Below are 60,948 nucleotides of genomic sequence, written 5' to 3'. Positions count from 1 at the left end.
TATTCCTCACTACTGAGGCAAGAGCCTTCTCCGTCCTCTACCTAATGTCCAATGAACCAAGAGGTCTTCCAGTCTGGCTGGTGGGAACCCGCACTACTTCCTGCCTTGTTACGGTGCGGGGTGTTACCTCGAATCCTTCTGGGCGGTTCTTCTCCCAGACTTGGGTTGTTTACTGACATGCATGTGCTGATTAGTTCTCTGCTGAAAATTTGGTGGTGGTGGGGGTCTCCTGCAGATCCCCAAGTTCCTTCTCAATGTCGCTTTCTCCTCACCAGCTGTGGCCTCTAGCTGCCTTGGCTTCCCTGAGTTCTCAGTTTTATCTCCTCGACTCAGGGAGTCCTTCTGGCTCTGCTTGGGTTCCCTTTCTCTGCACTGCAGCCTGGAGATTCTCACAGTGGTAAGATGGGGGCAATTGCAGGGCTCAGCCCATTGGTTCTTCATCTCTCAGGAGTCACTGAGCTTTGTTGCATAATGTTTAGTGTCCTGAGAACTGTTGCATCACGTATTTTGTCCATTTCTTTGTTGTTTCATGAATGGGGGCAAGTCCAACTCCTGTCACTGCATCTTGGTCAGAGCTTCAGAGTTTCTTAGTACAGAGTTTCAGTTTGGAATTGTGAAAAAATTCTGGAGATCGATAGTGGTGATGGTTGCACAACAATGAGAATGTACTTGATGCCACTGAACTGTTCACTTAAAAATGGTTAAAATGGTAAATTTTATGTTATCTATATATTACCACACACAAAAAAAACCTTAAAAAAAAAGGGCTACCTGAACGAAGGGAAGTCCTAGTACTGTTCTTTGAAGATGACAACACAACCCCGCATGTGGCTCCAGCCTCGGGTATGCTCCTGCCTCAGGCCTATGCATGACCACCCCTGTGCCTGGGGACCCCTCCTCCAGATACATCAACCATGAGTGGCACACAAATCACCCAACCCAAGCCTACATCTTTCAGTGAGCTTTCCCAATACCTGTTAGAGACACCCCACAGCTCCCCATGGTGTGCCCCCCACTCCCTGGGACAAGGAATAATCCCAGCTCACCCAACTACAGTGTGTCTGGTGGCCTTGGCAGGGCACGGACATCTCTTTTACAGACGGACGAATTCTGCATGGGCTGGATGCAGTCAGGAAGCAGGGGTATCTAAATGAGTGACACCTGTGAGGGCAGAGGCAGGCTCAGCTGTGCTGACGGAGGAGCAGGCCTCATTGCTGGGGGCTGGGAGAGGGCACGCTGGTGGCAGAGACCTGGTTTTGGCCTCTGCCTGGACACAATTATGACGTGGCCTTTGTCACAGTGCAGCTCTTCTGCCAGATGTCTGTGTCCAGCAGGACAACCACGGGACCACCTTGCTGCGAGCCCAGGCCAACTCCCATCGTCAGGGCTGCTCTTCTCCTTCTTGGAGAGCACGCTAATGTCTACTCCAAGGAAATAATCTCTGTAAAGTGCTTAGCATGATGCTCTACAAAGACCAATACTGATGGTATGTTGTCTATTATTTATATTAGGAAGACCACTCGGCAGAGCAGAGGGAGGGGTGGTGAGATGCGAGGCTACAGCCTGGCCCCACAGAGATGAGGGAAGCAAGGCCAAGGCAGGGTGGGGTGGATGGAGGGCGTATCCCCTCACAGCAGGGAGAGGGTCAAGGATGGCTCCAGGGCCTCTGTAATTTGAAACAGTCACAGACTATCACAGGCAATCACGTAGGAAGGGCTCTGAGAGCCAGTGTGACCGTCACTAGGTTGGCGGCATCCACAGGGCCACTGATTCGGGGCTGTGGACCACCAAGAGAAGCAAGCCTTCCCTGGAACATGGAAAGTGGTGAAATCTCTGCCCCCAAGTGGAGCTCAAGTCTGGGGAGGAATGTGGGGGCAGGAGGGACCCAGGCAGCAATGCTTGCAGCTGTTAAATATAAGGGGTTCCTTATAGGACTGTGTCTAAAGAAAGGGTTCTGCTGCTCAAGACTCAGTTGGAAAACCCATGTGAGGTTTGGGCAGATTTCACAAAGTTCACTGGGTAGGCCGGGCAGGTGGCCCACAAGGGATGTGTGGCATCAGGGGGCAGGAGGCCCCCCGCGTCGGTGGGTGGCTGGGGAAGTAACACCGAGGATCTGCCAGTGGGCCAGGACGCAGGGGCAGGCCACTTCTGAGACGCAGAATGATCCTGACTGATGCCCCGACAACTCTCACAGGAAGGGCTGACCAGGATGCGGCGTGGGAGGCGGCAGTGAAGCCAGGGAGGGTGGGCGTGCAAGTCGGGGCTGCGTGGACCCCTCGCAGGGGTGGGCATGCTCCTGCCCACTTCAGCTCTCCCTGGCCTGAAGCCACTGGACCCTCTCTTGGCACAGCTGGATCCTTCCTGTCCTGCAGATCTTCGCTTGCATGTCCCTTCCGTGTCACCCAAGCCACCGCAGCCACCGCTGCCGCCAGTTGCTGTCTATCCCCTGTGTTTTCATTTCTTCCTCACCGGTCGGTCCCCTCCTGGAACGTCACTTCCAAGGAGTGAGCCCTGCCTGTCGTGGTCACAGCTGAGTCCCGGCTCGCGGTGGGGCTCGGAAGAGACAACGCTCACCTGCGGATGCCCTTTGACTTCCGCCTCCCAGCGGAGCGCATGGCCGGCCGGGAAGTCTGGATGGGGCCCACCGCTGCGCCGTTGCCCCTTTAAGCGCTGGACCCGGGCGCACGCGCAGTAGGGCGTTCGGGCGCGCAGGCGCAGTGGGGCGGTGGATGTTTACGGCGGCGGAGGTCGGGGCTGCGTAGTGGGAGGCGGACTGGCGAGGGGCGCCAGAAGAACTGCAGGTGCGGCCCAGCGGCCGATCCCGCGGGCCCGCCGAGCCAGGAGGTACTGAGCCGCCGCCGCCGCCCTCGGCCCGGCCTGCAGCGGGGGATGGGGGGCGGTGCGGCCCCTCGGCGCCCTCCCCCTCTCTCCCTCCCCCTCTCTCCCTCCTCTCCACCCCTCCCCTTCCCCTGGTCCCGGGCTCCCGGACCCTCCCCCGGGGCCGCCCTCTCCGGTCCGCGTCTTCCTGTCCTCTTCCGCTGCCCCCTCGTTCCCCGCCCCCAAGCATAAACACCCCTCCGCGTCCCAGGCGTCTCCCGTCCCCCCTCCCCCCTCCCCGGGTGTCCGCCCGCCTGCGTTCTGGGGGTTCCCGAGGTCTCTCCCGGTGCGCATTGCTTACACCCCTTGGATTGACTTAACTCTCCAGACGCGTAGCTTGTCCCTGACTTACTAAGTAGGAAACATTTGCAATTAGCACGGCAAGTGGAGAGTTACCAAGGTTTGAAACAGGTTGTACCTTTTCAGAAGGTGACAGAGTCTGTTAAGGAAGTATTGGCCCTTCAAGCCTTGGGGACTTAGCTTCAGGCAAGACCTGAAAGAGGTCTTCGGTTGGGAAAGGAGAGCTCGCCGGGCTTTGGTGCGTGTGTTTTGTTTGTGTTTGCGAGGGCCTGTGTCTCCCAAGTTGATGTTTGCACATCAGAGAAGTCCTTTATCTCCCCCCTTTGCTCATGTGTCTGTCAGCGTTTTCTTCGTTCTTTTTGGCCAAGGAGGGGCTGAAGTAAACAACTGCATTCTCAGTGTTGGGTAGACCGGCAGGTTCCTATATAAACAAGTCCGAACTTGTGGCTCTGCTTGGGGGAAATAGAGCCATACGCTAGGGTGGGAGGGGCCCTTGGAGATGGTGGGTTTCGGCTCCTGAGACCAGCGCCTGGGCCCCCTCCCTGCTTGTACTTGGCACGGGACGTCCCTGGCGGGGAGAGGCTCCTCGTTCTGACAACGTGTCAGTATTTTCAGTTCCAGTTTTAGAAAGCTTTTTCTTGTGTGTTCAGTAGAAATTATCTCCATCCAACACGTGTTCCACTGGTCTGGCTTTTATCAGGCTCATGTATAGTGTGTATATGGCAGCCTTTCAAGTATTTGGGAAAAAAAAAATCCCTCTGCATTCCTTGTAAGAGTCTTGGTTTTCAAAATGAAAAAAGTCTCCATTTCTTCCATTATTCCTGCGGCAGGAGGTGTGGTTTTGGTTCCTTCTCCCCAGCTCATCTTCCAGCTGAATTACTTTGTCCATGTTGCCCTTAATAAGTAGCCTGATAAACCCAGCGTCGACTTGAATCTTGGCCCCGGATATCAGCGCTGCATGCTGTGTTCACCTGGCCGCTGTCACGGCCTCCTCGATTGTCAGTCTGAGACCTTCCGATGCCGGCTCCTGCTCAGCCGTCTCCTCCCTGTGCCCTTACGGCTGGTTTTGGAAGAAGCAGCGTTAGAGTAAGGCGTTCTTGTTGGGTGGTGCCCAGTTACTGCGGAGCGGTGAATTCAGGGTCGCAGAGGATAATCGAGTGCAGCATCCGAAAAATGACTTGCCATTACTTTGAAAAATTGAATTTGAGTGGCTTGTAGGTCCAGATTTGGTTTGGCAAGGACATCTCTTGACCTGTTGGTGGTGTTTTCGGTGGCGTTAGGACTGGTCACATTGATGGTCAGTAATAAGCAGTGATTGTTTCCAGTGTGAGTGAGTGTTAGATCGCCAGGGAAAGTTAATAATAAATATCAGATCCCACAGGTTATCACGTGCAGCCTACCAGTGGCAGCAGATAGGGTTACCACATAGTTATTTAGTCTGTCATTTTGGATAGAGATTACCAGTGTGTTCACTGGTAAAGAATTTTGCTCCCTTGAGAATTTTTTAAGGCTGTGCTTGGTGTGGGGTAAAGAACATAGGCCCGGGGCTGAACGGCACACACTGGTGTGTGACCATGAGCAAAATAACTTCTCAGTCCCAATACGCCTAATAATGTCGTAAAGCCAAAATGAGGTCGTGACTGGCAGGTGGTGCCTGTAAAAAGGTTGTAGTTAGTTGCTAGTTTTACTGAAAAGCTAGCCTTTGCACGTGGAATAAACTTTCAGAGTGAGGCAAAGTTGAAAATAAGGGGTAAATACCTAGTAGACAATGAAACATACCCAACATATACTTCGTGTTTGTTTTCTGAGGGTAGAACATTATACTCTGCGGGCTTCTGGGTGAAGAGGTGGCTTTCAGATCCGCCCTGGAGGATGTGTGGGTGCCAGACATTTCCCTAAAGCAAGCAAACATGACTCAACTTTTAACTAGTGACCCAAATTTTAAGATGACTGTCCAAGACTAGGGGTATAGGCTTTAGCCTCAGAACTAAGTGGCTCATCCAGGATTAAACTTGACCTCGTTAGCACTCTGTCCCATCTGGCTAAGTTAACTGGCCGTGGGCTGTAACCAGCAAGGGCTCTGAAACCATTTAAAATGGGGTGAGAATCTAATAATTGGAAGATCCCAGTGATTTGGAAGTCTATTATTCAGCTCTAAAATCTTTATTTTATTTTATATATTTTTAATTTTTGTAATTAAATAAATTTTTTTATTTTTGGCTGCACTGCGTCTTCGTTGCTGCACGCGGGCTTTCTCTAGTTGTGGCGAGTGGGGGCCACTCTTTGTTGTGGTGCACGGGCTTCTCATTGTGGTGGCTTCTCTTGTTGTGGGGCATGGACCCTAGGGCGCGTGGGCTTCAGTAGTTGCAGCACATGGGCTCAGTAGTTGTGGCGCATGGGCTCGGTAGTTGCTTAGTTGCTCTGTGTCATGTGGGATCTTCCCAGCTCAGGGCTCGAACCCACGTCCCCTGCGTTGGCAGGCAGATTCTTAATCACTGCACCACCAGGGAAGTCTTCAGCTCTAAAATCTTGACGATGAAGATGGACTGTTCCCGCCATAAAATAGAAGAGTGTTTGTATTAAAAGTCCCACCTTTCACACATTTTGTGTCCTTGTGAGAACCTGAAGATTAGTCTGTGTGGTCGGTGGCTTTCATTCCTGGGGAAATCTCTCCCACCGCAATTGCCAGTTTTGTGTGTGGGATGTGTGTGTTTGGAACTCTTAGTTGTGGCATGTGGACTCTTAGTTGCGGGATGTATGTGGGATCCAGTTCCCCGACCAGGGATCAAACCCGGGCCCCCTGCGTTGGGAGCGCAGAGTCTTACCCGCTGGACCACTGAGAAGTCAGTGCTGTTTTCTTTTTTTCCCAGCGATTTATATCAAATGTTTTGTAAACATTACCATTTTATTTGAAGTAGAAGTCCCTAGGGTAAGTGTAAAATTGGAGTTGTTTAGGAAGAGTAGAACCTCTACAGGTGGAGAAGCGTTTTCCCTGTGAACTAGAGGAGGGCCCGTTGTGCTTCGTTAGCTGGCTCAGAGGGGAGCGCGTGCTGTTACTTTGTCCTCTTGAAGGCAGTCGGGAGGGGAGCAGAGTGCACTTTCCATTGTTGACGAGCTGGGGAGGCTGTGTGGTAGGTATTGGTACCTCGGAGGGGCTGAGGGAATTCTAGTAGCAGCTCCTCTTGCTCCTGAGCTGTAGCCTCGAGGCGGATGCTGTGTTTGTTACCGTGAGGTGTTTGTCACGATATGTTTCGTGGGGAAGAGGGTTTTGTGGATGTTGTTTTTGCCTGAAATTTGTACATCAGAACGTCCAAATCAGAGAGTGAATGGATCGCTTGACTTGATGTTTATGGGTATGTGGGAAGTGGAGTTGCTAGATAAAATAGAAGACAGCAGTTAAATTTGAATTTCAAATGAACAATGAATAACTTTTTACTATTTGTTGACCTGAATTAAAAAAATTTTTTTTTTGCTTTTGAAGATTTACGTACAAAAAAAAGGATCTACAGCACTTGAAATATTCAAAGAGGTTGATATTAGAATGATTTTGTAGTAGACATATCTGCTCTCTTTTTATGTTTACATTCAATGATTTTTCCATATGTGGATATATACCTGTTAAGATAGATACATATTCGGGATTTCCCTGGTGGTCCAGTGGTAAAGAATCCGCCTTAACAATGCAAGGGACGCAGGTTTGATCCCTGGTCGGGGAACTAAGATCCCACATGCAGCGGGGCAACTAAGCCCGGCACCATAACCACTGAGCTCGTGTGCCTCAACTAGAGAGCCTGAGTGCTGCAAACTACAGAGCCCACGTGCCCCGGAGCCTGCGCGCCACAACTAGAGAGAGAAAACCCACATGCCACAACTAGAGAGAAGCCCGCGTGCCACAATGAAAGAGCCCGCATGCCGCAACTAAGACCCGACCCAAAAAAAAAAAAAAAATCTTAAAAAAAAAAGAGATAGATGTATATTCAAGATGATTTTAATTCTAAATGCTTGACTTTCTAGAATGATGACTTGTAGTAAAGTTTTGAATTCATACTTTAATGATGTTTTTAAGTCGTCAACTATGTTTTAGGTACTGCATGTTCATTTGTATTCAGTCGATATTATAAATTACAGACTTACTTTTGGATGGATATGATTAAATTTCAAATTTAACTTTTTTTTGTTTCGAATCTGGCATTCTTGGGAGTGGGGGAGGTAGGGTGGGGTGTTGACTAAATATAGTCCATCTGTATTACTTTCAGAATTCAGAATCTGAAATTGGTATGTGTTTAGAACTTTTATTGCTCTGCTCTAACCTTTAGTATGAACTGCTCTCTTAAACATTTTAAGACGGCAGCTTTCCGTAGGTGACCCCGAAGATGGGCGGCGCCGTGAGTGCCGGTGAAGACAACGACGAGCTGATAGACAACCTGAAGGAGGCGCAGTACATCCGCTCCGAGCTGGTGGAGCGGGCCTTCCGGGCCGTGGACCGTGCGGACTATTACCTCGAGGAGTTCAAAGAGAACGCGTACAAAGACTTGGCGTGGAAGCACGGTAACATCCACCTCTCCGCCCCGTGCATCTACTCGGAGGTGATGGAGGCCCTGGACCTGCAGCCTGGCCTCTCCTTCCTGAACCTGGGCAGCGGCACTGGCTACCTCAGCTCCATGGTGGGGCTCATCCTCGGTGAGTCTGGCTCCGTCCCGCGTGTGGGAGGGAGAGCCTGCCGGCAGCGTGTCCTTTTGTGGGGACCGAGTCGTAACTGCGCTCGGCCTTCCCGGCCGTCGTGTCCACACGGTGCCTGGGTGGGGGGTGATGGTATCAATGGAGAAATCCCCATAAGGAGCAGAAGGGCCCTCCTGCCGCTTTCCTGTCCCCCCAGCTGCACCCCCAACATCTGGTCGGCACACCCTCCTTCTGGACAACGGAGGACCTAGAGGTTGTGTAAATCTGGACCTTATGGTCATTTCTCGATTGATACAGTCACTCGGCCTGCTCTGTCATGGTCTCTGAGCTGGGAATAGTTAACTTTAAAGTCCCCTGGAAGTTAAAGTTCTTCCAAGCAGTTTTTGTTTTTGTTGTTTTAATACTAAAAAAGTTAATACTTGTAAGTTGTTTATTTTTAAATATATTCCAGGGATGGGAAGGATTTCACAAGTTATCTCATTGGAAGCCATTTAGCCTCTTTCCCCAGGTTTGCTAAATATCAAAGCTTTCGGCTTTAAGTATCTTAACATCGTTACCAGGTCCGTGTAAGATTCCGAATATTGGCGATTTCAAGTAATAACGGCTTTAAAGTCATGTTTAAATCATTAGCGGTCCATCACAACATTGTTTCTTTGTGGTTGTTACAGGCACTTAAGAAAATCTTAGCAGCAACAGTTGCTTTTTGTGGATATGGAATGAAACTTTTGGTTTCTTTATAAGTTCATATACTTTAGAATTTGCTGAAGTTTTGAGATTCTCATCATCTGACTTTAGGCTATAAATTGCTATCCTCAGATTATTAAATGTGAAGGTTTTTTTTTTTCTTTTTTTTTTTTAAGCTAAATGCTTTTTGAACTTACCTTGTCTTGGATTGAAACTGCTTTGCAAAGGGAGCCCGGGTTATTCATCATTCTGGAATTAGTGAATTGTAATTCCCTCTGCTGGAGCTGAAAAATTGGAGGGGCTAAGGATAAGGTGGTCAGGTTATCAAACTGATTAGATTAGAAATGCTACTGAAAAGAAATGAAATGCTCAGGAAAAGATGACTTAAGTAAACCTCAGCTGACCTGCTGCACTTGATGTTGTGTAGAAGTTATAAAGAAATGACTTACAATTGATGTTGTTGTTTGTCTTTTCTGAGTCCCCTCCTTCTTGGGAATTTCACTAGATACTAGGGGAGGAGAGTTCTGAAGGAAGGAAAGCTGTGTTTTCGGCTGCAGTGGACACTGCGTGCTGCTTTTATGTATTTGAAGGAGGTAACTTGAGAGGTTGCGTTCACGGGTAGACATCTTGGATCTGCAGGGAGAACGCTGCGTGAACTGGACCGTGTTCGCTGTCTGGAAGCTGTGTGTCCCGGGCCTCCCTGTCTGGTTCATTCAGCCGTGATGGTGCTTCGTGCAGATCACTGCAGAGGTGAAACCTTGCTGGCCTCCCAGTGCCTGCAGACGTGAGGCTTGAAGTGTTTCATCCGACTTAGGGGTTCTTATTCTCTGACCGCAGCCTTTGTGCCCGGCTCTGAACCGTGCCCCCTTTCTGCCACATGCCTGTGCTCATTCAGTGGCTCCACCCCTTCGCCGAGGGCGCTCCCTTCTGGAGGTTCCAGTTGGCGGTGGGGAGGATGCAGCACTTGTCAGCTTAACCTGAAAGTGTCGTGTGATGTCGTGTGATGCTCTGCTTGGGGGGCCTTTTGGGACTAGTTTCAGGCTTGTGTCTTTGGTGCCACCATCCTGATCGCCCCTGCCCCCTGTACTCCCTCCCCTTTTAGTTTTCTTCTTATTGGGGTGGGTCAGGGGATATGTGTTTTTACTCTGGGGTGGAGCTTCTTGGGAATAGGAAGTGTGTCCTCAATAAGTGTCTAACAAAGGTGAGGGGCTAATGAGAACATGATGAGTGGGGAAAAAAGGCAAGTTTTCTTGGTCTCTGGCAAGTGACCAAGAGAGCAGTGGGGATGGAAATGGAATGATGTGGATGTGATATAAATACTGGAAATGTGACTTCTCAAGTAGGCTGTGTTTTTTTTTTTATAAGTATGTTTATTCTTTTTTTATGATATATTTTTAATTTATTTTATTTATTTATTTTTGGCTGCGTTGGGTCTTGCCGTGCACGGGCTTTCTCTAGTTGCGGCGAGTGAGGGCTACTCTTTGTTGCGGTGTGCAGACTTCTCATTGCGGTGGCTTCTCTTGTTGCAGAGCACGGGCTCTAGGTGAGTGGACTTCAGTAGGTGTGGCACGTGGGCTAAGTAGTTGTGGCTCGCGAGCTCTAGAGCGCAGGCTCAGTAGTTGTGGTGCACGGGCTTAGTTGCTCTGCTGTATGTGGGATCTTCCCGGACCAGGGCTCGAACCCGTGTCACCTGCATTGGCAGGCGGATTCTTAACCACTGAGCCACCAAGGACGCCCGTAGGCTGTGTTTTGATGAGAGAATGTTTTAGCAGCAGCTCTGTACGTGACAGGTGTCGAGAAAGGAGAGCGCATGAGTCATCCAGCAGAGGCAGGGAGGCCTGGGCCTGGGGCCAGGCTGCTGCACCAGGAAGGGGCCAGATGAACCAAGTGGCAGAATGCAAAGCTGTGGGTGCACAGATGGTTGCATTTACCAGTATTTCTGTTGGACTGTAGGGTTGAATGCTGCACTATGACTTTATATGTGTGTCTTTTATTTTTTTTATAAGATTTTTTTGATGTGGACCATTTTTAAAGTCTTTATTGAACTTGTTACAGAATTGCTTCTATGTTTTGGTTTCTTGGCCACGAGGCGTGTGGGATCTTAGCTCCCCAACTAGGGATTGAACCCTCACCCCCTGCATTGGAAGGCGAAGTCTTAACCACTGGACCGCCAGGGAAGTCCCTGTATGTCTTTTAAATAAAGCCCTATGTGCCCTGTTCATTTTCCCATGCAGATTTTTTTAAATTGAGGTATAACTTACCCGTAGTAAAGTAACAAGTGTGAAGCGTGGAACTTGGTGAGTTTTTACATCCACCTCCATGTAAGCACCACCCAGAACAAGATGCAGAGTAGAGTCTGTGCCCCAGAGGTTCTCATGGCCACCGCCCCATAGCAGGACCCCACCCCTCCAGAAGGGGGAGGATGGCCACCTCCATCACACAGATGAGCGTTACCTGTTTTGACCTTCATACAAATGTTTTTATTTTAATTTAATTCAATTTAATTTATTTTATTTTTTAATTTCTTTTTTGCATTTTTTTTTAAAAATTTATTTTTGGCTGCATTGGGTCTTCGCCCCTGCGCGAGGGCCCTCTCCAGCTGAGGTGGCCTGTCCTGCTGCGGAGCACGGGCTCTAGGCACGCGGGCCCCAGCAGTTGCGACATGCGGGCTCAGCACCCGTGGCTCGCGGGCTCCAGAGCACAGGCTCAGCAGCTGTGGCACACGGGCCCAGCTGCTCTGCAGCATGTGGGATCCTCCCGGATCAGGGCTCGAACCCGTGTCCCCTGCACTGGCAGGCGGACTCCCAACCACTGCGCCACCAGGGAAGCCCTATTTTTATTTTTTATTTTTTTAAAGTTTTTGGCTGCAATGGGTCTTCGTTGCTGCACGTGGCTTTCTCTAGTTGTGGCGAGTGGGGGCTGCTCTTCATTGGGGTGCGTGGGTTTCTCATTTCGGTGGCTTCTCTTGTTGCGGAGCACGGGCTCTGTGCACGCGGGCTCAGTAGTTGTGGCTCGTGGGCTCTAGAGCGCAGGCTCAGTAGTTGTGGCGCACAGGCTTAGTTGCTCCGCGACACGTGGGGTCTTCCCAGACCAGGGCTCAAACCCGTGTTGCCTGCGTTGGCAGGTGGATTCTTAACCACTGCGCCACCAGGGAAGTCCGACCTTCATACCAATGGATTCTTACAACACAGAGATTTAATGAAGCTGTTTGTGTCAATAGTTCTCACCGAGATTTAACCCAGAGGCATCTGTATGTGGGGGAACCACTTTCATCAAGTGGGCTCCTCACTTTTCTCACAGCTTTATTTCCAGTTACTGATACATTTCTTTTGATTAAAAAAAGTTTCATTTTGATTTTGGAATTATAGTTTTATTTTGATGATGATTAAAACCTATTTTGTGAAATTAAACACCACATTTGAGTGTTTGGGGAGACCTTTGATGGAAAACAGGCCTGTGTCCACTTTCATTTGCAAATACATGTTTCTTCTTTAATTCATTAGTGGCACTTTGAACTCTTGGTTACAGGCCTTGGCTTTTTCACATTTTCAAATGATTCCTTAGAAGTTTGAGGACAGGGAGGGCCAGGCTTTAGGAAGCTGTGAGAAAGGGTATTGATGATGTGGTGAGCAGAGGCCAGCCTGCATATTTAAATATTGGGTTGGGTGATTTAGGCCCAATAACGTGTATTTCTGTAATTATACATGCCAAATCAAATGTGTTGTAGTCTATGAAACAGAAATAAAGAGTAGGGGTTCTCGCCCTAATTCTACATGTTTCCTTATCCTGAAACCTTTTAGGTCCTTTTGGTGTGAACCACGGGGTGGAACTCCATTCAGATGTGACAGAATATGCGAAGCAGAAGCTGGACTTTTTCATCAGGACAAGTGACAGCTTCGACAAGTAAGATCAAATCTGTCCGTGGTTCTGGGTGTCAGTTATAACTTAAACTTTGGATTAAAAGGAAAGAAATCAGTTTATTACTGTTCATGTTCCAGGAAACATGATTAAACTGTGGCAGGAGAGTCAGGGATATGTGTGTATCTGTTCTAATTATTCTTAAAATATTTTGTGTTTTTAAGGGCCTTAAGTTTTTTATTTATTCATTAATTTTTATTTTTTTACAAATTTATTTATTTATTTATGGCTGCATTGGGCCTTCGTTGCTGTGCGCGGGCTTTCTCTAGTTGCGGCGAGCAGGGGCTACTCTTCGTTGCGGTGCACGGGCTTCTCATTGTGGTGGCTTCCCTTGTGGAGCACGGGCTCTAGGCGCACGGCTTCAGAAGGTGTGGCATGTGGGCTCAGAAGTTGTGGCACGCGGGCTCATTAGTTGTGGCTCACGGGCTTTAGAGCGCAGGCTCAGTAGTTGTGGTGCACGGGCTTAGTTGCTCCGCGGCATGTGGGATCTTCCCAGACCAGGGCTCGAACCCATGTCCCCTGCATTGGCAGACGGATTCTTAACCACTGTGCCACCAGGGAAGTCCAAGTTTTTTAATTATGATACCTGAAGGTAATTTCTCACCAGTATAAGAGAACAAATAGAATGTTCATTTTTCCCAATTTTTGTGTTTCCAATAGAGACAACATTTTATCACCTACTTGTTTGTAAAATGGAATTGTTGCATTTGTCTTTATCTTTTTATTTTAAATTTATTTATTTTGGCTGTGCAGGCTTTCTAGTTGCAGCATGCGGGCTTCTCTAGTTGTGGTGCATGGGCTTAGTTGCGGTATGTGGGACCTTAGTTCCCTGACCAGGGATCAAACCCGGGTCCCCTGCATTGGGAGCATGGAATCTTAACCACTGGACCACCAGGGAAGTCCCACATTTGTCTTTAAATGGCACCATGTAGCTAGCTCTTGCATTTTAAAACAAAGCATTAAAGTTCTTATTTTAAGGATTAAAATTTTTAGAAAAACCAAATATAATTTTCCCTCTTTTTACTCGGTTAGTAGATCTTGAATGAGATAATAAAGATGCAAGATAATAAAATAAGATAATAAAAATAGCAAATAGTGATGCTTGGAGCTTGGGTGATTTAAGCTTGGATTGCGCTTATGATATTGACTTTCATAATATTTTGTTTCGAATTTCTAGGGTTCTGATTATTACTAGCATAATTCTTTCTGAAGCCTGACGTCCAGCTTCTGCCTCTAATTTTGCTGTGTTGCTGTGGGATTGTGTAATGAAAACATACCCGTGTTTAGCGTAGATGTACCATGTAGACTTGTTACAACGTGATATATTGAGTTGTGGAAAACATTTTTTGCTTCAGGTTTGACTTCTGTGAACCCTGCTTCGTTACCGGCAATTGCCTGGAGCTTTCTCCAGCTTGTTCTCAGTATGACCGGGTGTACTGCGGGGCAGGCGTGCAGAAAGAGCACGAGGAGTACATGAAGAGCCTCCTCAAAGTCGGGGGCGTCCTGGTCATGCCGCTGGAAGAGAAGGTCAGGTCCCCTCGTAACCGACGGTTTTGCACACTTAACTGTCTGCCAAGGTCGGTTCCGGGGAGTTGACATGCACTTTCCTTCGTAACTCTTGTAACAATGCCCTCCATTCCACGGATGAGGAGACAGGCCGTAGAGGCGGCCAAGGTGGGGCAGGTCCTGACTTGGGCGGGCACCCCAGAGCCTGCGCTGGAAGGCTGACCTGCCTCCCTCTCTCTCCTCCTCCTCTTTTCTGTCCTCTCCCCCTCCTCCCCCCGCCCACCCTTAGCTATTCTTTTATGCTTTTTCTAGTATTAGAGTTACTGTACACATAAAAAAAAATATTAGAGTAATTCTATTTTGGTAGCTAGTCTAATTGTTAAATTCCATGGTGGTGGGTACTTTACAGAATCCCTTGCTTAGTGGGAATCTTGTCCAAGTCTACTTGGCTATGCATGTTTCTGTATGTTTTAGATACTGTGTTTCATTGGGAAAACCAGATTGTAATAAATGAGCAACCTCTCCGTCACAAACAACTAGGAAAAACAGAAATGATAAATGTTAGGAGATGGTGCGTTGTGGTGAAATTTTCTTCAGTCTTAAAATATTAGCATTAAATTCATTTTGTGTGAAAAGTAATTATTTATTTTAGAAAATCCGGAAGATACAAACATTAAGAAAAACTGTTCCCAGTCCCTGATGACTGTTAGCCTGTGATTCTTGTAGCCCTCTCCTCTTAGTTTGTATCCTTTCAAAAAGGTTATTGTACACTAAGGTGTTTTACTTAACAGAGTTTGTGAATATGATTTTAAGTTACTTAGTATTCCACACCATCATTTTTTAGTGCTTATGTGGTAGCCGGTTGAACCATTGACCAGTTAATTACCTGGCTCCTATAATCAGACATTAGGTTGTATGTCGTTTTTATTGTTACTTACTGTTATGTAAAGACTGTAGTGAATGTCCTTAATAAAAAAAAAAAAAAGAAAATATTCTTCAGTATTTCAGTTTGTATCTGCAAAAGATAAGGGCTGTGTGTTTTTAAACTTCATAACGAAACCATTATCAACCTAAAAATATTAATAGTAATTCCTTAATATCTTGAAATGTCCAGCTAGTGTTCAGGTTTTCCTGATTGTCTCAAAATCAGATTGAACAGCTTATTTGAATGAGGCTCCATTTAGGGCTGTGCACTGCACTTGGTGGATTATCTCTTCAGTGTTGTTAATCTCTTAAGTTTTCCTTCTCTCTTGCAATTTATTTGTTGAAGAAATCAGGTCATTTGCCTTAGAGAGGTTCCTGCTGCTGTTCAGTGGGGGCAAGATGGTCTTTTTCCGGTTCCCACCCTCCAGAAACCACAGCCCAGGACTCAGTCCAGGCTGAAGCATCGCAGCTGGTTGTGTGGGTCTCTAACGACTTGTACTTGAGAATCGCCCCATCTCCTTACGTTTCCCCCGCCACACTGACTTTTTTTGTAGAGTCCAAGAAAGTTGTCTCATCAGAATCCCCACATTCCTTCTCTGATTGTTTCCTCTTGTTACCCGTTAACTTCTTTCCCTATCATATATATTTTCTGTACTAGAAGCTTGAGTATATTTGCAAGAATATCATTAAGTTATGTGTAATTCTTGTCACATCGCATTAGAGGCCCATATTGTCAGGTTCTTTTCATTATTACTGTCTGTGTTTTTTTAGGTTGTATATAGGAATGATTATATTTAAACAGATACTACCAGTAGTCACATCTTTTGAATGTTCTCGTTTTTGTCTTTGGGATAGTTGACTAAGATAACTCGCACTGGCCCTTCTGCTTGGGAAACCAAAAAGATTCTGGCTGTTTCTTTTGCGCCACTGATCCAGCCCTGCCACTCAGAGTCGGGAAAATCAAGACTTGTCCAGTTACGTAAGTATGAAGATTCTTACTTACTTTTTAGATCTTTTTACTCTCGTTAGAATTTGAAGAGAAATAAAATAAGAAACCTTTTAATGTTAAAGAACACTTTTCCACCCATTGAAGCCTTTAAAGTTTTACAAGTGATTTTTAAAAAAAATCACTCAAAAAATTATAGTCTACTTTTAGCCTCTTTTGGGTTATTTTAGGATGTTTGTGCTTGATATTCAAGGACGAAAAGGACCCTAGAAAGAAAGAAAAGGGAAGAGAAGCCGGAGCAGAGGCGCGTTGGCCGTGAGCTGGCGTCCCGGGTGCGCGGGGCACGTGCGCCGGGGACGTCCAGTGTTAGGCTTAGGGTCAGCAGCCTTTGGCTGCTCTGTGTTATTTGAAGCCATGGGATGGATGTCAAACCAAGGATTAATAGGCATAAGCGGAGAGGAGCTCGCCAGAGGGGGGGGGTCGTGGGAGCATGAGGTGGGCAGGTGGGTTAGACCCGAGTTTATCATGTAGGCGGTAGAGTCTGTCCCATGTTTTAAATAGAAGATGTGGGGACTTCCCTGGTGGCTCAGTGGTTAAGAATCCACCTGCCAACGCAGGGGACACGGGTTCGAGCCCTGGCCCGGGAAGATCCCACATGCCGCGGAGCAACTAAGCCCGTGCGCCGCAACTCCTTGAGCCTGCACTCTAGGACCCGCGAGCCACAACTACTGAAGCCCGCACGCCTAGAGCCCGTGCTCTGTAATAAGAGAAGACACTGCAATGAGAAGCCCGCTGCACCGCAACGAAGAGTAGCCTCCGCTCGCCGCAACTAGAGAAAACCCGCGCGCAGCAACGAAGACCCAACGCAGCCAAAAAATAAAAAACAAAAAACCCCCCAAAAAACTCTAAATAGAAGATGTGGCACCTCTGTATTCTGGATTCCCTGGTGGTCAGGGGAGGATGAATTTGTCAAATGTGTGCTCCCTGAAAATTCCACTGGAATGGGTAGGCAGGCACTGCCCGCGGGCGGGGAGGGCACTGCCTTCCAGAGCCCCTGCAGAGTTTCCGAAGGTGAGGTCACAGGTGGGATCTACGACAAGTGTCTTGATCATGCCTGGGTGAGAACCTTGAAGACGTGGAGGGTACCCTGAGATGTGGGTTTTGAGGCCAGGGCTTCAAAGCAGACGTGGCACAATAAACAATTTCGATGCTATTTAGGGCTCCTGAAGTGAACTTGTAATTTTGTCTCCCGGACCAGAGGTTCTTAGACGAGTAGAGTCATGTTGATGAGGGCAGTGCACGTCGAGGCCCTGAGCATGTGGCCGTGTGCTGCACAGGGGATGGGGTTGGCTCTCGGATGGACGGGCGAGCGACCAGACTGCAGGCAGGAGGTGGTCAGGAGGCCGCTGGGATCTTCCAGGCAAGAGACAAAGACTGAAGCTAAGACGCTGGGCTCTACAGTGGCAGGGGCTTCGGAGGCAAGTAGGGCCTTTCTGAGGAAGAATGTGGGCCTGAGGTGGCTGGCATGTTATAGAGGCGGGTCTGCAGGAGGCTCTGACCCCAGCAGCACTGGATTAGAACCCGGGGAGCCTTTGGCTGCTCTGTGTTATTTGAAGCCACGGATGGATGTCAAACCAAGGATTAATAGGCCTAAGCAGAGAGGAGCTCGCCAGGCTGGGTGGAAGAGGAAGAGGCAGCAGGGGAGACTTGGGCCAGGGGATGAGGTGGCCCCCACCGATGGCACCTCGGGGTGAGCCGGAGAGGCCAGAGCTGGCCGTGGGAGGTCTGAGAAGGCATCCTGGGGGCACCAGCAAGTGGACGCCGTGGTGGGGGCGTGAGGAGCGGGTGAGTGCAGGGCCCCGTGTCCTGACAGAGGCGGGGAGGGTGCTGCGAGCCTGGGGCGCCTTCAGGGCGCGGGGCGCTGAGCAGATTCTGCTCAGGCCTCTGTGACGCTGGTAAGAGACGCGGGCAGCAGAGGAGCCCTCCGTATAGTTCGGGTTGTTGTTTTTTGGAGAAGTTAGGTTCGGGGGGTGAAGAGTGATGCTGACTTGCAGGGTAACGTGTTTAAACACATGACGCCTGATGACTCTCTTCCCCTCGGAAAAGCCCTGATGTTGCCACGTGCGCATTGCCTGCACATTTGCCTAAATTGAGCTTTAATGACCAGATTTTATTTTTCCTTGATGTGCTGCGGGATTTTTGTTCTTAAAAATGTTTTGGAACTGCTTTTTCTCTACTTTAATAAAAAAGGAACAAATTCTTAAATTTCTGAAATACTGTGAAAATATTAAAACAGATAAAAGAATTGTAGAGCCATGTGGTCACTGTATTTCTAGTGGATGAGACAATGCATCACTGAACACGGCAAATAGGGAAATGAAGCCGGTTGTCAAAGAACCAAACGCTGTAACCCTGGTTCTTATTCTTCCATTGATTGATTAGCCAAGCAGTACTGCTTCCTTTTCTTATCTGATTTAAAGGTCAGCGCATTTGAAAATATCTTTTGAAAAATACCATATGAATGCAAATTAGAGTATAATTAACATTTGCCTCCAACACTGTCCTATTCCTGTAATGCGTTTGTAAATACGCCAGTGAATGAAAATGTGGTGGGAATTTTCTCAAGCGTCTAGACCTTGTGTCACGGGGGTGAGGCTGACGGTCTCGCTCTCTGCGCAGCACCCCTGGCAGTTCGCAGCCTCCAGGACCTGGCGCGCATTGCCATCCGGGGCGCCATTAAGAAGGTCATCCACCAGGAAGCTGTGACCAGAAACGGGAACGGACTGAAGAACACTCCCAGGTTTAAACGAAGGAGAGTTCGCCGCCGCCGAATGGAAACGATTGTCTTTTTGGACAAAGAGGTGTTTGCCAGTCGGATCTCCAACCCCTCTGATGACACCAGCTGCGGAGACCTGGAAGAGGAGCGGCGGGGAGAAGAGGCGACGACCCCGCCGGACACCAGGCCGGAGCCCCCGGTGAACTTCCTGCGTGAGAAGGTCCTGAGCCTCCCTCTGCCAGATCCCCTGAAGTACTACCTGCTTTATTACAGAGAAAAGTAAGCCTGTGGTCCAGGCGGGAGGCCAAGCCTTCCTGGAGGGCCGCCCGCAGCAGCTGCACTGCAGGAGGAAGGGGCTCCCGCTCTGCATCTCGTCTTCTCGTCTGTCCTTGACTGTCCTGTGGAGCTTTCATCCAGCGGTCTGATTTCTGTAAACACAGTCTGACAAACATAAGGTGCAAGGGAGAACGTTGTCTCAAAAGGGCGAGTGTCTCCTGGAGGAGGGGTTGACTTCACACTCTCGGGAAATGCTGAGGTCTGCACGTGGAGGTGGCCTGGAGACCGTTTCTTACACAAGGCACACATGTCTGCATCAGAAAGGAAAACTGAAGTTGAAATTAACCTGTGTTTCTTATAAAAGGTGAGACAAAAAGCACAAGTTGGTAAGTGTATAGAATCTTTTCTGAGTGGGACATGCCTATGTGCAAGTTTGAATTTTACGGTTTCCACCTCTTAATTACTGGCACTGAGTAATTAAAAGATTTATTAAAAGATTAATTAAAAAGATTTACCTAAATCTTTTAGTTATCTGGAACGTGGATACTTGATTGAAAAGCCCTCTCTTATTTTAAGTAAATTAATTACATCTTACAGGAGTTGTCAATTGTAATTTTAAAAAAGAAAAATTGTGATGGGGAGAGGAATGAACGTATCAAATTGCCAGATGTCTTTGTGGAATTGCAAAAGAATTCCAAGGAATTTTTTTCTGACACCTTTTGTTACCTTTAAAAGAACCAACATTGAGTAATCCCCTCAAAGAAAGTCCTGAAGAATGAAACAAGTGTTGTGTGTTAAGTAATGAGCTACATTACTTTTGCCCCAGAGACAGAGAGTACTGTTGACTCAACTTTAAATACAGTCACGGTGTCTAAGGCTCAGTCCTCCGAGCAGGTGGGAAGTACTGGCTGCAGGAAATGGATTGGGGACGATGTAGACGGCCTGTGGGTTGTTTTTTTTTTTTTTTTTTCAGTTGGCTATTTTTCTGTAATCACATTACAGTACTGATTGATAGATTTTATCTTTTATAATTCTGGAGAAAAATATTTGTTAGTTTTGTAATTTTTCCTAAGAACAAACGTATGTTTAGTACATTGCATTTGAACAGTTGCTCTCAGAGTGGCTTGTGGAATCCGTCTTCTCCAGCTGTGTGTGGAGAGCTTCCCCCTCTTATCAAGTCATGGGTCTAGAAGAAGAGGCCGTCCTTTCAGTTAGGTGGCAGGATGTTTACAAGCGACACTGCTTCTTCCAAAACATTGGCTCTTTTCAGACTTCTCAGTTTTAACCAAAGGCTAGTATAAAATGTTAACACTAAACCCCAAATCAGAGTGCAGATGGAGGATTAATCATCCAGATTTTATGATTAATTTTATCTCTTAGCCTCTCAGGTGTTGCTGGATTTCAATGTCTTTGTGGTTTTACCAGCTTCGCTGAGTTCTGGTTATTTTGTTTTGCCATTTATGCTTTTTTTAAGTAACTGAATCATTTTATCACAGAATACTGTGTGCACACATAGCTGGGAAAGCGTGTATATTGCCCTAAATTGGTACAGTTAAGCTATTGTAAAGAAGGGTTTCTTCATAGTTGTGTTTACCTGCCTTTAACTGAAAGTCAAGCCTCATTCTCTCAGAGAGAAAAGTATGAGTCACGTTTACTTGCTAAGACTTCAGTTTGCAGATCTTGTTGACGTTATTCTAATTGATTTGTAGAGACCTCTGCAACGTGTGGACATTTTTGGACATGATATCTGAAATATTTTTTATTAGGTGGCTTGACTAAATTTTTTTCTGTAATTGTATATGGATTTCCTTTTTTTTCAACCACATTTGCCTTTATGCTAGATTGTAAAAACTCTTTACAACGCATAAGACATGTTTTCCCCTATGTATGTTAAACCTTTCCTAACATTTTGTATTTACATGTTGGTTTGTGACTTTTAAACCAGAATTTGGTTACAAAGTATATATATAGATATTGAATATAATATATGTGAAATAATTTGGTATTGATCTATCTAATAAACATAAAGGAGAATCATCAGTGAGTTTCCCTGTGTGTCAGCATCTTTCTCCAGAGTCAGTCTGAGACACTACTTTCTGTTTTCAGACAGATGAATTGTATATATATAGTCTGTGTTGTCTGCAAGCTCTATATTGTAAACCACATTCTAGACAATGGCTGACTTTTATGTTTTGATTAGTCTGTATTTTTATATGTGACTTTCGACTTGAAAGTAGTACAGCCATAGACGTGCAAAACAAATAACACATTTATAAATATTAAGTATATAATGTAGAAATCAGCTGTGCATTTAAAAATATTTTTGCCCATCTGGAACTTTCAGGGGATTAATGCAAGAAATATGAAACAAAGGTTTTAATGAACTGATATACAAAAGATACCAATAAAGGTAGTTAAGACACTTTAGCCTTCTTGGCATTGCTTCTGTTTCCTGTGTGGAATTAAAATTCTTGGCTACATTTTTTTTCCAAAAATTAGAATCATGTGCTTTCTTTCACTCTTTGTATTATTGCTGAATTCTGTACCATTCTGGCACACCTAGGGGAGGCATGATATGTGATTAAACACAGGAAGTTGGAATAGACAAAGTCTGGTTACATGAGAGCATAAGCGTCTGGAGAGAGTCTGGTTAGTTTTTTGGCACGATTTCCCCATGTCGTGAAAATGTTAAATAAAAGATATTGGGTAATGGCATCATATCTTGTGGGGCAGCAGTGGGCGAGGATGAGGGTTCAGGGTTGGCGTTGGGGTCAGGCCAGGGCCAGGGTCAGGATTTAGTGTCAGGGTCAGAGGGTCGTGGTCCAGACTTAAAAGTACTGAGGTGCTGTTGTAAATGAGCTTTTCTTTTCTTTTTCATTTAAAATCCCAGTTTTTCCTAAACACCGTTGCTGATTGTTTTAATCCACCCGGGCTGCTGTAACAAAACACCAGTTGGGTATTTTAGGTGGCTTGTAAACAATAAACGTGTATTTCTCACAGTTCTGGAGGCTGGAAGTCTGAGATCAGGGTACCAGCACGGTTGGGTGAGGGTGCCCTTACTAGTGGCAGAGTATATTACAGACAGCCCATGCTGCTTTTACTTCAACAGGCCGTTTTTCTGTAAGCACATTAGAGCACAGTTTGGGGTGGTGAGGGCAAAGCCAGGAGGCCGCTGCAGTCAGTAGCCCTGAGGGAGTGGTGGGGGAGGCATGTGGCGGGCTCTGCGGGGATGGTTGTCTTCCCACGGCGAGCGCAGAGCCCTTGTTTGCTGGACTTTGTCACATGGTTAATCCTAACTGTCTCTGGGAGTTACTTCAGCAGGATGTGTTTTATAGAAGCTTCCCTGCCTTAAGGCTTAGGGACTCACGGTGTTTGGAACCAGGCTCGTTTGTCATGCAGCAAGCCAAATGCTTAGATGCCGACGTTGCAAGGCGGCCAAGTGATGACATCAAATCCACCTCCCCAGAGGCAAGGGGCTTGAGATACTTACAGGATAAGGAAGCAAGGCGGTCTTAGGTGTGGGGAAAGGAGATTGGAGGTAGGGAAGAGGTGAGGCATGAGTGTATCTGAGTTACATGCTTCTTCATGCGACTTCAAGGGATTGGAGTAGGGTTCAAATTTTTAGTCTGTTCTGATACGAGCCTATAGTTAAGAGTTAAAGGTGGTGTAGGATCATGGTCAAGTCAGAGGTTAGGGTTAGGGAGTAGTGTATGGTTCAGAGTTAGAGGGTCAGGATTAAGGATTGAAATTCAGGCTCAGGGACTTACCTGGTGGCACAGTGGTTGAGGATCCGCTTGCCAACGCAGGGGACACGGGTTCGAGCCCTGGTCTGGGAAGATCCCACATGCTGCGGAGCAACAAAACCCGTGCGCCTCAACTACTGAGCCTGTGCTCTAGAGCCCACGAGCCACAACTACTGAGCCCATGCGCTGCAACTACTGAAGCCTGCGTGCTCCAGGGCCCACGTGTCACAACTACTAAGCCTGCATGCTGCAACTACTGAAGTCCGCGCGCCTGGAGGCCATGCTCCGCAACGAGAGAAGCCACTGCGATGAAAGCCTGCACACCACAACGAAGAGCAGCCCCCGCGCGCTGCAACTAGAGAAAGCCCGCGTGCAGCAATGCAGACCCAACACAGTCAGAAATAATAAAAAAATAAAAGACTTGTACATTTCATTAAAAAAAGTTCAGGCTCAGTGCTCAGGGTGAGAAGATAGGGTCAGGGTCAGGGTTAGAGGCTTAGGGACAGTATTAGAAGGTCCATTAAGAGGTTGAGGTTTTGAGGGATCGGAGTTAAAGGATCTAGGTTAGAGGTTCAGGGTTAGAGGGTTAGCTTAGCTGTAGGTTGGCTCCTCTGCACCTGGAGATACGGGACCCAGGGAGTGGGGACCAGGCAGTACAACTGCAGTGGGGCTGCATTTGCTGGCTCATCCCCACCAGGTGTCTCTCAGCGCCAGGAGTGTCCAGCCTTAGGGCCCTAGCCAGCTCTGGGTCTACATCATGTGACTCCAGGTTGGGTCACTGCTGCTGAAAGAATTTACTAAGAATTTCTCTCTCTCTCTCTTTGTAATTTATCATTTTTATATAGTGGATTATAGCTGATTTACAATGCTGTGTCCCTTTCTGGTGTACATCCACTTGATTCACATAAAGAGAAACATCTACATATTTTTTTCCATACTCTTAGCAGTCTTATGTATTCTCTTCCAGAGATTTCAATGTGTTGAGTTCTATGTGCTATACACTAGGTCCTTGTCGATTACCTATATTGTCTATGAAGGGTATGTATGCTAATTTCAACCTCCTGGTCTATGCCTCCCTCCACCCCACCTTTCCCCTTTTGTAGCCACAGTTGTGTTTTCTAAATGTGTGTCGCTGTTTGTGTTTTGTAAGTTTGTTTATTTGTATCCATGTTTAGATGCCACCTATAAGTTAGGGTTAGGGTTAGGGATAGGGTTGTTAGGGTTAGGGTTTTAGGGTTGTTAGGGTTAGGGTGATTAGGGTTAGGGTTCTTAGGTTTAGGGTTTAGGGTTAGGGTCAGGGTCAGGGTCAGGGTCAGGGTCCCATGTGTAGGGTGTGCTGAGTCTAGTCCTTTGAGCTTTAGAGTAAGACTTGTTGACTGCCTCTTTGGTCTATGGAATGGTATCTGTGCTCATTTCAAACTCTTGGTTTATGTCTCACCTCAACCGACCTTTGCACTCTAGCAGTCATAAGTGTGTTTTCTAAATGTGTGATTCTGTGTTTCTTTTGACATTTAGTTCGTGTATAGCAATTTTGATATTCCACGTATAACTGATATCTGAGGATAAGTCTCTTTTTTCTGTCTGACTTATGTCACCTTGAATGATCGTACCTAAGTATACCCGAGTTGTTGCAACTGGCCTCATTTCATTGATTTAATGGCTGAGTAATATTCTGTTGCACATAAGTATCACATGTTCTTTATCAATGTTTTCCTTCCAAGGAGATTTCGGTTGTATCCAAGTCGAGGCTCTTGGAAACAGACCAGCACTAAACGCTGTGGTGCCTGTGTCCTGTCGAGTTTTGGTTTTCCCAAGATAGATGCCCACGAGTGGAAGTGCCGTATGCTCTGTAGCTTTGTTTCTTAGATGTTTTGGGAAACAAACTACACTTCTCCAGAGTGCCTTTGGCAATTTACCTTCCCACAATCAACGTAAAAAGGCTCCCTTTTCTCCATGCCGTATCCTTCACTTCTGGTTTTTACACTTTGTGAGGATGGCCCTTTGGACTGATGTGAAGTGATACCTCCTTGTAGCGTTGATTTGCATTGTGCGCCTGCTTGGTTTGCCAAAAAGGGCGTATGCGTTTTTCCTGAATATATTCAGAAAAAACGCATTCGCCCTTTTTGGCCAACAGCATCGTTGAAGAAGTTCTGCCCCTTTCCATGTGCTTTCGAGGCGAGACCAATCTCCCTCTTGAAATTCCGTTCCTGCAATTCTGCCTTGCTTTCAAGTCCTCTTTCGTGACTCACCTCAAGGCATTTTTCCACGTTAGGTATGATTTACAATCCTGCACGACTGTGAATTGCAGTGCCCCTGAGCTCCACTTTTCAACTTGTTTCTTTGGGCACTGGCCACCATACAGCAGGATTGCTTCAAGCCCTATTCTAGTTCCGAAGGCTGGCTGAGCCTTTGGTCAATTCCTCTTCCTCACTGGAAATTCGAGTGGCAGGTGCCTCTCCAAACACCTAGGCGTTTCTCTCATTCTTCCCCTCCTTCCAGTTCATCCTGCGGACAAATTGCAAAGTGTGTGAAACAGGATGTTGATGGTGTTGACTTCCCCTAGTGGGGAGATTGTTAGGAAAGAGGCTGGAGGGGGGAACCCGGGCACCAGGAGATGGGGAGATGAGGTGCCTTTTCCAAACTCTTCCCGATGCGATGGTGTACCATCGTCAGGGTGTCCCATGCATATTTTAGCTGTACGAAGGGTCCCCTGCACTTGGAGATTTGGGATCCATGGAATGGGGACCAGGAAGTATTACTCTAAAGGGGCTACATTTGCAGACTCATCCTCACCATGCCTCTCCGCCCCACAAGTGTCCAGCCTTAGGGCCCATGCAGCTGTGGGTCTAGATGTGGTCAATCCAGGTTGCATCACAGCCCCTGAACGAATTTTGTAACATTTTCTTTCTGTGTCTTTTTTTTTTTGTTTTTTTAAAATTTATTTTTATAATGGGGTAAAGGTGATTTTCCATGCTGTCTTTCTTGCTGGGCACATCCACTTGTTTCACTTACAGAGAGACATCCATAAATTCTTTTAAGATTAAGATTCTCACCGGTTGTATATATTCTTTTCTGGTGACTAGAGTGTGCTGAGTCCAGTTCTTGAGCTATAGAGTAGGTCTTGTTGATTACCTCTTTGGTCTTTGGAACAGTATCTGTGTTAATTTCAACCCTCTGGTTTATACCTCACCCCACCCCACCTTTCCCCTTTAGCAGCCATATGTGTGTTTTCTAAATGTGTGATTCTGTTTCTGTTTTGTAATTTAGTTCATGTGTAGCCATTTTTAGATTCCACCTATAAATGATATCTTATGCTAAATGTCTTTTTGTATCTGACTTTTGTCACTTAGAATGATCGTATCTAAGTCCACCCGAGTTGCTGCAACTGGCCTTATTTCATTGATTTCATGGCTGAGTACTATTCCATTATACATAAGTACCATATCTTCTTTATCCATTTTTTCCTTCCAAGGACATTTATATTGTTTCCAAGTCAAGGATCCTGCAAAAGTGCTGCACTAATAGTTGAAGTGCCTGTGTCCTATCGATTTATGGTTATCCCGAGATACACACCCAGGAGTGGTAGTGCCGTATGCTCTGTAACTCCATCGTTTTTTAATTAATTAAGTAATTAATTTTGCCTGTGTTGGGTCTTCGTTATTTCGTGTGGGGTTTCTCTATTTGCAGGAAGTTGGGGCTACTCTTCGTTGAAGTGCGTGGGCTTCTCATTGCCGTGGCTTCTCCTTGCGGAGCACTGGCTTTAGGCGTCAGGCTTCAGTAGTTGTGGCACACGGGCTCCGTAGTTGTGGCTCACGGGCTCTAGAGCACAGGCTCAGTAGTTGTGGCGCACGGGCTTAGTTGCTCCGTGGCATGTGTTATCTTTCCAGACTAGGGCTCGACCCCATGTCCTCTACCTTGGCAGTTGGATTCTTAACGTCTGCGCCACCAGGAAGTCCCTGTAGCTCTATTTTTTAGAATTTTTAGGAAACATCACACCCTTCTCCAGCGTGGCTGTTAGCAATTGACATTCCCACCATCAACGTAGCAGGGTTCCATTTTCTCCACATCCTCTCCTCCATTTCCTCCACATCCTCTCCTCCATTTCTTGTTTTTACACTTTGTGAGGTTGGCCATTCTGACTGGGGCAAAGTGCTACATCTTTGTCGTGTTGATTTGTATTTCCCGCATGTTTGGTTGGCCACAAAGGTCGTATGGGTTTCGACCTGTACGCCCTTTTTGGCCAACTGAATCATTGGCAATATTGAGCAGCTTTCATGTGCTTTAATGGCGAGTCCAATCTACCTCTTGCAATCCGGTTCCTGCAATTCTGCTTTGTTTTCAAGTGCTTTTCAGTTACTTACCCCAAGACATTTTTCCACCATAGTTGTCATTTACAACCTTGCAGGCGTTGTGGATTGCAGTGTCCCTGAGCAACTGTCTTCAACTTGTTTCCGGAACCTGCCACAAAGTGGCAGGATTGCTTCAAGCCCCATTCTGGTTACAGGGGCAGCCTGAGCCTTTGGGAAATTCCTCTTCCTGATTGGAAATTAGAGTGTCATGTGTTGTCCAAATACATAGAGCTTATTTCTCATTCCTTCCCCCCTTTTCCCTTTCATCCTCCCGACGAATTCCAAGCCTTGCACGACCGGCTGTTGAGTGTGCTGACTTCCCCAGGTGGGGAGACTCTAAGGAAAGCGGCTGGAGCGGGGACCCCTCCCCCAGGACATGTGGAGATAAGGTGACTTTTCCAAACTCTTCCCGCCCATCCGGGCCCCCATCCTCTGGGGTTCTGTCCGGACACCGCGGGGTTTCCAGCGGTGCGGGGCTCTGGCGTCGCCCTGCAGGGAGCAGCCCTGCTACCCGCGCCTGCAGCGCCGCCTGCTGGTCTCTCCGTCCTCCCATCAGGCACAGTCTTCACCTTCCCCGCTGCCTCGGATGGTCCCTCTCCACACTGTCCGGCGATCAGCCACTCCTCCCCACCGCCATCACCCCCCGCTCCACACCCCTCCTCCAGCCTCAGGGATGACCCAGGACTGGGCTCCCCGGCTGCCCACCCTTGGTCTGTGGCCTCAGTCCCCCTGTGCAGACAGGTGAGGGTTCCCTCCAGAGGCTCCCAAACGCTTCACCCCTACATCCTCCCCGGGGTCGGCCCATGTCCTGTCGGGATGTTCCACCCTCACCAAGCTCCCAAGTTCATGCCAAGGGCAGACATCAGACCTGCTGCGTGCACTCCTGTGCGTCCTGCTGTATACACAGGCATGACCCTGCCCCAGGGTGCAGGAAAGGCAGCCTTACCTCGGGACGTGGGGAGAGGGGCTGCCCACAGGGCGGACGTCAGCTCTCGGCTCACCAGGCAAGGGCAGTCGGGTTCTCGCTCCTCGGACCCTTTCTCACCTAGCCGGACCATGACCCGGCTTTGTTCCCACCCACGTTGTCCCTCCATTGGCCTCGCTCTTCTGAGCAGAGCAGGACAGTGTGGTCAGCGGTCACAGGCTGAGGCACACAGACACTGACTGACCCGCGTGCACCCATGCTGACCACATGGAAAGGACACTGTACCAGGGCCTGTGCGGTGTGGGTTCACCTGCCCACAGAGAGGCCGGGCCTCTGTCCTGGCTCTAGGAGGTCACCTTGAGTCTTTTGGGAGTGTCCATGCTCCGTGGACCTCGCTCCAGGCTGGTCTGTGCTGACGGCGTGATACACGGTGGGGCTTCCTGAGTCGCCCCCGGGGGCTGGAGGCCAAGGTCAGGCACATGGTGGTCCCCACATTGACGTGACAGACCCCAATAAACCCTGCACTTCAGGACTCAGGTGGGCTTCCCTGGGCTGCCACAGCCGAGGAAGCTGGACCCTGCTCGTCACCTGTGTCCTCGCTGATTTTAACTTGCATCCTTCAGCATAATAAACCCTGAGTATAACATCTTCAGGGAATTCTGGGAGCCTCCAAGAAAAAAGAAGCCGGGGAGGGGGTCTCTGGGTCCCCGACTCTGCAGGTGGGGTCAGAAGTCGGTGGGGAGGATCTTGGGGCCCTGGAATCTGAAGGGCCCCTCTACCAGGTGAGGGAAGGAGACCCCGGGTGGAAGTTAAGCTGAGTCCAAGGCCCTCCTGGGTAGGAGGCATCCTAGCCCCGGGGATCCCGAAGAGGCCGGCTCCCTCCTCCCCTCAGCCTCCAGGCCTGGTCCCTGCTCTTGAGAAATTCCCTAGGGTGGGGTCCTGGTGCTGTGGCCTCCTGAGCCTCCAGGGAGGATAACGGGAGTGGGGGAAGGCTTGTCCGCAGAAAGGGAGCTTCTGCCGGAACAGAGCCTGGGTCTGCTGCCCCGGACCCCAGGTGCACTGGGGCAGGAATGTGAGAGCGAGGCTCCGTCCCTTCCCAAGACACACAGGACACATGGGCGCTGGTCGCTGGACTCCCACACAATATTAAAATCTCCCTCGCAGGCCTGTTGGGTGAGAGACACCACTTAAAGACTATTAACGGGGCCAGGGGGGCCCAGGGGGTGAGGCTGATGTGGGGAGAGTTGGAAAATCACCCAAGGACACGCTCTCCCTGCAGCGACCCCCCAGGTGAGCTCAGGTGGAGGTGGACCCATCAAGTCAGAGCGCACATTCGGGGTCTTTGGGGGACAAATAGCCAAGCACCCCCAGTCCTTGCCTTCACCTGCTGCAGTTAGGGCCTGCCCTGTCTTCTTCATGGTCAAATTCTCACCCCTCCCAGAAGCCCTCTTGGGGGTTAATGCGATGGGGGTGTCCATGGCAGGACCGGAGGGTCTGTGGTGGGCTGGAGGCCACGTGGCAGGCAGGAGGGCTCCCACCCATCCTGCCGGTCCCCACCTCCTGGTCATAGGCCCGCACAGAGTCCACCAGGCTGTGGATGTGGTAGAATGTGCCGGGGACCGGTCCAGCCCATGCAGGTGTCTGACCACCGAGCGGTCACTGTGGAGTGTTCACAGGGAGCCCTGGCCGTGCTCGCACTCTCCCGGGAAGGACACATCAGCGTGGTCCCTGGAATGACCGGGAGGTCAGCCGCAGCGCCCCCCACCCAACCTCACTGTTACCACCAGAAACAAGAGGCAACTCCGTGCAGAAAGACAGAACATCACCAGCCTGATGCTGTCCTGAGGAAGGTCGGCTGGCGTCTGGGAACCGGGTGCTATAGTGGGTTGAAAGGGGGCCCCCCAGAAGTTATGTCCATGTCATGCCCCCCAGAATCTGAGAATGGAACCTTATTTGGAAGTAGGGTCTTTGCAGGTATAATTCGTTACGGATCTGAAGATGAGGTCATCCTGGATCAGAGTGGCCCTAAATCAGGGACAGTGTCCTTCTAAGAGACAAGCGGAGAGACACAGACACACAGGAGACACCATGTGAAGACGGAGGTAGAGACGGGAGGGATGCGGCCACAAGCCCAGGGACGCCTGGAGCCCCCAGAAGCTGGAAGAGGCAGGCAGGACCCTCCCCTGGAGCCTCTGGAGGGAGTGCGGCCCTGGGACACCTTGACCTCAGACGTCTGGCCTCCAGGACTGAGAGAGGACAGGTTTCCGTTGCTCTGAGCCTCCGTTTGTGGTCGTTTGTCACAGCTGCCCCGGGAAGCTAATGCAGCTGGTGAGCAGCTCCCTGCCCTGATCTAAACCCTCCCGCCTCCCTTTAGGGGCAGCCCCCTGCGCCTGTGCTGTTTGCACAAACCATGTGGCTCATGCTGAACCCCGGCTCCCCTTCTGGGCACTGGCATTTTGGAGGGTGAGGGCAGACAACACCACGTGACCAGACCCCAGCCGGGTGCCAAGCCTCTAATGAGCTTCCCTGGGGGGACGGGGGTGCGGGTAACTGTCATGGTTCTGCCCTTCGTCGCTGGGGGAAGAGACACCCTAGAGACCCTCGAGGGAAGGAGGGGGCATGAAGGGTCATGAGGTGACCGGAGCAGGGGCCCTCCCTCCTGTGTATCCCTACTGCGTGCTGTGACCCATCTCAGCTGTGAGCACACAAGCCACAAGCATGTGCTGGGTCCTGTGAGCCTCCCAGCCAGTCCCTGAAGGTGAGGACGGCCCTGCAAACCCCAGCCCTTTCCTCCACGTCTAGTAGGTGGAAGACCCACTTCTCCTTGCCATTCCAGAAGCGGTTCTGGGGCTGTCCTGGGAGGGCTTCTGGGGTTATGCGGGCTGAGCCCCTGTTGCTAAGTCCCCACTTCCCCACAAGAACGTCCAGAGCAAGCAGTTTGCCCTGTTGCCTGAATGACCGCCCACCAGTTTTCTCAGGAAAGAATCAGGGGTTTCTGTAGCAGCGTCCGCAGGCAGCTCTGCATCTGGGCCCACGTTCACATCTTCTGTGTAAACACCGAGAACATTCCCTGACACGTGCCGCAGCTGACCACCTCCGCATGCCGACCACAGGCCCCAGTGCGGGCGTCAGAATGACCGCCCGTCTCAGCCTCCTCCTCTTGTTGTCAGAGCTGCTCCAGGCCCTGCTCAGAACCCGTGGACCCACCTTTCACAGGGCTGTCCTCCACCCCCCAACTTCAGCAGGAGTTCACGTAAGTATTTAAGTTAAGGGGCCCAGAGATAAGAAAGGAAGCTACAAACAAACAAACAGATGGAACCAGCTGGGACCAAGATGGCAACGAATGTGACCTCCAACAGACCCTGAGTCTCCTCACAGGTTGAATTGACTATATCAGCATATTAAGTGACACACCTACCGGTGGCCATGACTGGACATGGAGGACCAAAGACGGGTGAAAGGAGGTGGTACCCCACTCGCTTGGGAAAAGCCCCGCCCCTTCCCCGGAAGGCCTCTTCATCCGCATCATTAGCCGCACTCCTCCTCCCTTTGTCTTTACTCTTTAAAATTAAACCATTCTCTCCAGGAGGCTGAGAGGTCGATCTGTGAACTTAGTTCCCGCTTCTCCATTCTTGGCCACTGAACAGAGCCTGTGCTGTGGTGGTCTCAGCTTTGGTTTTGTTATTTGCCTACTTGAACCCACATGGAAAAAGGAGACCTTCCCCGCCGAGGCAGAGTGCCTCACCAGGCTCGGGCCCGAGCAGGGTCCGTGTGACTTCACTTGGTAACAGTCCGTAAGGGGACGGTGGTCTCTGCCCGGGGGTGGGGGGAGGGGACACCTAGAGCCACAGCACCAGCTCTGTGGACGGCACGGCCCCTCGTGGGCCTGGACCGTGTGCTCTCGTCCCCCCACGCCTGACACCCCCTGACAGTCATGACGCGGTGACACTGGCTGCTGGGGGTCCAGTCAGGAAGGACCAGAGGCTGCACCTGGTGCCAGATCAGACGTGCCTTTTCACGGGCAGGGGACATAGGAGATATTAGGACTTTGTGTGTAGAAAACAAACCAGTCGGCTAGGAGGTGATCTGAGCTGTGGACGTGAAACCCACGTGTGAGGTGAGAGCTCCCACTGGACACTGGCTCGGAAGCTTCCGCACAGGGGATGACCACACCAGTGCTTCCCGCCCGACCCCTCCAGGCCTCCCTGGCGGGCACGGCTGGACCTGCGCTCATCAGGCTCCCCGACCCGGAACCTGAAGGTCTGATGCTGGCAGGGCCTGGGGACGCGAGTGGTCACCCCACTAACGCTGCTCGGCTCCTCCTCCCAGAGGAGGGAAGCCCCGTGGAGGCTGAGGCCCGGCACAGGCAAAGCTCGCACACCCCCTCCTCGGGACCCCCGGCCCCGCCCTGCTTCCTCAGCCCACCGTCTGCCCCTCCCGGTGCCCGCGTCCCACCGACCCACATTCCTGGTGTGGACGTCCATGTACACAAGCTGCTCCGTGTTCTCTTCCCACGTGGGACACCCCCATCCCTGCTTCTCCCTAATGACGGCCTGGACCTCGAATGTTCTGGGCCGGAAGAGGGCCGAGGAGGAGGCCGGCCTGTCCCATCTGCCTCCCGGGGGCCCAGACACAGGGCTCGGGGGCTGCTGGGCCTTGAGGTCTGGATGCTTCCAGGTGTGGGATGAACCTGCCACTGCCCAGTGGAGCTGCTCCTTCCGAGATTCAGGAAACCGGGGGACCCACCGAACGGAGCCCATCCCCAGGCTCTGCTGCAAGTCTACTCGGATTTGCTCTCCTGATCCTGAAGACAGACCTGCGGGAAACAGGGCCTGCGATTCCCATACTGACGGTGTTCTGTGGAATGTCCATTTTCCATTTCCCTTTCTACCCTGTTCTGAGAAAATTACTAGTCAATCCATGCTACCCTCACCCCACGAGCAGACCAGGAAGCTGAGGCTCCGAGAGGCCAAGTAATCCAGCCAGAAGCAAGCTGTGGGACCACGGAGTGGGGTCTGCACCCGCCGCCCACCCAGGGGGACTGCCCACTCCCCGCAGCTTCCACACCTGTTCCCTTCGCCCTCCTCCCGGGACCAGCTCACAGAGCCTCCTCTTGGGGGGATTCACTCACCTTCTTCTAACAGGATCCGTCTCACTATCCTATTCTGGGATCATCCGGAAAGCTCGTCACTCTGACGCAGGTTCAGCCTCACGTCACCACGGCAGCTTTCCTGGATGACACTCACCACCTGCACGTCCGCTCCCAGCTCAGACCCAGAAAGGCCCCCTCGGCCCCGAGCCCCATGGCTCTGCCTGGGCTGCCACCCCCTCCTGCCTGGTCCGTCCCTCTCATGTCCCCTGCAGTGTCACCAGGAGCTCCCACCTGCCCCAGGCAGGCTGTCTGCTCTGTCCTGGGGAGACCTCCATGGTGTCAGGCGGAAGACACAAGAGGTACCCGTGGGGCCTCCCTCACGCAGCACAGTGGCCAGCACCCACCTACTGACCTCATCACTCTGGATGGACAGGGGTTCATGGGGCCTGCAGCATCTCCTGGTTCTCATTTCATCCCAGCACCGCCCACAGGGAAGTTGCTAAGCAACTCTGTGCTGGCTGCACAGAGAGGACGCTCATACACACGCCCCCCTCCCAGCACGTGGGGCTCTCGTGGTCAGGCACCTCCCAGGATATGGAGCTCACCTGAGCAGGTACCCAGCAGCCCACGGGGCTTTCATGGTCAGACCCCTCCCAGGATACGGAGCTCACCTGAGCAGGTACCCAGCAGCCCCCGGGGCTCTCGTGGGCAGACCCCTCCCAGGATATGGAGCTCACCTGAGCAGGTACCCAGCAGCCCCCGGGGCTCTCGTGGTCAGGCCCCTCCCAGGATATGGAGCTCAACTGGGCAGGTACCTAGCAGCCCACGGGGCTCTCGTAGTCAGGCCCCTCCCAGGATATGGAGCTCACCTGGGCAGGCACCCAGCAGCCCACGGGGCTCTCGTGGTCAGGCCCCTCCCAGGGTATGGAGCTCACCTGAGCAGGTACCCAGCAGCCCCCGGGGCTCTCGTGGTCAGACCCCTCCCAGGATATGGAGCTCACCTGGGCAGGTACCCAGCAGCCCCCGGGGCTCTCGTGGTCAGGCCCCTCCCAGGATATGGAGCTCACCTGGGCAGGTACCCAGCAGCCCCCGGGGCTCTCGTGGTCAGGCCCCTCCCAGGATATGGAGCTCACCTGGGCAGGTACCCAGCAGCCCCCGGGGCTCTCGTGGTCAGGCCCCTCCCAGGATACGGAGCTCACCTGGGCAGGCACCCAGCAGCCCCCGGGGCTCTCGTGGTCAGGCCCCTCCCAGGATATGGAGCTCACCTGAGCAGGTGCCCAGCAGCCCACGGGGCTCTGGTGGTTAGGCCGCTCCCAGGATATGGAGCTCACCTGGGCAGGTACCCAGCAGCCCACGGGGCTCTGGTGGTTAGGCCGCTCCCAGGATATGGAGCTCACCTGAGCAGGTGCCCAGCAGCCCACGGGGCTCTGGTGGTTAGGCCGCTCCCAGGATATGGAGCTCACCTGAGCAGGTGCCCAGCAGCCCACGGGGCTCTGATGGTTAGGCCGCTCCCAGGATATGGAGCTCACCTGGGCAGGTACCCAGCAGCCCACGGGGCTCTGGTGGTTAGGCCGCTCCCAGGATATGGAGCTCACCTGGGCAGGTACCCAGCAGCCCACGGGGCTCTGGTGGTTAGGCCGCTCCCAGGATATGGAGCTCACCTGGGCAGGTACCCAGCAGCCCCCTGGGCTCTCGTAGTCAGGCCCCTCCCAGGATATGGAGCTCCCCTGGGCAGGTACCCCGGCAGGGCTGGGCACACAGGAACCGTGCACATAGCCCTCATTGCAGAGCACCCCCAGCACCCCTGTCACTCAGAGCTGACACAGAGCACCTCAGAGCAGAGCTTGAACTAACAAACAGCAGCTCCGACAGGTCTGTGACCCTGGGCTTCACTCTGTGCGGCCTCCCTCCGCCTGGTCTTCCGGGGGTTTCCACTGCAGCCCGGCACCAGGCCTCTGTCTCCACCCACCACCCCTCCTCTCCCTGACTCCTGGGTTCCTCTCATTAGCAGAGGGTCTTCTTGAAGTTGTCTCCCACTCATGGACCAGATAAAATGATTAGAAAACAAGCCAGGGCTGCCTCCCCTTATCTATCCTGACTCTCGGGACCCCACACCTGTTCCTTGGATCTGGCCGGTGCAGCAAGGCCCATTTTCTGCAACTCTGAGCCCCTGAGGGGCGAGGATTGGCTGACCTGGGCAGCCTGACCCGGCCGGCCAGCCCTCCCCAGGTGTGCCTGGGCTGAGGTCAATATAAACACCCCTCCAGGCAGCAAAAGCCCCTGCAACTGTGCCTGACGCCATATTCTGTGCCCCGTCAGCAGTCTCGGGGCTGGGCTGGTGGGAGGGAGTAGGGCCCACGGCTCTATGAGTGGCCCGGTGTGAGTGGGGCTCTGCTGGACTTTCCGCAGGAGTTGCCAGGCTGCCACCTGCTAAAGAAGAGGATGTGTCACCAGTACCTGCCGTTGGAATTTCTCCCTGGTAGAGGTGAGGAAGGAAAAAAGCAGTGGGGGCCGGGATAGGCGGGGTACCTCAGGCAGGGAAATGGAAAGCTTCCAGATGAGCGCCCGGGGCCAGGACCATCTTGCCTGACATGCAGGCACCAACTCGGCCTGCGTGCTGTTGCTGGTGTGGCTCCAAGCCCCTTCCTCTAGGCTTTCAAGTCCTTGCACACATTCCGGTGTTTTACCTGGGAAGGGTGGGAAAAGTTCAGCAGCAGCTGGCCTGGGGCTCAGCTCACGTTTACTCAGAGACGCCTGGGCACGGTCCCCCAGCTTTGCAATGAGGACGCCCCTTGCGGGGGGTCTGCTGGCTGCATGGGAGACGATTCCCCAGCTGTGACCAACTTCAGAATTGTTTACCACTGGAGCAAGTGTCCTGATAGGGTTTTCCTCTGTATGACCAGTGGGTTCTTAATTAGCAACGTGAAGGGTGACATCAGAGGTCCTGAATCAGGATGGAAATACTTATCCCCAGCATGTACAGGCGTAAAAACCTGGGGAGGCCGTGTGCAGCTGGCACCCTTAGGGACGGGCTTCCGACTGACCCCTCAATGTTCTGGTGTCCAGCCACTGCTTTAGGATTTCTGGGGCCCAGTGCTGACTCTAAGGGTTCTGCAATCCAGCCTCTGTCAGCCTTTAATGAGACCCGCACTTCCAGGATCCTACAGAGCAGGGTCTGCGTGACTGTTCTGTGGCTTCTGTAACAAATGACCACAAGCTGGGTGGTTTAAAACAACAGGAATTCATCCTCCCGCAGTCCTGGAGACCAGACATCTGAGATCAAGGTGTTGCAGGACGGAAGTCTCTCCAAAGCCTCCATGATAGGGTTCTTCCTGCCTTTTCCAGCTTCTGGGGGCTCAGGAGTCCCCAGGCTTGAGGCTGCATCCCTCCCGTCTCTGCCTCTGTCTTCACATGGCTTCTCCTCTGTGTCTGTCTCTCCTCTTTTGTCTCTCATAAGGACCCTCTCAATTGGATTGAGAGCCACCCTAACCCAAGATGACCTCACCTCGAGATTCTTAACTACATATACAAAGACCCTTTTCCCAGATATGGTCCTGTTCACGTGTTCTGGGGGGGCACATCGTTTGGGGCCAGCATTCAACCCATTACCTGTGTATAAAATAACCCTCATTTTAGGAGATTACCAAGGTCCCGTATAGACTGGCATAGACAGCAGCCATGTGGGTGGGGGTCTGGGGAGAATGAGGACCCTGGAATCACCTGGAAGGGATGAAGTCCTGGCTGCATTAGGTGAGCTCTTCCACCACGGGGCCCGTGGAAACAGCCACTCCAGTCTGTCCGTGGAAAGGGACCCAGTGCTGAGTCCAGAAGTGGTTACCTTGCAAAGCTGGCTCTTCTGGGGTTTCATCATCAATAGCATCATGTAACCAGTAACTACGGGCTTGGAGGAGTCACTCTCTGGCACATGATGACAGCACTAGTCACTTTAGGCTCATCAAGCCTAGAATAGGAAAGTTTGAAGGAGAAGAGTTTGGGAGATGGTGAAGCTTGGTTGTCAAGGAAACTGAGCAGGTTTGTCAAGGTTGTCAAGGAAACTTCCCCCTTAAACTGAGGGCAGGGCTGGGAGAGCTGAACTCCAGGGATCTTGTAAAGGGGCTGCTCTGAAGCACCATCACCTGAGAGGCGGTCTCAGCGTGAGCTGGGGTTTGAGAAAAGTGTGATGAGATTAACCCTGACTTTCTGTGACAGCTGGGGAGGGCTTTGTAAAGCACCTTGGCTTTTAGGGCAAAGGTTTGTTGCTGGAACAAAGTGTCCCCCCCAAAACTGGGCTGAAGCTCAAGATGTCTCTGTCCCTTTCATGTGAGAGTCCAGGGTAGGTGGGTGGCAGGGCCCAGGCTCTGTCCCCCCTTGTTTCTCCTCCCTGCTTCCAGGTGAGGGCTCCAACCAGCAGGGTGGGGTGACCAGGTGGGCATCATGCCCTCCGTCCTAGGATGCAGTCTGGCCAAGGCCCTCACCACCTCCACCCCTTCCCCTTGGTAACACGAGACACTGTGCCCCAGCTGTAAGGGGTGGGAAGGCTGGGAGGTGCAGGGTAGCTGTGAACAGGAAAAAGGGAAATGGGTCCTGATGGGTAGCTGTGCGGCCCTGCTGTGAGGGTCACCTGGACGGTAGCACACAGACTCTGGGTCCTGTGAAGCTTCGATGCGTTGTGGTTCTGGAAATCCTATAGGAGACGGTCCACAGCAGGTGAAGCTAATGCTCTCAGTGGAGGTGGTGAAGCCAAAGATCTGCAGTTCAGACTGAAGGTGCTGATGTACATACAGGACAAGACCATCTCGTGTGAATGGACTTCAGGCACGTTTAACGTGAATGCAGTCGTGTTAATGCCTAGCACCTTCTATCTTGTGCCTCTCATCAGGGACCCCCCTCCTCAGTTCCTGAGGATCCTGTAACTCCCGTACAGGGGGATGGAGAGTGGGCTTTGTCCAGTCTGAGCCCTGAGTTACCCTGCGTGTGAGTCGGCTCAGGGCCGCCGTAACAAATACCACAGACTGGGCCGCTTGAATAACAGACCTATCATCTCCCAGTCCTGGGTGCTGTCTGAGATCAAGGTGTGTGCAGGCTGGCTTCTCCTGAGGCCTCTCTCCTTGGTGCTTAGACAGCCCCATCTTCTCCCCAGGTCCTCACGTGGTCTCCCCCTGTGCCTATCTGTGTCCTAATCTCTTCTTGTAGGACCTCAATCCTATTGGATTAGGATCCACCCTAGTGACCTCATTTTTACCTTGATCGCCTCTTTAAAAATCCCATCTCCAAATACAGCCACATCCTGGGGTCCTGGGGGTTAGGGATTCAGCATGTGAATTTGGGGGGACATGACTGAGCCTATCCCATCCTCCTTAGGAACCAAGTGTGCCTCGGTCCTTCCTTCCCTCAGGTCACACGAGGTGATGTAATGGCTCAGGGAGAGGCCACTCGTGCAGAGTCTGTGTCCCAGCTGGGGAGCCCTTCTCTGCTCTCTCTGATCAGGCCGTGGCGGTGCCAGTCCCCTCCTGAGGTGAGCGGTTCTGGGGTTTCCTGCCGTGTCGCCTGGCCTGCGGAGGTGCTCATTGTCAGGGAACCCAGGAGCCAGCAGCCTCGTGGGGGTGCCGGGGACTCTCAGGGCCTTGGCAGAGGTCTCTCCCAGCAGATACCCTAGCGAAAGTGGGGAAACATTTGGGGATTACATGTGGGAGAGAGTCACAGTCTCGTTTATGCTTCAGAAAGACGACGTTGGGGTGGGATGTGAGGTGCACCGTGCGGGCAGGGAGCTTTGCCAGGGCCTGATGGAGGAACCAGGCACAGGATCGGGCTTGGGCCAGGGCTGTGGGTGTAGAGGGGAATTAGTGTGGGAACTGGCCACAGACTGTTGTCGAAATCTTGGCTTCCCCGTGCACCGAGGCTGAACAGAAATACGGAGCCAGGGATTTTGGAGGAAGAGAGAGATGGTTTTATTCTTCTGCCAGGCAAAAGGGAAGACACAGCCGGCTAGCGCCTCAAGAACTGGACCCGCCCTCCTTGAGAATCAGGGAAGGCTTTATATGTGGGGCTCTCGCAGTCCGGGGTATAGGATGAGGATCAAAGTAGTGAAGGTCTTGCATTCCTCCTTTTCTTTGCATTATTTCAAAACAGTCATAGTTGGCATCAGGCCGCGCGGTAATTGGGGTCCAGCAGTCTGGAAATTGCGTCCGTTTGCCTCTGGTTTATCGGCCGGTGACCTTGTTTCTGAAATGCAAAGACTATAGGGGGTGATTTGTTATGAGGGGCATATAGAATGTAAGTGCTGGACATAATAAGGTTAGGGAGTGAGAGGCAGAGGATGTAACTCACACAGAGTTAGGGGTGATGGGTGCCAGAGGTAAATTACGTAGTGTCAAGGAGTGAGGTTAGCTTTGTAAAGTACAAATCTAGTTACTACAAATTAGTGACAAAGTAAAACAAGGAGTGATTAACTCTTTCAGGCCAGGTTATGTTTCTTCTCTAGCCTGTTCGCTGTTCCCTTTGTTTTCCTTGTTCTCAGGGGAGGGAAAACTTCATTTCTATTTTTGCTGCAACAAGACTCTGGAGGAGCAGATGACAGTCAGTGGGGCACAAGGAGAGTGGGAGCCTGGGAGACCCCAGTGTTACCGAACAAAACTTGGGTCCGCTTGCCCGAGTGAAGTAAAAGCCAGTCCACTGACACCGGGTGTGGTGAAGGGAAGTGCAGCTTTAATTGTAAAAGTGCCAATACAAGGAGAACAGGCGGCTTGTGCTCTAAATCCCCGAACCCCCTGAAGGATTTCAGCACAGCAATGTTAAAGGCCAGGTGAAGGAGGGGGGTCGCAGGGTATGTGATCAGCTGGTGCACAATTCTCTGGTTGATGGTGAGGTAACAGGCAGTTAACATTCTAAATTCTTAGGCATAAGTTCCGGGGCTACCTGTTCAAGATCATCAGGTAGTTAATATCTTCCGTTTGGTGGTGGTTTTAGCATCTGTAAAGTAACTCCGGAAGTGTGCATCAGATACTGTTATCCAGGTACTTCAGAGAGGAGCTACAGCAGAGGATATGGGGGGGGGAATCTGTCCTGGGAAGGCCCTGTAGGGTCCTGCTCGGTTACACCCCGTGACTGGGCTCAGCAACCTGGGAAGGTGGGACTGCTCCTGGGTGTGGGGAGCTGCAGGATCCCGGTCCCCTGAGGGCCCTGTTAGCCCCCAAGGTGAGATGGGGGTGCAGTGACTGGACAGAGGCGTCTGGCCTGCGAGAGGGTTCCAGGCTGGAAATGTCACGGGAATCACCACAGGGAGGGAGAGGAAAGGCCAATAGGGGCAGGTAGGTCACAACAGACTACGTGCAGGTGACTGCGGTCCTGTTGGAAGCAACTCAGAGCCAGAAAGGAGTGGCCGTCAGGGGCTCAGCTCCATTCTCTTGTTCCTTTGTAAAACCGCTGTGTCAGAGTTTGAGACACTGCCAGGAGACGTCTGGGGCCAGTGCTGCCATGGCTTCATCAAAGGGGCCCAGGGGGAGCACAGAACCACTGCAGACCCCGCCCATGTCCGCACTGGGAATGAATCCCATCGGGGCTCCTGGGCTCACAGACTTGAGGGAACCTCTGTCCTCAGGACTGGTCCTCCTCCTTCCTCTCACCTGCTGGTCAGAGGCCCAGGAAGCCCCAACCTGGCTCCACCCCCAGGGCCTGGATTCTGGGACAGCTTAGGGGTAAGCAAGACCCTCATGCTCCTTTATCTGCCTGGGGGCGAGAATGTCTTAAACGCTGCAATTGACTGATGATGGAGGGCTGAGTGTTTCCAGCAGGTATGGGTGGAAAGATGGGGCGTGAAGTTCCTATGTCTGCAGGGTCTTCCCAGCGTGAAGATCTGTGTGTTTCCCCCGGCCAGTCAACATCCTCCCAGGAAGACCAGATCCAGGATTACGAGGGCAGAGGCTCTCCCCTTGCTTATCTGTAACTTCTCACTCCCACAGCAAGGAGCCTGGCTCCCACCATCTGCCGTTTATGTATGCATTGCTCCTTTCCAGGTTACATGTGCAGAGGTTTCAGAATTGTTAGCTACTACACCCTGGAAAGAACTTCGTAAAATAAAGCCCACTGTATATGTACGGTCCAGTTTGCCTTTAGTCTACAGATTCCATTCATTTCCAAAGGTAACTTAGGTCAGCACCTTTTATCCCATCCCCTACGGTGAGTTGTTTCCATATATTTCTAATACATTTAGATTCTGTCACATTATGTATTCCATCCTGCCACACTCCTACATCCCAAATAACTAAATTTGAATAGATTATGTTTGGCCCCTTGGGCTACACACATCTGTGGGCTTAGACAAATGCACAGTGACAGGTATCCATCCTAGAGTGTCACATGGAACGCTTCAAACCCCCACCGCATGATCTGCTTATCATCTGTGTAGCTTTGCCTTTCCCAGAGTGTCACCAATGGGGTCATACTGTGTGCAGCCTCCTCAGCCTGGATGCTTTCACGTAGCAGTACATACTGAGGATTTATCCATGTCTTTCCATGGGCTGATGGTGCATTCCTTTCTGCTGAGTAGTATTCCACTGCACGTGTATGGGCGGAAAGACAATTTCCCCTCTACTTTCCTAGGTTCTTGGTTGAGGCCCCCCTGCCCCTGAAATAAAAGACAGATTACCAGGAGAAAAGCAGAAGTTTAATTACATGTATACCTTCTGAATACAGGGGGGATAGCAAGGAAAACTGAGTCACTCCCTGAAATGACCAAAACCATCCCCTTAAATACCATCTTCAGCTAAAACAGAAGAAAGATGCTGGAGAAGAGGGGAAGGCCAGTTCTGGCAGGTTATCCTACAAAGCACAGTAAACAAGGGTATGAGTGTTTGCACATTTAAGTCAGGACTTCTCCAGTGAAAAGAGTTACTTAAGATTTAATTATCCTTCTATTTTTGGTGCAAAGAGGGACATACCCTTATAAATGGAGACTTCTCTATTGTAAATGTCCTTCATAAAACGGCAATCTCAGTTTTCTGAGATTTTTTTTTTTGAATAAATTTATTATTTTATTTTTGGCTGCATTGGGTCTTCGTTGCTGCATGCAGGCTTTTCTCTGGTTGTGGCGAGCAGGGGCTACTCTTCATTGTGGTGCGCAGGCTTCTCATTGTGGTGGCCTTTCTTGTCATGGAGCACAGGCTCTAGGTGTGCAGGCTTCAGTAGTTGTGGCACACGGGCTCAGTAGTTGTGGCTCGCGGGCTCTAGAGCACAGGCTCAGTAGTTGTGGCGCACGGGCTTAGTTGCTCCGCGGCATGTGGGATCTTCCCGGACCAGGGCTCGAACCCGTGTTCCCTGCATTGGCAGGCGGACTCTTAACCACTGAGCCGCCAGGGAGGCCCTTTTTTTTTTTTTTTTTTAAAGCAGAACAATAATCCTTATGCCAGAGAGACATATTTTTCCAGGCTTAGTTGCTCTGTGGCATGCGGGATCTTCCAGGACCTGCATTGGCAGGTGGATTCTTAACCACTGTGCCACGGGGGAAGCCCCATTTAAACCATTTTTAAGTATACAGTTCTATGGCATTAACTACATTCACATTGTTGTAAAAATATCCTCACCATCCATCTCCAGAACTTTATTTTCCCCGTGTGAAACCGTAGCCATTAAACACTAACTCACCTCAACCCCTGGCAACCTTATTCTACTTTGTCTTTGAATTTGACTTATCTGGATACTTCATACTAGTGGAATCATAGAACGTTTGTCCTTTTTGTGTCTGGCTTGTTTCACTTAGCATAATGACGTCAAGGTTCATCCACATTGTAGCATGTGTGAGAATTACCTTAGTTTTAAAGGTTGAATCATATCCCATTGTGTATATACTACACTGTACTTATCCATTCATCTGTTGAAGGATGTGTTGTGTTGCTTCCACCTTTTGGCTATTGTGAATAATGTTGCTATGAATACGGGGTACAAACATCTGTTCCAGTCCTTGCTTTCTAATATTTTGGGTGTACACCCTGGAACGGAATCAAGGGATCATACATTTTCCATGTTTTTGAGGAGCCACCATAGAGTTTTCCATACCGACTGTATAATTTTACTTTATTCCTTTATATGACAGAATAATGCAGCTTATGGATCTACCTTATTTTGCTTATCCATTTACCTGCTGATGGACATTTAAATCTTTTCTACCTTGAGCTATTGTGAACAGTGCTGCTATGAATAATTGGTGTTCAAGTTTTTGTTTGAACACCTGTTTTCCATTTTTTGGGTATATATCTAGGAGTGGAGTTGTTGAACCACATGGTAATTATATTTTATATTTTTGAGTAAATGCTAAAGTTTTGTACACATAGACTGCACCATTGTACATCTCCACAAGTAACTTTTAAGGGTTTCAATTTCTCTACATTGTTGCCAACATTTGTTATTTTTATTTATGTATTTTGAAATTTATTTTAAAATTTATTTTTATTCTAGTGTGTGTGAAGGGGCATCACACTGTGGCTTTAATTTGCATTTTCATCATGACTACTGATGTTTGACATCTTTTCATGTCCTTGTTGACCATTTGTATGTCTTGCCTGGAGAGCAGTCCATGCAAGCCATTTGTCTGTTTCAAAAATTTTATTGTTTGTCTTTTTGTTGATGAGTTGTAAAAACCCTGGGTATATTCTAGGTAAAGAGTCTTATCAGATATATAATGTGCCAATATTGTCTTCCATTCTGTGGGCTGTCTTTTTACTTTCTGGATAACCTCTTTTGATGCACAAAGGTTTGTAATTTTGAGGAAATCCAATTTATCTATTTTTTTCTTTCATTTCTTAATGCTTTACTGTCAAATCTAAGAAACCATTGCTAAATTCATGGTCAGGAAGATTTAATTCCTTGGTTTATTTGAGAGTTCATACAGTCATCATTTGGTACCCACTAGGCCAGGCTTTAGGCCTGGGGTTGAGTCAGTGTGAGGGTTCAGGGGTTACGGTTTAGGGTTATGGGTCACTGTTGGAGAGTCATGGTTGGAGAGTTATGGTAGAGGGTTGTGGTTTAAGGGTCAGGGGCGAGGGTCTGGGGCTAGGGTTGTTAGGGGGTTAAGGTTAGAGGTTAGGGTTCTTAGGGTAAAGGTTAGAGTTAGGTTTAAGCACAGTTGACCTTCATTGCCTTCCCCTCTCCTTCTCTCTGAAGCCTCCAGAATGGATAGGACTTGCCCAGGGTCAAACAGGAGTCAGGGAGCTGAGGTCAGTAGCTGTTTTTCTGGTCTCCCTTCCCCCAGTCCTGGGCTCTGAGAGAAGAATGAAATGTCTGTTCTTGTCTCGGACTGTTTCTCATCCAACTCAACCTCTGTCAAGGATTAGGGAGGGTGTCAGAAGTCATGCATGGTTTCCTTCTGCCCTCCCACCTGGGAAGGGTGATGCCGGCCCTACTCTGCCTGGGCAGCCCCAGGTTCCAGCACAGCCCAGACAGCAGGGCACTCAGTGGACACGTGTGGATTTATACAGGACTGGGTGCAGTGACCTGCCAGCCCCCAGATGCTGCCTTCTTAAGGGCTGGTGGGGCCCTCCTGACACTGGAGGCATCCTTTGTCCCATCTGAGTGGGCATGAATAGACGATCAAGTCTCGGGCAGGACAGCCCTTGACCTCTGACAATCCAGGCAGGCATCTGTGGTCCTCTAGCTCAGTCCAGCCTGGGCATCGTCAGGCCCTCATGTACAGTTACGGAGCTGACCAGGATGCTGGGCAATTCAAGAACTACCTGGTCAGTGTAGACATTCCTTTGAGAAGTTTCAACCACCAACATGCATGTGGTTGAGAAAAAGGCCTCCTGCTCACAGCCTCATAGGCTGCCAAGAGAAGTAATAATCCTCTAAACATCGGAGTGTGTCCCTGACACAACAACCATACAGCAGACCATGGCCCTGCAATCCTTTGTCCTTTCAGTCGTTAGAAACTTTTGACATTCATATTCATTAAGAATCAAAGATATGGAGGCAACTGGACCTCCCAATGGAAGGTTCACAGTGACACTGCATTGTCTTGGAGAGCCATATGCATCCATGTGGCCTCTGGAAAGCCTGCCAATTATGGGTTCCATGGCTTGGAATAATTCTTGAGCCTCCCATTACTTCATTGCACAAGAGGTTTCCTTACCACCCTAGTATTTGGTTTCTTCCTCTTAGTAAAGGAGAGAGAAGAAACTGGAAAAGGAGCAGTATTGTTTTTCAGGGATGGGCAATTAATATGGCCAGGGAGATGGCATAACTCAAGGGCTCCCACCTCTCAGGGGCAGGAATGAGGTCTGTGTGTCTTCTGAGGGCACATGGGCTGTTCTGGGCCAGCCTCTGAGATGTGAGGATGCCCAAGGAAAGAGACTTGACTTTACCACCACCAACGATCCTGACTTTTCAGTAAGTGAAAGAACTTCTTGCAGTCTTGGGAGGACAGTAAGAGCACTGGATGTGTAGCTGCAGCCCCTGACCCTGAGTGAACCCCTTTCTTCCTTTTGTGTCAGATTCTGTGCTGTGCAGTGAGCAGTCATTGACTTAGAATCTGTTGCTTTCTGCCAGCCAGCATCTGTTCTGAGACCCAAGTGCCTCAGTTTTCCTTTGGGAATTACATCTCACCTGCTTCCAGTCCAAACGGTTGCAGAAGGATGAGCCCATGTTGCACCCAGCTCGAAGATGGGTTTACAGCCCACATCTAGCCAGTCCCACTTTCCATCTTCTGGTGATGGGTCAAGGATGAGAATGCAACCCAAGCCAGATCAAAGGCATTTAAAACCATGACTTTCTTGGAATCCAAGAAAAGGAGAAACTCTTTCTCAGAAAATGGATGGTGAGTGGTTGTCAGCCTAGAATTGCTGTTGGCCCAAGGGCAGTGAGAGAGCCTGTGCCTGTGAATGGGGTCCCCCAAAGGCACTGAGCAGGACAAAGTTTTGGAGAGAAGCAAGGTCACACTGAGACAGTGTGAGCCACTGGACCTGCCAGGTCCAAACCCATTCTTCAACTTGCCACTTGCAAGTATTAATTTATTTCTACCCTTACAATAAATACTAATTTATTTTACTTCAGTAAGCCTGTCCAGTCGCTGGGAAAAGAAAAAGTCCTGGTTGATACATCTCAATCAATAATCCCTGATCCTTCCTCAGGTGTCCTCACTGGGTAGGCGTGGCTGGGGGAGATGAAGACACTGGGTGGGGTCAGATACTAGGGGAGCTGCCAAACAGCTCTGTCCCTGTTCCTTCCCTGTCCCGGGAGAGGGAAACCCTGGAACAGTGATAGGATAACCAGTATGGGGAAGAGGTTCCTCAGTGATTAATTGGTCTTTTTGTATTTTCCTTAATTTAGGGTTCATTTTGGTAATGTGTTTTTTACAAAGAAATCCGCCTTTTCCTCTAGATTTCCAGTTTGTTACAGTAGGTTTCTCTTATTTGACTTTTAATCTTTTCTGTCTAATTTTCTACAGAATCATGACAAATAATGAGCAAATATTGATACTTTATTATTAAGTGAAGTCCCTATTCACGTTCCCTTTGTTATACCTTTCCTTGTTCCAGGATCTCAAAGGACATGGGGTCATCATGTCTGTTTAGTCTCTTCTGGGCTTTGACAGTTGCTCAGACTCTCCTTGTTTCCATGACCTTGACAGTGTGGAGGAGGACTGGTCAGGTATTTTATAGACTGCCAGGCACTGGGATTTGCTTGGTGGTTTTGTCGTGGTTAGACTTGGCTTTGAAAAAGCAGACCACAGAGGTGAAGTGCTTCCTCTTCACTATATATCAAGAGGACAGGCTCTTAAGGAAACTTCTCACTTATATTCTTAACTTTGGTCACCTAGCTGAAGTAGTGTTTATCAAGTTTTCCCACAGTGAGGTTAATTTTTTCCCATGTCCATCCTGTGTATCTTATTTAGGAGGAAGTCATAATGCAGAACCCACACTTGAGGAGAGAGGGGTTAGCTTCACATCCTTGATGGACAGCTGAGTGGCTATATACATTGCTTAGAAGCTTTCTGCATAGGAGATTTCTATTTAACACCATTCATCAAAAACTATGTAATTTATTTTTACCAGTTTGGACACGTGAATAATTACTGTAAACTTTTGGTTATAATCCAGCACTACATTATTAGACTGCTTACTTAATTCTTGCTTTGGCTATTGAGCACTTTTTCTATTTGTTCCTGTTTTCATTTTACATAATTTTTCTTTTGTGTGTTTTAAAAATTTTTGGTACTTCTTTACTTTCTGATATTTTAAGATTATCCTGCTTCATATATTTACTGTCTCAGTCCTAGCATCAGCCCTTTCTTCAAAGAGCCCTTGTTCCTTTTATTAGAGAATGGTATTAAAAACTTACACGTGGGAGCTAAATATGCTCAGCTGACAGTGCATGGAAATATGTGCATGTATCCCAGCCTATGAATATACACATAACTATAAAGATTTCCATGTGGAACTATGTGTATCTCTATTAGGCTAAAGATAGTTTATACTGATGTCTCTAAGCGGATCTGTTATGACATGGATATTGTAACCTTCTCCCTTTGTTTGACTGTAACATCCCACTCCAGTGGTAAGAAACCTGGCTTCCACCATTTGTCATTTATTAAATTCAGTGCTTGTTCCATTCGATTACTGATATAGTAGTTTCGGTACTGTTAGCTACTACCCCTCATGGAAAGAACACAGAGTCCACTGTGTATGTATGGCACATTTTGTCTTTGGCCTACAGATTCTGTACATTTCCAAAGTTAACTTAGGTCAGCCCATTTGTCCCACTACCAACAGTGAGTTTTTTCATACATTTCTGAATCAGTTAGATTCTTTGTTACATTCTGTATTCCAGTCTTTGACACTCCCATATCCTAAGTAGCTAAGTTTGAATAGATTGTAAATTACTTGTTGGGTTGTAAAAATCTGTGGGTGTAGACAAATGCATAGTGACAGGTATTCACCACTAAAGTATCATATGGACTATTTCAACCACATATTCCATAAACTGTTTACCATTGTCAGTTTTGCCTTTTCTAGAATGTCATATAAATGAGGTCATACAGTGTGTAGCACTTCAGACTGGATTCTTTCACTTAGCAATGTAAGTGTTAGATGCATCTATTTTTAAATTTTTTTTGCACGGGTTGATGGTCCATTCCTTTATATCTCTGAATACTATTGCATTGCATGTATATGAGAGGAAAAATAGTTTTCCCTCTACATTTCTATGTTCTTTATTGAGATCTCCCTTGTAATGAAAAAGAGACGAACTGGAGAAAACAATCAGAAGTTTAATATATACCATGCGTACCTCCTGTATACTTGAAAGATATCCAGGAAAACTGAGTCACTCCCTGAAATGGCCCAAGCCATTACCTTAAATGCTATCTTCTGCTGAGAACAAAAGAAAGATGTTAGGGAATGGAGGAAGCCATTTAAGGGATGTTATTAGTCAAAGCCCAGTAAACAATGGTATGGTTGTTACACAGATTTACATCCAGGCCTGTTTCATTGACAAGCTTTTTTTTTTTTTAAACATTTATTTATTTGGCTGTGCCGGGTCTCAGTTGCGGCCTGTGAAATCTTTAGTTGCGGCATGCGGGCTCTTAATTGCAGCATGCGGGATCTAGTTCCCTGACCAGGGATTGAAGCCTGGTCCCCTGCATTGGGAGCATGGAGTCTTAACCACTGGACCAGCAGGGAAGTCCCAACAAGCTTTTCTTGATATTTAGTCATCATTCAATTCCTCGTCCAGAGAGGGACATACTCTTACAAATGGAGATATCCTTAATAAATGTAAATTTACCTCCTAAAAGGGCATTTTCTACTTGGTTTTGAAAGATTCTCCTGGGTCTGCTGTTTCTTAAATTAATCAGTCCAAAATAATCCTTTTGTCAAATGGGCATATTTTGGGGTGGTGTATTCTTCTCCCCTTGACATGTATGTGCCCTAATTTGCTTATGAATTCATCTACAGAAGGACATCCTGATATCTTTAAGTTTTTAGCCATTATGAATAGAGCTGCTGTGCATTACTTGATGCTAGTTTTGGTTTGAACACAGTTTTTCAAAGCAGTTGTCTAAATACAAGAGGTACACTTCTTGGATCCTAAGGTGAGACTTTTTAGATTTGGAAAAAACTGCCAAACTGTCTTCCAAAGTTGGTTGTACGTGCATTCCACCAGCATCTTGAGTATATTCTTGTGTGCTTATTTACTGCCTGTTTATCTTCTTGGGCCAGGTGTGTGTTTCAATCTTTACCAAATTTTAATGGCACTGTTGGCATAATTTGAGTACAAATCTTTTATCAGATATGTGTTTTGGAAATAGTTTCTTGCAGTTTGTGGTTTGTCTTCCGGTTTTCTGAATAAGGTCACCAGACCCAAAGTCATGTAGATTATCTCTTTTTTTTCTAGGACTTTTATAGTTTGGTAATTTAAATTTGTCTATGGGCAATTTTGAGTGAATTTTGGTTTAAGTTGTAAAGTTTGTGTCTACATTCATTTCATTATATATGGTTTGTAATTAATTGCTCCTTAACCATCTTTTGAGAAGATACAGTGAGATACTTGGCTCCATTTCAGTTTGGATTTCCAAACTTAGTATATACAGCAGAACTGCCTTCCGGATGAGGCCTCTGGGTTTGTGAGTACGGCGCTCCCGGCTCTTCGCTGACGTCCCACAGGGGGCGCCGAACCCACCTGTCTGACCCTGGGGGCACAGGTGCACCCTGCCCACAGACTTTGCTCTGTGACAAGCAGACAGGAGCTTTGTCTCCTGTCAGGGCTGAGGCTTCTGGACCATGAGGCATTGTCTACACTGACAGCAGCTGGGTTTTCTCATGAGCCAATGGTGAGGAGACTCCACAAGAGGAAAAAATGAGCAAGTGTGGAGAATCTTCCTGTGCAGCTGACTGCTGGGTGGGTGGGGCGCATCTTCAGGGGCCTCAGGAGAGAAAGGGTTTAATGTGGAATACTGTGCACTTTAGTTAGTTTTATGTGCAGTGTAGATGGTGACCAGTGTCGTTCTTCGGAGTCTGGTGTCTAGTTTTCCTGGCACTGTTTGTTGATGGCTTTGGGTAGAATAAACATTTTAATAATAGTAATTTTTCTGATGCATGAGCATGGAATATTGTTTTCTATTGTGTGTTCAGTTTCTTTATCAATGCTTTATAGTTTTCTGAGTATAGGTCTTTCATGTCCTTTGTTAAATTTATTGCTACATAGTTTGTTCTTTTCGATGGAATTGTAAATGGGATTGTTTTCTTAATTTTTCTTGCTGGTGGTTCATTATTAGTGTATAGAAACTAAACTGATTTGTGTATATTGATTCCATATTTTGCAACTTTACTGAATTTATTTTTTAACATATTTTTTGAAGTAATGTGAAAAATTGCAATACTAAAATCTCAGTGTCTACTGCACCCCAGGTAATCCACAGGACCCAAGACATGGTAGCTACTAATATACTCTTCCCACGGTGCCTCTTAATACCATGCGGACTCCTACAAGGGAAATAAGTGTCACAACTTTGGTTGAACTTGGTCTGGGTGAGTCTTGGCCTCTATAACAAAATTTGATGTCTGTCTTATCTGATTTTCTGGCATGATACTGATATGGTTGTCTAGAAAAGTAATTTACTTTCCAGTAATTTAAAATGTACAGAAAAGTTGCAATAATGGCAAAAAGTACTCACATTTGCCACTTCACACAAAATGCTCAGTGTGTTTCGCCCAAGGAACCAGCACATAACCCCTAAATGAGGAAATCCTGATGTCCACATTATAATTTAATACTCAGCCCCACTTCAACTTTCACCTGCTGTCCCAACTGTATGAAAATGTCTTTTTCCATCCTGATCCAGTTTTCTTTTTCTGGAACCATTACTGAGTTTCCCCCTCATTTGGACAACCTTGATGGATTTGAAGCAGACAAGATGAGTATGGGAGCTAGGTGGCCTTTTCTGTATGGCTTTTTTCACTAAGAATGTTTTTAATGTTCATTTTTGTAACAAATATCAGCGCTACACTTTTTTTTCTTTGTCATTAAAAATGCAAAACATGACTTTAGCATTTAATTCACTTTACGTATACAGGTTTGTGGTATTAACTACCTTCATATAGTTGCACAAACAAGTTAACTAACATGTGTACCTCCTGTGTGCATGGCAGATACCCAGGAAATTGAGTAACACCCTGAAACAGCCCAAGACATCACCTTAAATACCGTCTTTATCTAAAAGGAAAAAAAAGGAAGGCTATAGTTGTTTCTGTCTGCATTCATTTGATTGTATATGGTTTCCAATTGATGTTGTATAACTAGTTGTGGAGAAGTCACGGGATAGGTGGCTTCATTTCAGTTTGAATTTCCAAATTTAGTGGATTCTGCAGGCTGGATACAAGGTATACAAACTTCATATTGGATCAGGACATCCCATGGTGTAACTGATATTCATGGTTTGTTCAACAATTAAAGTTCTGTATGATATGAGTTCATCCCGGAGTAATCCAGGTTAGTTTCTGTTATACATTTGTCCCAGGATGAAAGGACAAGAGAAATAAGGCCTGATTTATAAAAGTGCCTTCAAACTAATTGATACTGAAGTATAGTTGACCTACAATGTGGTGTTAATTTCTACTGTACAGCAAAGTGATTCATATATACATACATACATATATACATATTTTTCATATTCTTTTCCATTATGGTCTATTACAGGGTATTGAATACAGTTCCCTGTGCTGTACAGTAAAACCTTGTTTATCCATCCTATATATAATAATTTGCATCTACTAATCCCAAACTCCCAATCCATCCCTCTCCCCTGTCTTCCCCTTGACAACCACAAGTCTGTTTTCTATATTTGAGAGTCTGTTTTTGTTCTGTAGATAGGTTCATTTGGGTCTCATTTTATAATCCACATATAAGTGATATCATATGGTATTTGTCGTTCTCTGTCTGACTTACTTCACTTTGTATGATAATCTCTAGGTCCATCCATGTAGCTGCAGATGGCATTATTTCATTCTGTTTTATGGCTGAGTAATATTCCATTGTATATATGTGTCACATCTTCTATATCCGTTCATCTGCTGAGGGACACTCAGGTTGCTTCCATGTCTTGGCTGTTGTGAATAGTGCTGCTGTGAATGCTGGGGTGCGTGTATCGTTTCAAATTATACTTTTGTCTGGATGTGTGCCCAGGAGTGGGATTGCTGGTTCATACGGTAATTCTAGTTTTAGTGTTTGAGGAACCTCCATACTGTTTTCCATAGTGGCTGCATCAATTCACATTCCCACCAGTAGTGTAGGAGGGTTCCCTTTTCTCCACACCCCCTCGAGCATTTATTTCTAGACACTTTAATGATGGCCATTCTGACCACTATGAGGTGATAACTCACTGTAGTTTTGATTTGCATTCTCTAATAATTAGCGATGTGGAGCATCTTTTCATGTGTCTATTGGCCATCTGTATGTCTTTGCAGAAATGTCTATTTAGACCTTCTGCCTGTTTTTTGATTTTTTTTCTTTTTTGAGTTGTATGAGCTGTTTGTATATTTTAGAATTAGGCCCTTGTTGGTTGCATCATTTGCGCGTATTTTCTCCCAAACAGTTAGCACAGGTTCTGGAACGACTGGATACCCACATGCAGAAGAATAAACTTGGACCCTTACCTCCCCTCACCCCGTATACAAAAATCAACGCAAAATGGACCAAAGGCCTAGATGCAAGAACCAAAATTATAAAACTCGTAGAAGAAAACGTGAGAGTAAATCTTCATGACCTTGGATTTAGTCATGATTTCTTAGATCTGCTACCAAAAGCACAAGCAACAAAAGACAAAATAGATGAATTGGACTTCCTCAAAATGAAAAACAGTTGTGTATAAAAGGAGCAAGTAATAAGATAATCCACCATCCAAAATGGCACAAGATGTTTGCAAACCATGTATGTGATAAAGGACTGTAGCCCACCAGCCAAGCCCCCGGTGGTCCAGTGGAGTGTCTGTGCGGCCCCTCCCGTCCTCGGTGATCAGGGGATCTCAGGCCCCACAGCACCCGAGGGGTGGACACTGGTCATCTTCTGCACCCTCAAGGAGTGAGCGCTGGATGGTCTTGAGCCCAGATGCACTCCCATTACTGCCCTCAAAGGCTGACGGCTTCAGCATGCCTCCAGAAGGACACAGAGTATTTGCAAGTCTTTGAGAACCAAGAGAACCATCTTCACTTTTCTGAAAAGGGCATCTTATTATTTCACAGCATGACCATTTTCAACCTGGCTCTCAGGGGTGCCCTCCCACCTTCTTTATTTCTCTGAGAGTGGCCATGGTGGTTTGGCTGTCCCCAATCCCCACACCAGGTGACAAGGCCGGTGGGGCCAGCTCCTGGTGGTCCTTAGCTTCATTGGAGACTAACCCAGACTCTCAGCATCCTGCTTCTCCCCATCACCAATCCTCATCTCCTCCCCTCTCTCTTTTCCTCTTGCTTTTCAGTCTCAGATTTACCTGATGGTCACCACTCACAGTTCCCGCAAAGCCCAGAGATTTCTCCTTGAAGGAAAGGTTCTGGAAGATCAGAGGGATAAATAAATAATGCAGCTGATTCCCGCCTTTTGCTGACGCCCAAGAGGGTGAGGAGAGTGAATGTTTTCTCATTAGAATTTTAAATCCTCCAAGTAATAGATCATTTTGGGGGGGGGGCATCCGATATCTTCCTGCTCATTCTAATAATGTCATTCCTGTATTTTAATGTGGTAAATAATTTAAATCATAAATATGCTGAGGGGGAGATCCATTTAAAAAATGTTAGAGGTAACTCCAAGAGATTTACAACAAACAAGGACACAGAACCCTGTGTCCAGACACTGGCTGAGAGATTCCTACCCTGAGCCGCAGTCCCCTGGAGGGCGGAGTGGCCATGACTCTCCTCCCGCAGGTGAGCCTACACAGGCACATCCCACGTGGGACCACTGCATCGCAGAACCTTAGAGTGGCCAATGGCAGGCAGCTGGCTAGAGATGCGGACAAGAGAAAACTGCCCAGCAGCCTGGGACAACCCCGGGGTGAGGCCTTAGGAAGGGCCAGTGTCAGAGCGTCAGAGATAACTTGAAGAGAGTTCAGGCTGTTAGGGACATCATCAGAGATGTGCTTAGGGACATATTCAGGGCCTTAGTTATGGACAGGATCAGGGCATTATTTAGTGACAGCTTAGACTATAAGGGACAGCGTCAGGGCCTAAGTTAGGGACAGTGTCAGTGCTTCAGTTAGAGATAACGTGAGAGCCTTAGTTAGACACAGTTCAGGCTGTTACTTAGGGATATCTTCAGGGCCTTCGAGCCAGCATCATGGCCATAATTAGAACCAGTGTCAGGGCGTTAGTCAGGGCCAAAACTAGGGTGTTAGTTAGGGAAAGAGTCAGGTCATTAGTTACAGACAGTGTCAGGGTTTTAGGTAGGGACAGCGGCAAGTCCTTAGTTAAGAAGAGTGTTGGGGCCTCACGTAGGGGCAACGTCAGGATGTCAGTTAGGGAGAGTCAGGACATTAGAATGTCAGGTTCTGAGATAGAGACAGCATCAGGGCCTTAGTTAGGGACAGCGTCAGAGACTTACCTAGGGGCATATTCAGGGCCTTAGTTATGGACAGGATCAGGGTGATACAGAGGAATACCTAAGGGTATTAGGGACATCTTCAGGGCCTCAATTAGGGATAGAATCAGGGTGTTAGTTAGGGAAAGAGTCAGGCCATTATTATAGATAGTGTCAGTGCCTTAGGTAGAGAGCATCAGGGCTTTAGTTAAGGACAGCGTCAGAGACTTACTTAGGCACATATTCAGGACCTTAGTAATGGACAGGATCAGGACCACAGTGAGGGACATCTAAGTCTATTAGGGACATCGTCAGGGCCTTAGATAGGTTCAGCATCAGGGCCGTAGTTAGGACCAGGGTCAGGGTGTTATTTAGGGGCAAAATTAGGATGTTAGTTAAGGAAAAAGTCAGGAAATCAGTTACAGACAGTGTCAGCTTCTCAGGTAGAGACTTCAGGGTCTTAGTGAGAGCATCAGCATCTCAGGTAGGAACTGCATCTGGCCATTACTTAAAGACAGTGTCAAGGCCTTAATTAGGGAGAGTGTCAGGGCCTCAGAGAAAACTTGAGGACCTTAGTAAGAGACACTTCAGGCTGTTCATTAGGGACATCATCAGGGCGTTAGTTATGGACAGGGTCAGGGTATTAGTGAAAGACAGCTCAGGCAATTAGGCACACCGTCAGGGCCTTGGTTAGGGGCAGCGTCAGGGAGTAGTTGGGGAAAGAGTGAGGCCGTTAGGTAAAGACAGACTCAGGGACTTAGTTAGAGACAGTGTCAAGTTCTTTGTTAGGGACACTGTCATGGCCTCAGTTAAAGATAACTTGAGGGTCTTAGTTAGAGATAGTGTCAGGGACTTAGTTATGGACATCTTTAGGGCCTCAGAGGTAATTTGAGGGCCTTAGTAAGAGACATTTTGGGTCATTAGTGACATTGTCTGGACCTTAGTGCCGTCTTCAGTACATCATTTATGGGCCGCATCAGGGCATTAATGAGGGACAGCTCATGTTATTAGGGACCGTGTCAGGGCCTTAGTTAGGGACTGTGTCAGGGCCTTTGTTAGGGAAAGAATGAGGCCATTAGTTAAAGACAGACTCAGAGCCTTAGATAGAGACAGCCTCAATCCTTAGTGAGGGAGAGTGTCAGGGCCTCAGTTAAAGATAAGTTGAGGGCCTTTGTTAAGGACAGCCTTCAGGCCTCAGTTAGGGACAGCGTCAGGGCTTACTTAGGGATAGTTTCAGGACCTTGGTAAGAGATGGGTCCGGAAATTAACTCAGGATAGTGTCAGGACATTAGATATTGACGGCAGCAGGGCCTTAGTTAGGGACAGTGTCAAGGCCTTAGTTAGTACTTGCATCTGGGCCTCTGTTAGGTACAGTGTCAGGGCCTGAGTTAGGAATAGTGTTAGGGCCTTAGTTAGGGACAGTGTCACGGCCTTGGGACTAAATTCAGGGCCTGAGGTAGTCACAGCATAAGGGCTTTAGTTAGCATAAGAGGCAGGACATTTGCTAGGGACAGGGTTAGGGTAAAGTTTAGGGATCGTGTCAGGAAATGACCTAGGGATAGTGTCAAGAGCTTAGTTACAGTATCAGGGCCTTATTTAGGACCAGTGTCAGGGCTTCAGGTAGGGACAGCGTCAGTGCCTGACTCTGGGAGAGCGACAGGGCCTGAGTGAGGCCTAGCGTCAGGCCCATAGCTGGGGACACTGTCAGGGCATGATGTAGGAGCAGCATCAGGGCCTTTGTTGCATCAGCATTAGGGTCTTAGTTACAGACATGATCAGGGCCTGAGTTAGTCACAGCGTCAAGGCCTCAGTTAGGCATAGCTTCAGGGTCTGAGTTAGGCACAGCCTCAGGTCTTCACTTAGGGACAGCAACAGGGCTTTCTTAGGGACAGTGTCAGGACCTTGGTTAGAAATGGGTCAGGATATTAGCTCAGGATAGTGTCCGGATTTTAGTTATTGCCGGCAGCAGGGCCTATATTAGGGAAAGATTCCGGGCCTTAGTTAGAGACAGTGTCAGGGCCTTAGTTAGGACTAGTCTGGGCCTTAGTTAGGGAGAGCATTAGGGCTTCAGTGAGGATAAGGGGCAGGACATTAGCTCGGGACAGAGTCAGGTTCCAGGCCAGTGGTAGTGTCAGGATATGAGCTAGGGATAGTGTGAAGACCTTAATTATTGAGAGCATCAGGGCCTTAGTTAGGACCAGCGTCAGGGCCTTCATCAAGACCAGTGTCAAGGTTTTATGTAGGGACAGCGTCAGAGCCTAACTAAGGTAAGGCAACAGGGCCTAAGTGAGGCCTATCTTTAGGGCCTGAGTGAGTGACAGTGTCAGGGCATGACCTAAGAGCAGCATAAGGGTCTCTGTAGGATCAGCCTTAGGGTCTTCGTTAAAGACATTATCAGGGCCTCTGTTAGGGACAGCCTCAGGGTCTCACTTAGGGACAGCGCCAGGGGCTTAGTTTGGGACAGTTTCAGGACCTTGGTAAGATCAGGGTCAGGATATTAGCTCAGGATAATGTCAGGACTTAAATATTGATGGCAGCAGGGCCTTAGATAGAGACAGTGTCAGGGCCTGAGTTAGGATTTGCATCAGAGCCTTTGTTAGGTACAGTGTCAGGGACTGAGTTAGGAGTAGTGTAAGGGCCTTAGTTAGGCTTGAGACTCCAGGACCTTCCCTGAGTTCCAAAGGGCAGATTCGAATAGTTGCTAATCAGGGAAGGGAGGGGATGCAGAGACAAGGGAGGAAGAGCCAAGAAACAGCAGTGCAGCCTTGGGGCAGGATCCTGGTTTTGCTTCAAGGGATACACTTAAGAGTATCTTTGGGCGCTTTACCAACCTAAAACCCCCACAAAATAGAAGATTTTCGTGTTCTTCATTCCAGAGAAGCTCATCAAGAGACCATCTGAGGCCAGATTAAAGTGAGTTAAGGCCCTGTGCACACACTAATCCTTAGGATCAACTGTGTCCTTAAACCATTTCTGTAAAACTCCTCACCAGATCCTCCTGCATTGGGACGCACGGTTTTTGAGGGCACGAGTTTTCTGTGTCCCCCTTTGGCTGCCAAAGCAGTAAAGCTATTCTTTTCTACTTCCTCCAAACCTCTCTCTCTGAGATTCGATTTGGCACTGGTGCACAGAGGTCGAGTTTTCGACATCAAATTTAGTACCCAGTGTGGGACTGACTTGGGGATGGCCCCTGTGGGTCCCCTGACTTGATTGGACACTGAGATTTTCTCCACGCCAGCCTCTTTCGAGAGAGTGTAGGGTTGGAGAATTCCTTTAGAGGCCAGACCACGTGGGACCCTTGCCTGGAAAGGCCAAGCCCTAGTCATCCCAGCAGTTAGAACTCTGGGGCAGGAGTAGATGGTGGAAGAGGGACCACCCTAGCAGCTGCCGAGGCCATCTTTGCCTGAGGACATTCCTCTCTTCCTCCTGCCTGGACTGCCCCGAATGTCCTACTCCAAGGGATTATTTGGGGGAACCAGAAAAATAGCATTTGGGATGTTGCAGCACCTCAGCCAGCATGTGGTAACTCCCCTGGCAGGCACTCTGAGGTCCTTTTAGCCCTGTACATTTGGGGGAACCTTGGTTCCCATTTGGGTGACTTTTCATTCCAGGAAATCTCATTTGGAAGGTGCACCACTTGGACAGAGGTCACAGGCTAAGTTGAGACTTGGAAGCTGATTTGAGTCTTGTGCTGTTTGGTTTTTGGTTTCTGTTTGGTTTCTGGTTCCTTTGGTTTGAGGCTTCCATTGGTGGTTAGGATTTTGTTTTGTTCTTAGCCCGCATTTGAGTGTTCTATGGTTCAGACATAAGAAGTGCTTCTTCTTCAGTTCCATCTGATAGCCAATGGGCAAACTCCTGGCAGACTGGTCAACCTATAGTTGTAAACCTAAGACTAAGAAAAGAATGAAATTCTGTTGTAATTTTGTCTGGCCAGTGTATGGATACATTCTTGAAAAATGTGGAAAGGTGGTCTTTGAATGGTAGCCTAAATGACTATACTATCCTTCAGCTAGTTATTTTGTCACAGGAAGAGAAAGACAGAAGAAGTTCTGTATGTCCAAGCATTTATGAAGCTACGTAATAAAGAAAGTGAGCAGCTAGGTAACAGGCTGATGGTACAAAGAGAAAAGAAAGTCACTTTGCACTAGAGCTGGTTGTGTCTGAATGTGGAAAAAAATAAGGGGCAACATAAGGTGGATACAGAAGTGATGAACATTTGTGAAAAGGGAACACTGAGGAAAGAGTTGTGCATGACCGGGATTTTCTAAGATGGATTTTGTTGGAAGTGGGTTAGGGCAAGCCTGGATTTGGTTTCTCCCTCCAGAGTTTTCTTGGAATGCTGTTTTTGATTGTGGACAGCTTGTGAGTTTCTTTGCCTGTGTCTGTGATCTGTATTTTTGTTTGAAATCTCTTTACTTTGGTTCAGTGAATGAGTGTTGTTTGGCCAATTCTAACAGTTCTTTTGATCTCCAGCTAACTTGGAGATGCTTTAGAAGGCCCTTGAGCCATCTCAGAGAGAAATGTTTGATTAGTATGTTAAATTACATGGAATTCCTAAAAATCTAGTATGTCCTGGTAAAATTTTATCAGTCATAATTCTAGTTATTTTTAAATGTTGTACGTCACAGCAATAATGGTTTCTTTTGTCATTTACATTGTGATCAAATGTTTAACCATGACCTTTTAAGTCTTTATGTGATTTATAGATAGTTACTGTTGTGCTCTAACACTTTGCAAAACTGCTCCATCTTCAAGAAGATCTATGTGAAGGACCTTTTGGCAAGCACAGGTCTCTGATAAATTTCATATCATAATGCCAAACTGGGTAAGAAATGAAAAATCTTAATGGAGAATCGGATGGCTTCATAAAAAGTTAACAAAAGGATTGGTTACTGAGTGAACTGGTGAATATGGTTATAATGTTTTTGTTTTTTTGTTACTGGCTTTGATCTCTGTTTCCCAGACACAGGGAAGTCCTTCATCTGAAGCTACTTAGGACTTGGAGCAATTGGGTAAATGACACCTCTGTACTGAAGTGTGTGTTTATGAAAGTTACTGTGTTGGCTTCATTTTGCCCTGATGTTTAAGAGGAAAGGAAAATTACCTAGTGAAGTTATCAGAGTGTAATTACTCATGATGTATCACTGTTTGCTTTAGGTCTACTGCTAAAAGCACATGTACAATGCTTGTGTGACAATTGGGTATGAATAATAAAATGTATGGCCTATATAAAGCGTTTTCTCATTAACATACCTCTGAGCATGTTCACGATACCTGATCAGTATTCCCCCAATGTGGATTAACTAGGCAAATATAAAGGAGGCCTAGCGCTGAGGGCCATGATCTACACCTGGGCCAAACAGCTGAATCATTCTGGCACTGACGGATTGACATTTTGATCATCAATGCTTTCTATTGAAAGACTTGTAATCAAAAGGGAAAAAAACTCTTCACGTATTGAGGTGTGAGGAAGTCACTCTGGCTTCTACATGGTTTAACTTAAATTTTACTGACCAAAGTGGCCTGTGTTTTGGCCTTTTGGATATGAATTGTACATCTGCTTTGGCATTGAGGAGGGGAATGCATTTGACAGTCAAAAAGTAACTATGGTTCAGACATCCAAGATAAACCTAAGTGACCATTGTAGATGTGATTTAGATGCATTCCTGTATTTTTTTTTTTGTTTTTAAGTTTTTTTTTTTTTGGATGTGGACCATTTTTTAAGTCTATTGAATTTGTTACAATATTGTTTCTGTTTCATGTTTTGGTTTTTAGGCCACGAGGCATGTGGGATCTTAGCTTCCTGCCCAGGGATCAAACCGGCACCCCCTGCGTTGGAAGGCGAAGTCTTAACCACTGAACCACCAGGTAAGTCCCCGTGTTCCTGTATTGTTGAAATTGAATTTCTGAGCTATATCAGACTCAGGATGCCACTAGCCATTCTCAAAACAATGTCTGTTGGTAGCTGCAACCGTACGTTTTCAAGGACTCCTCTCTTAACGATTAAATTTCAAACAATGATGTTAGATCAGATACTAATAGAAAGATGAGACATATGTGTAGTGGTCAATAGCTCCTGTTATGGGTACATCAATACTACATCAGAAGTTAAAACCTACTTAGGTAGAATTAGACAACTGGCTGCGAAGCCTCTCTGAAGTGCCAGTTCCAGACCAGGTTTCAGACTTATTCTCCTGAATTCCTAAGGGAATGAGATCTATTTTTACTATTAAAATTTCAGTTGTTACCCCTCCTATTTTAACTGGATTGGTTGCACCAAAATGGGGGACCAAGGGACTGAGATCTTAATCATACGAGTCTCAGGTACAGGACTTGGAACTCAAATATTTCTAACTTGGTATCCATTCCCCTAGATTTAGGCAGGACTGCGCCCCATTTCAGCGAGAAG

At 48.3% G+C, this 60,948-nt stretch overlaps 1 protein-coding gene across 8 annotated transcripts; it reads left to right on the top strand.

The window, feature by feature from the left end:
• The first annotated feature begins 2,700 nt into the window (after positions 1–2,700).
• Positions 2,701–27,187, top strand: PCMTD2 (protein-L-isoaspartate (D-aspartate) O-methyltransferase domain containing 2). Of its 8 annotated transcripts, XM_082361002.1 has the most exons (7): positions 2,702–2,844; positions 3,304–3,363; positions 7,539–7,857; positions 12,342–12,444; positions 13,815–13,986; positions 15,745–15,868; positions 18,515–21,309. In XM_082361002.1, exons 3-7 carry the CDS (start codon positions 7,551–7,553, stop codon positions 18,892–18,894), a joined length of 1,086 nt encoding a protein of 361 aa, XP_082217128.1. In that variant the 5' UTR covers positions 2,702–2,844; positions 3,304–3,363; positions 7,539–7,550; the 3' UTR covers positions 18,895–21,309. The 8 variants fall into 8 exon arrangements, with proteins under 8 accessions (XP_082217129.1, XP_082217127.1, XP_082217128.1 ...); XM_082361003.1 differs by lacking the exons at positions 3,304–3,363; positions 18,515–21,309 and adding an exon at positions 27,036–27,187 and having other exon boundaries at positions 2,701–2,844; positions 7,522–7,857; XM_082361001.1 differs by lacking the exon at positions 3,304–3,363 and having other exon boundaries at positions 2,701–2,844.
• Positions 27,188–60,948: the final 33,761 nt, after the last annotated feature.

The sequence above is a fragment of the Balaenoptera borealis genome (genome assembly GCF_965194805.1).
Source record: "Balaenoptera borealis genome assembly, chromosome: 16".
NCBI classification, from domain to species: domain Eukaryota; kingdom Metazoa; phylum Chordata; class Mammalia; order Artiodactyla; family Balaenopteridae; genus Balaenoptera; species Balaenoptera borealis.
This window is presented reverse-complemented; position numbering and strand designations above follow the sequence as displayed.

Coding starts and splice junctions, on each gene's coding strand:
- PCMTD2 (XM_082361001.1), top strand. CDS start 7,551: ATGGGCGGCGCCGTGAGTGCCGGTGAAGACAACGACGAGCTGATAGAC. Junction 7,858..12,341: donor CATGGTGGGGCTCATCCTCG/GTGAGTCTGGCT, acceptor GAAACCTTTTAG/GTCCTTTTGGTGTGAACCAC. Junction 13,987..15,744: donor TCATGCCGCTGGAAGAGAAG/GTCAGGTCCCCT, acceptor TCTTTGGGATAG/TTGACTAAGATAACTCGCAC.